This window comes from Hypomesus nipponensis, chromosome 6 (assembly GCF_054491055.1).
Source record: "Hypomesus nipponensis isolate SF chromosome 6, ASM5449105v1, whole genome shotgun sequence".
Taxonomy (NCBI): Eukaryota; Metazoa; Chordata; class Actinopteri; order Osmeriformes; family Osmeridae; genus Hypomesus; species Hypomesus nipponensis.
The window spans coordinates 8,845,528-8,915,542 of NC_140366.1; the positions used below are offsets into that span (position 1 = coordinate 8,845,528).

Consider the following 70,015-nt stretch of genomic DNA (forward strand, 5'->3'; position numbering starts at 1 on the left):
TATGGAAGGACAGGTTCTGCCTGTGGAAACAAGCCTCTATGGAGCAATATGGCCACACACACACACACGCACACACATACACGCACACACACACACACACACACACATACACACACAGGGGTCCCACAGACACGCAAAGGCATGACAGTCTCAGCGGGCCACCCAGCTGGAGCACTTAGCTCAGCTTTGAAATGTTACTCTTAATGATATTCTATTGATTAGAATTAACTACTTACCAACACACACACACACACACAAACTTAGCTACACTCACACACACGCTCGGGAGGGAGGGGGGGTAGGACAAGGTATGTGTGTGTAGGTGTTTGGGCTCACTGTCACACCAAATCAGATGTAGCGTGGACTTGGCTGAATGAGGGAGCTTTGTGATGAGTGTGAGGCTAAGTAATTGGTTAGACCCTCTCTCTTCTCTCTCTCTCTCTCTCTCTCTCTCTCTCTCTCTCTCTCCCTTCCCTCTTTCCGAAAGTGTTGTCAGTCCCAAAGGGAGAGGTTCATTGCTTCAATGCTCCCCTCCACACACACGTAGACACGTGAGAAAGAGAGAGAGAGAGAGTGTGCTCCAACGCCGTCTCACGTCCACTGCAAAAAAACGACGACCCGTTTTTCGACTAAACATAAACACTCCCGCACGCACACACTGACACGCATGCACCCACACTGGCCCACGCACACACTGACACACATGCACCCACACTGGCCCACGCAAACACTGGCACGTGTTTGAAAGACGTAGGTGTGTGGACGTATGTCAGCGATGCTCATTAGGCCTCTGACAGATTCTGTCATTTTCACTTTGGGCCTGGAGACAGATGTAACCTACTGTGCTGTATCATACAGTCTGTATGTCTACCAGGACTGAGAGCACACACACATACATACACATCAGATCGCTTTCCTCACTCCCTATCTCAGACTCACTTTCCATCCGTCTCTCTTTCTCTCCCGCTTTCTCTCCCTCCTCTTTCCCTCCCTCTCTAAATCTCTCTTTTTCTCCCTCGGTTCCCGGACTTCCTTCGTCCCTCTTTTTTTCTCTCAGTCAAGTTCCATCTTCAAAAGTCTGTGGACCTTTCTGTTTGGCCGGGGAGAGAATGGCCTCTCTTTACAACCCACTTGTGAGTGAAACCCCAGCCTGGACTGTGCCAGTGTGTCTGGAACCTGCAAAGCCCAAAGCTCCACATCCACACAGAAGCAGAGCCTTCTATTTTCAGCATGGTAGAAAAGGTAAGAACGCCGCAATATCTGCCGGAGAGAAGGAGGAGGAGGAGGAGAGGGAAGGAAGAGGAGGGAGGAAGAGGACGAAGGAAGAGGAGGATGGAGGAAGAGGAGGGAGAGGGTGGCGAAGAGAGGAGGAGGAAGGAGGGCGGAGGAGGGATATGTTTTATGTATGAGACTGACTGGAACATGACCGGTAGCGTTAAAGAAACAAGATAAAGAGGGAAAGACAAGCTGTTCTGCGTGAGAATGGGTCTCTCTGTAACTACAGTATGTGGCGTGTGTGTGTGTGTGTCTGTGTGATTCTTGGACTGAAAGGAAATGATTGAGGCATCATTCCAAAGATGAGCTCACCTCCGGAAGCCACCCAGGGACACAGAGGCTGACCAGAGCTGCCCTGCCCAGAGCAGAGCACTCACTGTGGGGCAGAGTCAGCCCACAACCCTTCCTTCCTGACAAGGGAACTGAAGCTGGGAAAAGGCTTAACTTGATGGAAATCAATAACGCAAAGAGCAGGCCGGCCGGCCGGCAGGCAGGCAGGCAGGCAGGCATTTATGTATTTCTTCAATGGTATGGACTTTACTCCACGCAAATAAAGCTTGCTCGGTTCAAACTGAATTTAGAATGAAAATGACAGGTGAGAGAAAGAGAATACGTCCATCCTCAGGACCACGTATGGAAGCTTTGAACTCAACCAGGGCAAAAATAAGAAAAATATGTGTTTGTTTGTCTGGGTGCGTGCCCTCCAGTACATGTGTTTGAGTATATGAGGATTGTCACCAAGGGGGTTCGTATAATCCAAAAACACCCAGTGGAACTCATTAGATGCCCAAGCTAACAAGCTCATGGTCACGTGATTCTTAGAAGCTTACATGGACATGCCTTCACCAGCGGTCTCTGGAGAAGGCATGTGGCGATGCATGGTGCACCAGAACACACACACACACTATGATGCATGGTGCACCAGAACACACACACACACTATGATGCATGATGCACCAGAACACACACACACACTATGATGCATGGTGCACCAGAACACACACACACACTATGATGCATGGTGCACCAGAACACACACACACACTATGATGCATGGTGCACCAGAACACACACACACACTATGATGCATGATGCACCAGAACACGCACACACTATGCTTTTACCACAGCACTTGAATAACTCATGAACTGATTCCTGTGATCTTTAACTTTAGCTTTCACATTTCAAAAGCTTTCAGATTAATCTCTCCTGTATCACTCCTATTCAACAGCGTGATGAGCAGAAGGAGATGATTTGGTTTGGAGAGAGATTGAAAACCAATATTTGACTGTAAATACACAACTGTTATGTAAATCCACAGCATTTGTCAGCATGACTCATGGAACTGAAGCCTAATTGGACACACATTACTAGAGCACTTACTTGTCGTGATAAAAGAAATCATGAATCATAAAATAATGATGCATTATTTTGTCTTCCATCATGTTTAATCCTGCTCGTTTGGCTCCGGGCAAAAAGACGTGAGACTTTTAGGTTTGAACTTTGTGTCACCAGCCCACCAGGCCTCTGTCCAGAAGGCCAGAAGATTCTAGATTCTGCATCAAACCACAGAAGGAACCAGCGTCACGTCACGGTTTCCATGTCATCACAATTGTGTTGATGTGAACAGACTCTCTTCCAAGCAATCATTGTTCATTGTGGTAAATGCTGAGTCAGTGTCTGGTCCTGATAGGAATCTGATTGGACGCGTTTGAAGGAATGTTTTGAACATTTGAGAAACTGACAATCAGTAGCAGAGATTTGTGTTCAGGGGTGGTGGTTTGAAGAACTGTCTGATGTGAGGGGGATTGGAATAAAGCTACTCACAATTAAGTCCTACTTGTACACTGGTTAAGGGTTGGAATTGAGGAAGGAAAACCTTTGAAACCCAAGTTTGAACCACAGTTGGTTGTGGTCAGTATAGGAGTGGGACCCCTCCACCCAACTCCACCTCCACCCAGACCCCTGGTCTAGATCTAGCTGTTGACCAAAGGAAACAGAAATTAAACCAATCATTTACATATCAATACTGTATGTGTTTGTGTCCTGTAATCGTCCACAAATGATCAGTGCAGCAAAACACTGGTTAACACAGTGTTCCAGTGATGTATAGCTGGTACATGGCTTGTTCTTACTGTAGTAGTAGATCTTCAGTCCCTGGGCATCCCTTTTAAAGTTGACCTCATACAAGACACACATACCCCCCTCACACATACAGTGTATACAGTATGTATATATATATATATATAGAGGCTTACCACCTCACACTCACAAACACGCACACACACACTCGCTGTCTGTGGCATGATGATGTATGAGTAAAAATGATAAGAGGGTGTAATGCACCGCGACACCATTGCTCGCAGCAGTGGTCCAACTGGACACACACACACACACACGCACACACACACACACACACACACACACACACACACACACACACACCGCTCATCCATCATTCCTATGGCCGAGGACAAGCAGTCATCCTCTGTGTGTCCCTGTCCCCTTTGCTCCTCATTTAGACACTGGGGGGGGGGGGGGGGGGAGGGGAGGAGGGCGGAGCGAGCAGAAACTGCAGCACAAAGATGAGGGAGCAGGCAAGAGGGGGAGGGCAAGGGGGAGGGTGATAGAGGGAGAGCGAGGGAGCTGAGAAGGGAGAGAAAAGGCGAGGGAGAGAGAGAGCTAGGGAGAGTGAGAGAGAGAGAGAGAGAGAGGGGGAAGGAGAGAGAAAAGGAGAAGAGAGAGGCAGCGAGGTAGAGAAAGTGAAAGAGAGGGAGAGGCAGAGCGAGGGAGGGAGGGAGGGGGTTGGGAAAGTGAGAGGGGCAGAGCAAGAGAGTGAGGGAGAGAAAGAGAGAGAGAGAGAGAGAGAGAGAGAGAGAGAGAGAGAGAGAGAGAGAGAGAGAGAGAGAGAGAGAGAGAGAGAGACGAGGGAGACGAGGGAAAGGAGCTTGTGTTGCTCACTGCAGAAGCATTCATTGATAAAGTAGCACAGCAGACGGAAGCTGGACAGCTCCATCACACACACTCTGATTGCGTTTGGACCGAACAACGTTGAACTCAAAACACACTCACGCATCAGCGGTGCATTTTGGGGTTGACATCATCAACAACAGATGCACAGGGTTTGATGTGTTTGTATGGATCTGCAGTCATCAACAAACACACACACACTCTTCCCTCAGCGCACACACACACACACACACTCAGACAGATCACAGCGCAGCACCAGAACATCATTTCGTTCCTCGGCGGCAGAACCTGGAGGGAAACGGACAACTCGGCTTTCTCACTGATCTGAGAGCAGCGTTCCAGACCAGCTCAGATTCCCCAGCACCTGCTCCAGCAGACCCGATGACCATCACAGTCAAGAGCTGTACTGAGGCCAGTTGTTAAGGAACCGGAGTTTAGACACTTGGACTGGGAGAAGCTGTTTTGTGACAGGGACCTGTGAAAACAACCAGGAAAACAAGTGCAGGTAAGACTGCATACACACACATACACACACACACTCACATACCTAGATATATATCTGCTGCTGCTGCAGCCTCTCATACCTTATTAATATCCAACGTGGCCGGTATTCAGCAGGACACACACACACACACACTGCCCCTACACTTCCTAACAGATGCACTGCCTCAGATCAAAGACTTCTCACTGATCTACAGTGTCATCTCTTTTTCGCTCTCTGTCTCTCTCTCACTCAATCTGTTTTTGTCTCTCTCTCTCTTTCTCTCGGTCTCTCCAGAGTCTCTGTCCTCTGTCTCACTGCCCTCCACTCCCTCTCTCCCCATCTCCAACTCTGTATCCCCTTCTTGTTCTTGTCATCTCAACTATCTCCTTTTTAATTTCCTCTGTACCTCCATCACTGTGCCACATTTTCTCTCTCTCTCTCTCTCTCTCTCTCTCTCTCTCTCTCTCTCTCTCTCTCTCTCTCTCTCTCTCTCTCTCTCTCTCTCTCTCCTCTCCCCCACACACACACAAACACACACACGCTCCCAGATCAGCTCCTCCCTCCATCTCTCTCTCGTCTTGCCGCTCTCCTCTCTTCGTCTCCACTTTCTCGCTGTCCCTGACTCCCGTTCGTGTCTTCACCTTGCTTCCCAGGCTGTCCGGCAAGCTGGGCTCGACCGAGGCTAGCAGGGCGCCAGTCCTGGCCATGAAGCTGGTGAACGGAGGAGGAGGAGGAGGAGGAGGAGGAGGAGGAGGAGGAGGAGGAGAAAGGGGAGAGAAGAACGCCTTTTCTTTCAAGAAGTGTTCCGCCTTCCAGTTTGTCAAGAGAAAGGTGAGCACAGACGATCCGCACATGTGCTAACCAAACAAACAAACAACCCACCCACACACACACACGCACGCATAAACACACGCAGTTCGGCTTTGTTAGGGTGGATGGGTGGGCATTGATTCAGGAGAGACCGGGGGGGGGGCAGCCTCTTTGTTTGATTAGTCTGCATGTGTGCATGTTTCCTTGTGTGTGTGTGTGTCCGTGGGTGTGTGTGTCGGTGCTAGACAGAGATGATGTCATTGTGGCAGAAATTTCACAGCGGTCGAAGGAAGTATTTCCCTGCTTTGGAAAGCCACTGTTTACCACCATGAAAACCTTGAGCTGTGAGCGTCTTCTGTGTGGGTGACATCTTTACCAAAGTCCATATCGGCACGTTACGTAACAACAATGATAAGCATCCACTGAGGAGGTCTATGTGTGGTGGTTGGAGGGGTTAGTTTGCTGACGGTAAATGAGGAGGTGTGTTAATAGTCTGGGTCTGGGTGGAGCTATCGCCGGGTCATCCTGCTTGACTGCCTCGGTTGCGTTCGAGCCTCGTTATTTTTGATTGGTGTCGATTTGTCGGCCTGGCGATGTTGAAGTGTGCATGTGGGTTTGTGGTTGGATGATTGCGCGCGTGCGCTTGTGCATGATCAGGTCTCGGACGTGCGACAGAGGTTAGGATTACAAAGAGGGTTGGGCTGACTCACATGCAAGCATGTTGTTGTGTGAGGATTACTGAGTAATACACTTCCAGCTTTTTTCTTCATCTTTATCTCTCTCTCTCTCTCTCTCTCTCTCTCTCTCTCTCTCTCTCTCTCTCTCTCTCTCTCTCTCTCTCTCTCTCTCTCTCTCTCTCTCTCTCTGATATTCTCTCTTTCACTCGGACACACTCACACTCACTCTTTCCCTCTCTATCACATGTACACACAGAACACCCACAAGCCCTCGGGGGATTCCAAAACAAAATGTACTGATCATTTCATCGCTGATCAAAGGGGATACTGGGCAGAGGAGCAGGAGAGAGAGAGAGAGAGAGAGAGAGAGAGAGAGAGAGAGAGAGAGAGAGAGAGAGAGAGAGAGAGAGAGAGAGAGAGAGAGAGAGAGAGAGAGAGAGAGAGAGAGAGAGAGATCCAGTCAGATAGAAAGAAGAGATATAGATGTCTACCATTAGCCAAGATGCACATCACTGTGGGCTTCATTGCCACCTCAACTCAAGGATGTGTGTGTGGTTTTGGTGTTAAGCGACCACGCCCTGGTCAGAGCACCATTGGAACCCTCCGGGGGAATGAGAGGAGAAATAAACAGAGGAAAGGAAACGGAAGCACCAGACACATCTGAGATACTGTAGGCAGAGTTGGAGGGAATGAAAAGATGAGACAGAATAAGAGATTAAAGTGTGTGTGTCTGTGAGAGTGTGTGTGTGTGTGTGTGTGTGCTCCACATCAATTTTAGATGATGTCACACACTGAAAGAGAGATGCCCGAGGGAGAAGAAGAAAACGACTGCTGTTTTAGAATGAATTTAGAATGCTGACAGGACACAATGTGAAGTGATGTTTAGTGACACTTCTTGATCCAGACAGAAAAGTTGCTCAAATATTCCATTGTATATTTCACTTCAAAATGATTCAGAGCCCAGTCCGAAGTGACAGGCACTAATGGCGCTCTGTGCCACATGGTGCACTGTGTTTAGTCAGACGATGTGTTGTGGTCTGCGTGGTGACTAGGTGTTCAGAGAGGTCCTGCTGTGGGTGATTTTCCATGGATGTTTCACTCTGCCTCTGCAGGCCTTCTGGTTGCTGTCTGGTTCTCCCGCCCTCACGGGCTCTGTGTGTGATTGTGTGTGTGTGTGTGCCACAGATGTCGACCTCGTGTGGTGTGTGGTCACAGAAGCTCTGGTCGTGTGGTGTGTGTTTGCCAAACAGGCTCCGAGTCACAGGGTGACATGTCTTCAGAAGGCTGCACTGCTGTCCTCTTTCTCTGATTCTCTCTTTCCGATCTGCCTCTTTCTCCTCTTTCTCCTCTCTTTTCTCCACTCCTTTTTTGTTCATTTCTGCAATGCCACCCCCCCCCCCCCCACCTCGCCCCACACACAAACACACACTGCAGGTTTTACCCTTCGTGATTGTACACGTTTCCTGGCTAAGTCACTATTGAAGGGTACACTGTGTCGACGTGTGCGTGTGCTTGGGTGTTTATTTCAGGAAATGATCCTTGGGTCTTAGTTTGTTGGGTTTCACGCAAAGCTTTCAACCACAACCCAGAAATATATGATCGTTAGCATCCAGCAGACAGCCATGTGAAGACTGACAACAAAGCAACGTGATGACTTTTTGGAGGGTTTTTGATTTGGAAGGTTTAGATAGCGAGGATTTAACCAGATCGACCAATAAGCAGAGAACTGGGCGTGCGTGTCACCAGTGGAAGGGGTTGGGCCGGGGTAAGGCTTTTATCTTCTGTTGGTGACAGCGCGTTTGAAATCCCAAAGCAGGACAGCCTAATAACCTGGGTCTTTGAAGATTCACCTCCACACAGGGCTTGCATCTGTGTGTGTGTGTGTGTGAGCGAGTAGAGCAGTGTGTGTGTGTGTGAGTGTGTGTGAGTGTGTGTGTGTGCATCTCCCAGGAGAGGGGGGCAGATATAGGCAATGATACTGCCGCACCAGATCAAAACCCCCAGGAAGGACAATCCCTGCATGTGTGTTTATGAATATTGATGCATATCTGTTTGCTCGCCTGTGTGGACAGTCCACGTTCCTTCCCTCCCTGCGTTTACGGCGATTCGTTTTTTGCCTTCCCGTCACCCCCCCCCCCCCCACCTCCCAGGTGCGGAGGTGGATGCGCAACCCCAAAGTGAGCGTGGAGAAGGGGGGCGGCCAGGGGAAGGGCCTCCACTACCCCTGCCCCCGGTGCCCCCGGTGCCCGCTGGCCCACGACCACATGTGGCACACGCACTTCCCCTGGCCGTACGGAGGCTGCTGCCACTACCCCGGCCTGCAGGGGGGCTCCTCCCCCCGCCAGGACCTGCCCTCCCCCTGCCAGCACGCCGACGCGCTCGCCGGACACGACCACGGGCGCGAGAAGAGCAAGCCCTGCAAGGTGAGAGGAGACGGCCGTGAGATGACTGTGGTGGGTCCGCGGCTTGGCCTGCGAGTGCATCTCCGCCACGCGTTTTATCGCGTCAGGAGGTCGACCGGAGCAAGCGGCGACTTGGTCAATCCGTAACGGTCGTTTGAGCCAGGTTGCTGTGTGTTTCCCTGCACAACACGGTGACTTCATCCAGACTCTTGCCCTCCACTGCCTACCCCCTCTGGTCCTCCACATGATTGCTCACACACAACTAAGCTGTCAGCCGAGGAAACGGAACAACACACAGGAACGCACACACGCGGACATACACATCCTCACACACACACACACACCGATATCATTCTTTCTCAGTAATGATGTTGCAGGTGTCCGGCGCGTCCTTGGTTATGCAACAGCAATCATAGCAGCAATCACCCCTCTAATCAATCATCACACCTATCAATGTGTGTGTGTGTGTGTGCATGTTGAGTGTGTGTTAAATGTGTGTTAGCTGTGTGTGTGTGTTGAGTGAAACCAGGCTCTGCAGTAGGAGGAAAGAATGAGTCATCAGTGCCCCGGTAAAGGAACACTGTGTGTGTGTGTGTGTCCATGTGTGAAAGAGAGAGAGGGGGAGACCTTTTGTTGCTTATTACCTAATTTCTCTATCTTGTTTTTTTGCCTTTTCTGTTCGATTCTCATTCCCATTTCCTCCATCTACCCCCCCCACCCCGTCCCTCTCTGTCTCCCTCCCTCCCTTCCTCCCTCTCTATCAATTCCACCTCTTGCCCCTGCCACAGATAGATTTGCCATGTGTTCAATTTCTCAGTTGTGTGTGTGTTTAAGGGATTATTGGCTGATGCTGCAAGGTGGGAGAGGGCTACAAAGAGGTGGGGGTTAAAGGGGAGAGAGTGGGGAGTCACCACAGATGCCAGTCTAACATGGCTCTGTGTGTGTGTGTGTGTGTGTGTGTGTGTGTGTGTGTGTGTGTGTGTGTGTGTAGGCTGTCATTTGACCATATCAGTACAGTACAACCTCCTTAATTTGGACAGTCTGTATCTGCCACGACACAGATTCATGTGGTTGATTGCAGTTGCGTATGGTTGACCATGGTTGAGTATGATTGCAGTCGAGTGTGGTGGACCATAATTCCGTGCAGTTATTATTTTATGTTTCATGATCAAAGAATCTGAAAGAATGACTGTGGGTAACTATTCAGGTATTAGCTGAGTGCGTTTGTCGACTGATAAGAGCTTTATCAAAGCAAGTGAAACAACTTATCATTCTGTTACACAGCTAGGAACTAAGCGAAGCAGCATTGTAGTGCAGTAAAGCAAACGTTTGTTTGCATTCTAGGATGCATAAACTGCCCAAAAAAACACAAATGAACAGTTAAACAAGATATCACTTTTCCATGTATCAACTCCTTAGTACTAAGCTCTCAACACTCAATCTATGTTCTGTTAGAATTTTACATTGAGCCAGCAATGTTACAAAGGACTGACCAACAAGCCAATGGGATGAGACACACACACAAAATCATCATTTGAAAAAAGCACATTCAGCCTTCTCAAAACTCGACGCGGGCATGTTTTACAGCTGCCTGACATCTCTCCTGTTACGTAACGCATCATCAGCATTCTGTCCAGAGGCTGTAAGAACCACCCTGACCCCAGGCGTGGGTGGCCTTCCCCCCTCTGCAGCCCTCCTAGGGCTGGTTAGCCTCCTAGCTAGACATAGACACAGCACTTTATGGGAGTTATCGACTGGCATTTTTAAAACGAGCTTTATGACTTTATGACGGTGAGATTTTCCACTGGATGATTGTGCTGGCGATTGAAACAGCGGGGGGGGGGGGAAGAGAAAGTGAGGGAGAGGTAAGAAAAGGGGTACACAGATGGACGAAGCGGAGAGAGGGAGCGTGTGTGTGTGTGTGTGCGTATATGTGTGTGCTGAAACAACAGCTGAGACAACAGTTTTCCATAAAGACAGGATGAGGTCAGAGGCTCCCAGTCTGCCAGCTTGGCCTCCCTGCCAGAGCATGACCAGAATTCAAAACCACATAAATCCCCCTGATAAGGACGTCCTGTACTGTACCACCACCCCCCCACACACACACACACACACACACGCCCACCCCGCACACACAGGCGCGCCCACACCGGACACGGAACGTTCCATCCGTCGCAGATGCGCGCAAAGACATCCCTCTAATCTCCAACATCAAGGCGAGGGCCGAGGACGAAAACTCGAGCGGGAAATTAACGAGTGAGCATCTGCTGACATCCCCTCTGCCCCAGGTCTTATCTCCGCTCGCTTCCATCTTCAAAGACGCCGGGGTGAGCATCCAGAGAGAAATCCAGTAACACGTCTTTGTCACAATGAGGCGTTTCCCCACCGATTCGGGCTAAACACAGAACGCAAGCTGTCGTAGCGCAACCGATTCTAAGTTAGACGCTGACGTGTGGCCCAACTCTGTCTTCTGGAGTCACTGACCCCCATGGATGGAGAAGGGGGGGTTCGGTGCCACCCTGAGAACCAGGGTACATGGGCTTCTCTGATATGATCCATGTCGTCTGTCCAAAACCTACTGAAGCAGGAGATGGAGAATGGGGGGAGGGGGGGGGGGGGGGTGACGAGGAGAGGGAGAGTGAAGGGATGAAGAGAGGGGGGAGACGGGAGGAAGACAGCTACCAAGCGTGACCAGGGGCCAACTCGCCCCCCCCTTCCCCTCACTGTAAAACTGGTACGTGTTGAAGACGTGCTCTGTTATTTCTGAAGTCAGTTTGGACGCCTGGCTGATGCGAGGACGGGGTATCCAGATCCATGGCTGTGAGACAGTCGAATCTAAAAATAGGGCAGTTACATCTGCCGTCACTTGTATGGTTTCTTAACCGATGATGCCATAAAGGTGAGGTTTTCAACCACTCATTATCGTGAGAGCATGGGTTATTTCGAGAAACAAACCGGAATTGAAAACGGACGACTGTAAGAACCCGCCTCAGTCAAACTCATCGCCACAGACCCTGCACCATCAATCACCTCCATCAATCTACACCCACTTCAGTACACGAAAGTACTTTCGCCCCTTTTTACGATGACCTAGTTCACTCTCGATTACAGACAACACAAAGCTTTTTAGGAATCCTACCGTGAAACCAACACCGGGGAACGGCCCCTCCACCAGGGAGGTTAGTCTCACCTGTCACCAGGCACCTCAGGGTGGAGACAGGCAGGCTGACAGGCTTGACTGAGGGGCTCTGGTGGTCTCCAGTGACCATGCCCTCTGGTGTCGGCCTGATCTATGTTGATGGAACCTGCTCTGGGTCTCTCCTGAGTGAGCAGCAGGCTGAGCAGAGGCCCTGAAGATCGGTGGAGCGGCCAAGGGGGCCACGTCCCTCATTGGAATGGCCTTGCGTGTGTTGGAGCGCTGGTAGATTTGCGTGCGATACGGTATTCGTTTGTTTCCAACTTCCAATGCGTGAGCTGTTTGTGTGTGTTATCGTGCGTGTGTGTGTGTTTATATGGGTGTGCTACTGTGGGTGTGTGTGTTACTGTGTGTCTAAGTGTTTGTCTGCGTGTTTGTCTTGCCCTATGGACTCTGCTGTTCTTGGTATCATCTCATGTCTTAAGTCATCTTACTTTCAGGAAAGCTCATTGAGGCTAGATCAGGTAATGGTTACTGACCTCTGGGACGTCAGCGTATTATACATCACCTTTTACTGCTGTGCCACCGCTTACTGTACTGCAGGTAAAGGACTTGGGACTTGGGCCATCAACTTAATAGCTGTTTAATGGTGCCAACAATCTGGGATGTGCACTGAACTGCAAAATATGATTCGCTGTTCATTTTCCCACATTACGGACACATTATCAACCTATTGCTGACTCCATATGACAGTTCTTAGAAAGGGATTAGGCGTGTTACTGGATGCTCGTAAGATGAGGTTTGGCTAAAGCTTTCTTAGCTTTAAAGACAAGACAACAGGATCAGTCCCTCTTTCAACTGTCAGTGTTTGGATCTGGAAGCCTTCACTGACTGGTTTGAGAACTGCACCTCGTCATTGAAATCAAACACAAAAGCGGTCCCTGAGGCTCTGTCCTTGGTAATGAACTGGTCAAATTCCAGCTAACAGCCATGAGCTGGTGAACATCCAACGATTCAGACAGGGTCTAAAACTAGATCCTATTTCCAGTCTTGGCAGTGTCTGAGTCAGATGGTCGGGTAAATCTGTGACTTTCATCTCATCACCTCATATTTGTGGTGCTTTGTGACCTGAGAAACATACTTCAGTGTGCCCTTTATGACTTTGTTATTACCTCCATAAATAAATAGCTGCAACTCTGTGTTTTAGTGCCCTACAGTGTGATTCATCTTATCATTCAGACCTCTTTCTTCCTAATCAAGAGATGTTCTTTTCTTGTTTTAGCAAGCCTAAATGTTTTCAAGATCAAGATTCAAGATTATTTTATTTGTCCCTAGGAAAATCTGCATTGGATGTGAAGGGTGCTACATAAAAAGCAGTTGTAGTGCAGTACCAGTACAGTCAAGTACATTCAAGTACATGCAACACAGCCCACCATTTTGCACCCTCCTTATGTCCCGAGTTTAGAAGATTCCCTGATTAAGGGATTAAATAGTTTTTATATCTATTCATGTATCTTTTCCTGTATTTAATTGGAATCCTGCATCATCTACTGGATAAGAGAGGTTCTTCCTCTGAATTCAGGACATGGGAGGAATCATCTGTAATCTTCCTGGCCTGTCTTCTCAAAGATGCTCCCTCACCCCAATCAAGATGTGTACAAAAAAAATGGGGTCATCTCCAGAGAGCTGAAAAGCGTCGCTAATTTGGTTTAGCACGCATTTAGCGAATAATGCAATGCTAATCTTTTCCTTGACGTAAACCTAACAGCTCTGGCACCCTAGACTGTAGTTACAGTCATACGCTCGATCCCACTGTTCTCAGATCTGCCTCTGTGGCTTCCAATCCCATGAACTTCAAGCCCTCAAACAGGCGGACCCAATCTGTTATCTCTGCAAGCAACTTGCAAGCTACATTTCAGTTTAGGATCCAAAACTAAGATCCAAAACGTGGTGAGTCTCTTTCACCCTCACTTCCAAGGTTTAGAGCTGTCATGTTTCAGAATACATGAAAATCACCTCCACACATGACTCGAAACAACCAGCAAGGTCGAGGAGACAAACCACAAACACAGAGAGCAAAGCCAGTTGCAGTGGATGCCTGATGTACAGACCGAGAATGTCTTGATACAGATTCTTGAGCATTTTCCACACCTGCAGTAGAAGCAACCATGGGTACAGGCCTGACAGAGGATCCTTCAAACAGACATGTCTCCTCACGTCCAGGAATTTCTCTCAGTCTCTCAATTTCTCTCTTTCCTGAGTTTGCCCTCTCCCTTCTTTTTCTTTTCCTCCACCTCCCAATATCTCTCCATCCTCCTTTCTCTCTCTCTTAATCCCTTTGCACCAAACTCCCTATTTAACGCCTCTGTATGTCTTTCTCCTTCTCTCTTATCATCTTTTCTCTTTTCTATTCCCTCTTCCTCCCTGACTTCGGCCCAATGGAACGGAAGGAGCAGTGCTCCACCCTGGAGTTCATTGTTAGGGACTTTAAGAATCACTAGCGGCCTAATCCACACTGATCCACAAACGGACTAATCCCATGTTCTACAACAACATACGGACATTCCAAAGTTTATGCCAGAACGGTGGCCACCAGAACGACACTCCGATTAGGACCCCCCCCATGGGGGTTTAAAGAGAGAGAAGAGGCGGAGAGCTCTGTATGAGCTGGATACCGTTTTTTTCCCAAGCATTTTTTCAGTTTATGCTTAGTACTTGCTGGGAACTATGGCTTCACCTCACACACAGAGTTGCGTGTGTCAAGAAGTTAACCTGTTCCATTATACTAAAGCAAGGTACTACCATGAACGAAGCAGCGATGACATAACACAAACGTCCCGGAAGGCGCTCCAACCTTTGTACCGACAAAGGAACGTGTTGATCTTCGTGTTAAGTCCTCATCAACCTCTACCAACACAGAGGACTGGTGTGTGTGACTTTCAAAACACACACACACACCGAAAATGGAATAGGAACGCAGTGAAAGCACCACCCACGTCATTTTGGTGCAGGTTCATGCATGATTCAGAGGCTTTTAGGCCCACAGTTTTAGGCCCCTGACAACAGGAGAGCAAGACATCACTGATGGGAAAAACACAAAACCTGGTTACGTTACGTAAGTCTGAAACAACTCTCTCTCAAACACCCTTTTAGAGATTCAGTGACCTGGCAGGTTGACCTCCATCCAGCGGAGGCCCAGCGGGCAGCGCTGCAGCCGCCTTCAGAGAGGACGCCAGGGTGATTACTCCTATCTGACGGAGACAGGGATTGAGGCTCAGAGCATCCATAATCACACAATCCACATTGACGAGCCGTTGGTAAATATGGTGTGTGTGTCAAACTGACACACTACTCTGACCTTATCTGAAATGAACGCCAGAGGTCCAAAAGTGTGTGTGTGTGTGTGCATGGTGTGTATGTGTCCAATGTGTGTGCATGAGCAATCTCTGCTGGCATTCTGAGCTGTATGTATACAGTTCAAATGAAGATCAAGAAACAAGGTTGAGAAGGCATACTCAAGAACCCGATGGAAAAAGAAAATAAGGTTCTGAGAAAAACTCCCAACAAGCTGGGTGGATGGCGAGCAGCTCATGAATATTCATGATTTGTCTGAGAATCGGAGTTCCGAGAACCGTCCCTATGCTCCCATTGGTTTCCCAGATGAAAGAGACTGAATGCGTTATAGAGGGTAACTCCAAATGACAACAAACACGAAATGAGCTCAGGACAAAATCCCGTCATTCAACGCAAGAGCTCACCTCTGAGCCCTCTTCATCCCCCCCCCCCCCCCTCCCTCCCTTTCTCGCGCTCTTCCGGCTTCAGAGCTCAGAAGAGTACTCATCTCATGGGACACGGTCAGGCTATGAAGTCCATTCTTTCTCCATCTCTGGCCCTGGCCTACTCTCTCATCACCCCCCTCCCCCTATCTCTCCTCCACACCTTCACAAGAGTAACAACCCTGGTGTTAATGAGCAAGCTTGATCTCAGAATGGAACTGAAGAGCTTACGTAAGGCCTCTCTTTCTTTACTTCTGTTTACTCAACCGAACCCACACTCCACCGGCTCACTTTTTGGCTCTCACGTCTTGTTTTAATTGAGTTTTTGTGAAATGTTTTCACCCTTTCCGATTCTTTCTATAATTGCTTCTTTCTTTCTGTTTCTGAGTTTGGGAGATGTCTGTGAGACAGATCCAGGCTATGATAACGAGGCCGGACCAGGAGGGGGGAGGAGTCAGAGCAGGAAGACCAAGGCAGGGGAGAGGACTCTCGGGCAGATGCTACTTCCTCCATACACACCTTACATAACGTTTTGCGCGTGTGTATGTATGTGTGTGTGTGTGTGAGAGAGTGTGAGGGCCAGGGAATATACATGCGGATGTGGGTACAGAGCATCTCTTAATGTAACTCTAATACCGAACTATGTCTCTGATGTTGACATGCTCAGACATGGGTCATGTGGTCTCGTGGGTGTGGGTTTCTGTGTCTGGGGGTCTGGAGACGGTGGAGGCGGGTCGGGGCGAGAATTTAGAGAGGTAGTTCCTGAATGGACAACTTCCTGCCCTTCTGTGGAATGTGTGCCACCTTCCTGGGAACAAGGTCAGGAGTGAACACAATGGTGATAAATCACATTGAAGTGTGTGTGCGTGCGTGCGTGCGTGCGTGCGTGCGTGTGTGTGTGTGTGTGTGAGTGTGTGTGTGCGTGTGTGTTGGAGGGGGTTGGCTGGGTGGAGTTCAGTGTGGGTCAGAGTCAGATGGAGGTAAAGGTATGAAGTCAAAATTAGCTCAGAGGTTTCAGGTGATATGGTTGATGTGTTGTGGTTGACATTATCAGTAATCCTGCAGATCCACAACAATTAGTGGCAAGTGAGAGCTGGCTTCAATCGTTCAAATAAATCCAGCAGAGCTGCTAGTTGTCCAATTCCAATTACGACACACACACACACACACACACCGTCATTACAGAAGGCAGGAGGGGTAGCGGTTGCAGATGGAGGCCTTGATAAACTCATTTTTGATGGCTCCCCTCTGTAATCCTCATTGGAGTGTGTGCCAAGGACACTGTTACATAACAGACATTTTGGCTTGCAAATTCATCCAGCCAACCTGAGTAGTGAAGGCCATTTTGCACTATCGTAGCCAAGGGGTGTGTGATGGTGTAACCACAGGTCGGTTGCTGAGTCACTCTCGGCAGTATTCCATCGAGACGGGGTGTAAAGCTCCATGAGGAGGGCATGTTATCCCCATACAGCTGTACACACAGGGAGGAGATTACAGCTAAGACTGGGCCTGGAACACACTCACCTGAGACTTACCTCTTACTTAACTCTGTGAGACTGGCTGACTGACTGAAGGGAAATGTACACATTCTACTCCAATGACAATATCTTGTCTAGACATAAAGCGCTGTTTATTTTGAGTTTGTCATACCTAATTTGGATATCTAGGTACCTGGTGTTATGTAAGGGGGTAGCAATGACCTCTGACTTTTGAATGACTCATTATTTTATGTTTGTAGTGAACACCGTTTCATTTTATTTCTATCACCCACAGGTCAGGAAGTGGAAGATGCTCAATCGTCACCATGGCGACACCGGCAAGCAGAAAGGGGTGGAGTCAGAAGGCCACATTGAGGGCTGTCAGTCCTGGGGGATCCGGGCTGCACCGCTCCTGGCTAGCCCAGTCATGCTGGAGTGCTGTGTGTGCAGTGGACCCTACATTAGCTACACCATGGAGGAGGCCTGGCAGCCCCGCCAGCGCACACAGGTGTGCTAGCAGCTAACAGCTGACAATACTACAGTACACACTGTAAAAGCACACAACTGGGCCAGCAGCTAACAGCTAACAACATTACAGTACATACTGTAGAAGCACACAGGTGGCCTAGCAGCAACACTTCAGTTCACACTGTAGAAGCACACAGGTGGGCTAGCAGCTAACAGCTACTAACACTGCAGAGGAGCACACAGGTGGGCTAGCAACTAACCACCAACCCAATGTATAAGCATACAGAGGCTAGACTCTAGAGCAAGACCTACCTAGTCTTGCTGACAGAAGCTTGAGGAGTTTTAATGTAGATTAGTTTATGTGTATTGTGCAAATAATTCCACAGACTGGCTTGCTGCTAATACAAGCTCCCCAAACTCAATAGCATTCTACTTTTAGAAAAATGTGCCATGAATTATTTATGAACCCGAGTCCTACTTTGCCGTCAGTGCAGAAATGCTAACGCTACAGAGATGTTTGGTCCTTTAGCTCAGGCAGTAAACAGACTACAGAAGGAATATAGAGAAAGATTGTTGTGGGTGAGAGAATAAGAGAGCAAGGAAGGAGCAGAAGGAAGATAGGTTGGGATCGGACAGCCCTAGTCAACACTGCAGAAAATGGAAATACAGAAAGGGGTTGGAAGAAAAGGGAGGATAAGAGAGAGAAGGAGAGAGAGAGAGAGAGAGAGAGAGAGAGAGGGGGGGGAGAGGGAGAGAGGGAGAGAGGGAGAGGGAACAATTTACAGCTATGATACATTTTTGGATGACACAAACATACATTGAAGGAACTTCGGAAGAATATTGACATTACTCAAATAATAATAAGGGAATTATTGATAACAACAGCACCTACTGAAAGATTCAGTAGTAAATTCAGAATTGTATTTAAACTGGTGCTTTCTTGTGCTCTATTGATTGCAAAGTCATTGCGTTCCATTAGTAGATTTAGTTCTTCATGAAGGTATGTTTCCATGTGGATGAGCCATTACCTGCAGTGGGTAGTTGGAATGTGTTAACTAGGGGGACGAAATGTTTCAGGTCAAAAGTCAAATTCCAATAAATCTTTCTCTTCTTTAACCCTGTCATGCCTGAGCCCAAAATCCGAAAATTTGGTGCTAGAATAGGATCACACACACACACAAACACACGCACCCTTCGGTTTCTACTTCCCCTTGTATCTAGCAGTAATTGGCATCATTATAGCACCTACTAAGATGTCCATGAGATAGGCTTCATTCGAATGAAGCCTCAAAAGAGGCTGTTTGGATGGCCTTCACTTCCTAAACTGTCCCTCCAACAATCCCTCGCCATCCTCCTACCCTTGAGGTGACACAGTGGTTTTATTTGGAAGGAGACAATCCTAAATCTTGCCACTCAAAACCTCCGCCACTCTGGTTAGACTGCAGAGTTGGACTGACAGCCCCATTATAGAGCCCCTGAACCAATCAGCTTGTCCTGGATCTCTGGTAGACCAACCACTTCAGCGCATCAATGTATTCAAGAGTGCTTTATATTGGGGCTGAGCAAAACTAAATTGATCTGTATACGGGCTTAAGGTCCTGAATACTGACTGGCTGTGTGCCACTGTGTGTCTGAGTGTGTGTCCAGCTACGCACAAGTCACTGTCATAAAAAAGTCATACCATTTATATTCCCCACATTCATCTTTGAGCTTTGCTCACACACGCACATACACACACACACACACACACACACACACACTTCTTAGTGACCTCATATTGTCTGGATCCTTTTGAATTACCATGTAGCTGGATCCAAAAACATTCTCGAGAGATGAGAATATTGTTGGACTACTAAATTGGACTACTCTGTCTGTCACACCTTCAGCACCAGTACAGACAGATTGTAGCTTCTTCGTTTAGGTACAGGTTACATTTGTCACTCAGTGAAAGATTATTCCATGTAAAATACTGTGTTTATACTAAATGTTAGTTAGAATCCATCCTTGATTGGTCAATGGTAATTATGTCATATTTCTCTTGTTTCCTAGGCAATGGACCTCTACTATCATACTGAACCAGATACGGACAGCTACTGTTGCCCTAGCGAAACCAGTAAGTGTCAATATGCTTTCTCCAAACCTTCTAGATTTCCACCATTCCAGTGCATACACCCTCTTCCCTCCTTCTCAAGCAATCTCTTTTTCCAGCCACCCCCCCCCCCCTCCATCAAGCCTTGTCTGATTATTTTATCCATCTACATCTCCTTCGCAAGCTCTCTTCATCCCTCTCTCAGAGCTGCATTGACTGATACATGCTGAGTGCACCCCCCTCCCTCCCCCACCAACTCCCCAAGCACAATAACAAGTGTTCAGATACTTTAGGTAGTGTTTTGCTGTAGAGCTCCAACCACACACCAAAACAGTGGTTATGAACATAAAGGCTACTCTGTCGACACAAGAGTATGACAAACCTATTATTGTGTAGGCTTATAGACCTTGGGAAAACAACTGAGTTGGTCTGCTTCAGAGTGGTACTTTGCATGCATGCACTGCATGTGTATTTACATCAGGGTCGTGTTATTGAAATATGATTGGTTGGTTTCGGGGTGGATCTATGATGATCTATGTTTTAAAATACATTTCTATCACACCTTTCATATAGCCAGGAAGTACACCTCATTGCCCTAACCAAAGGATATCTGGCTTTGTGTGTGTGTGCAAGATGGTGCTTCAGAATACTTGTTGTATACTAACACAACAGACTACATTCACGGCATACATGTTACACACATTTAGCTTGTTAGAAGCCACTCAAATATTAAAAGTGTAGCAACCATGGTTGAAGAGAAGTTCATGCAATTACGGTAAGTGGCTGCTCAATGTAGCTGTTCATTTCATTTCTCATACATGGGCCATTATGTTCCCACCCGTGGTTAGCAAATTACAGGCTTTAACAGATTTTAAAGTCTTCAGGTGTGAATCATCACCCACACTAAAAATAACATCTTAGTAAATATATACGCTCGGCTGTGTACACGACATTTAGTAATTACAGTTTTGTGACCCTCTTCCTAATTTCATCATTATACCTATTAGAGATGAAAACACCGAGCTGGATACGTGTGCTCCTGTTTTACAAGCACCTCCATTTCAAGAGAGCAGAGTGCTGTTGCGTAATCAATTGCGTCCCCTGAGTACCGTGTCTTCATCGAAGCCCAAAAGCAGTAAGCATATTCAACAAGTCCTGTCTTTTGTAGGTGGTCGACAAAGTCTTGCTGCTCTCTCCTCCCAAACACATTTGCATAGCCGGTGGTTACTGAGAAAGGCTGCGCGTGTGTGTGTGTTCTAACCTCTTCGATCTGTACTCCATGACAAGCACACAAAAAATGCATGACCAGTTCCCTTAGTGTGACTGTCAGTCACAGACCGTCTCTGACACACCGTCGGCCCCCCTCTACCACACACCACACCCACCCTGCTCGTGGGAGGCCATCGAAAATGAAGATACAGACACACATACAGACAATACAAAGGCACACACACAATACAAACACAAGCCTGGACCTGGCATGTGACGGATGAACATTGTTGCAAACAAATGGGACGAGGGCTCTCTGCCATTCTTACTGGATGATGATGATGATGATGATGTGTGTGTGTGTGTCAAGGGGCAGCACAGGGAGGGGTTATTGAACTCCTCATCACCAGTGTGTTGGCCCCCACACTCAGTTCCCCATTGAGAATGGAGTAGACCTCCTTCCTCTCTGCTTTACAAAAGGAGGCACCGAAGTGTGTGTTTGTAAAGGGCCTTGGCATCCACGCCACTTTACGATTACGTAACACCCAAATCTGACACGCACACACACACACACGCACACACACACATACACACACTCTCTTATGACGCTTCCTGCCATTGAGATGGGGAGCACTGTGGACTGAAGGCTTGACTTGAAGAGAACACACCATACACCCATCTCTCTCTCCTCTCCATCGCTCCATTGGCTCTCTCCCTCCATTGCCCTCTCTATCCTCTCCTTCACACCATCACACGGAGTCTCAAGCATGGCTATGGAAAGAGGAAGTCCAGCAATGCCCACCACACTGTCAGGTAAACATCATTTCAAATGGACCTTCCGGGTAGATGGATACACTCAACCATGATATTTCAATACTCACGGTTTACTAGTTGTAATGTACAAGTAGACAATGCAACTTTTCAATGACAATCGCGACACTTTCATCTAAATGTTCAAATGGGCTGTGATTGTGTTGTGTCTCAAGCAAGCAATGTTGCTGATTGCTACTTTATCACAGGGCTTGGTCTGTATGATTCATTGCTCTAACAGTAAAATGCAGTGATGGTGCTTATTGAGATAGACTGTATCTATAATATGCTCCTTAAAATATCTGACAGGTTAATGTTCATTCTGTGGTAATCTGTGTTTAGTCTACTACTAGATGTTCTGGAGAATGTGCTCATGTTAAATCCAACATGCATGTAGTTACTTGCTGTAGTAGTTTGAGGAAAGTTTGCTTGCTTTTTAGGGCACCTTGAGGTAATTAAAGAAGTGGCACATAACTTGCTGCTGTGCACTTTACCTCTGTGTGTGTGTGTGTGAGTGTGTGTGTGTGTGTGTGTTTGTGTATGTGCATGCGTATGTGTGTGTCCCTGCAGCTCTTTGCCAGACAGAGAGATAGAGAGAGAAAACAAATGAGAAAGAGGGGGCAAACCGAGAGAGAGGGCGAGAGAGAAAGTGTGTGTGTCCTCTGGCGTCTCACACTGTGATCAGGTGGCTTTGTGCTTTAATAATAGAGCTGACCTCAGTGGAGGGAGAAGCAGAGAGAGACAGTGTGAAAAAGTTGAAGACGAGGCTGTATAAACCACAGAGTAACACGTTTTTTTAGGAACATACGCAAAGCTTGTTTTCGCTCCCTTTCGTGACAATACACACAAACATGCTCACACCATTATAGCTGAGTCATAATGGCCCACTATTATTGCCACCCTCAAAACAGAGGAACATTGCAATATGATCAATCCTTCCATCCATCAGCTGGTGTATTTACCGCTAAACATGATCACAGGTCAGACTGATGTGTTTCCTCCTGTTGGTTGGATAATAGGCTAGAAAGGTAAGCTGCCATTTTAGATTTGTATTTTTAATTGTCTGGGTGATCTGGGCTGACTTCCAACAGAAGGAGAGAGGCCAGACTCTCTCATGTGTCATCGGTCTCTCTTTCCAGCTTTATTTCTCTTTCCATCACTCACTCAGTGCCGCTGTCACTCTGATACACCTTTTTCCCCTATTCCTCACCCTCTCATCCTTTCTTTCCTCCATGTTCTCACGGTGAAGTGCCCTTTTGGACTGCCGCTGACGAATTTTCCATTAAGTTAGCCAAGTACCGAAGTGCATGAGACGAATAGTGCAAGGCAACGGCTACTGCACACTTCTGTTTTCGTGCGATAGGGAGAAACTGAGAAAAAGCGTGAGAAACGCACACACATGCACCACAAAGTTATTTGTGACTTTGTTTTGAACTCAGGTTGAACTTAACATTTTTTCTAATAGTTTTTTTATCTTTTCTAATAATAGTCACTTTTTAATTCAGGGCCCTTAGTGCCAGTGTATGAACAGTCGGGCGGATAGTGGCGGAGGGCCTATTCGTGCGAGGGGGAAATTAATTAATACCTCAAATCCATGCAGGACTTTCATTCACGTTTTGCCTATGCGTCTGGCACTCTTTCCTCTGAATTTCTTAAAGAAGAAAAGAGGGGCGGGAAGTCTCCGCCCTAAACATATCCGGTGTGTGACCATCGTAAGAACTTGAATGCAGTCTTGCAGTTTAATCAATTCTTGCTCTGAGCCTAGAAACACCGAAGTCCTTTCCGTCCATCTGTTTTTGCTACAAATATTGTCCATATGAAAGACAAAACGGCAGCATTGACTGGTAAGTAGGTCAAACATTCTTTAAGTCAACGTAACATAGTTGATAAACAACATTCCTTTTCTACTTGTGATAGTTGACACCAAGGCTTGAAAACTTTCCATGTTAGGGATATGGATTTTCTCCTGTCAACTATTGCGGTCAATCGTGCCCGGATTTACCCTGACAACCGGTGACCTGGTTATGACACAGTTTGTTATCTAGGATATGCCAATGTAGCTGATAAGGGTTTTTGTGCGAGTATATATGACTGTTTGCTCAGTCAAATGACTTGTCCAACCTGTTAGGGATTAAGGGAAGTTGGAAATACCAGATAGTATGAGGACCACCGAAGACCTTAAAGGTTTGTGTTCAAATCAAGTAATATGATCAGTTTCCTGATGGTCAGGGATGTGTATGCTTGGCGTGCAGTATTTTTGAGTGAAAGTGTTGGGAGAATGGGGCTTTTGTGTTACAAACTGTGACTGTAAATGCTACCATTAATATTATAGTTATTTAATAAGCCATCTGAAATGAAACGTGAAGAACAATGTTTTCCAATAATTGCTCTCAGTGGTGCGTGAACAGTTTTCAAATTTTTTCATTCTTCCTTTTATTGCGTATTCTCGAATTCTCAAATTTATATTCGATCTCGTTTACTTTATTCTACCTGCGACTTGCATTAACGGGAATGTGAATTATTCAGTATAAAACCAACCAGGTGTGTTGTTACGTAACTGACAATTTTTCAGTCGGCCAGTGTAGGAAATTTCGTTATGTAAATGTCCACACACAATCGTGGGTGCATGCTGAACTGGATTTCACATATTTGCCCATTTAAACAAGATATCGTCAAATCAGTTTGTTTTCAAATGTTTAATTGTGCATGACCCATATCAAGTCTAACGGTCCTCCGTGAGCTGAAAACCCGTAGTAGAGCTCAAGCCTGTACTTTTCCACTTCCAGTAGATTCTTGGCATCTTACCCCCTCACCCCACTCCATGCGCAAGCGCCCCCTTGTCTCTTGTGTATCTGGGAACATGCGTCATTCGAAGCCGTTTTAATTGAGAAGCAGCCAGATAGAGGAAACATTTTTGAATTAGCCAGACAATGAAGTTGACATATTGGCCTACTTGGCGATTCAAAAGTTATCTCCGATACGTATAGGCTATAGTGCTTGTGTCTTGCAGGTCAGACTATCCCATGTAGTATCGCAGTATCGTTCATTTGTGTTAAAATAGTCGTGCATTAAGCCTGTCCATTCGGTTATGTCACGTCTGGAGAACATTGAGGATGGCAATAATGTGTGTTGGTTTCGTTGATCTAGAGACGTTATTTCATTGATTGATCTCTTGACTTTTGACCTTTTCAACAACCAAGTATGCGATACGAGACATGGTATGCAATGCTGTTTGTAAAGTTGCACAAACTTTGTACAGCACAGACAGTACGCAGGACTGTCTGCAAGAGCACAGACAGTGCGCAGGACTGTTTCCAAATGTTTTTTCTCCTCTTTGCGCGCCGTGGTCTGACGCATGATGCTGACCTCGGGGTGCGGCAGTGGAGCGCAACAGCTCCTGATTGGCTGAGAAGCAGGCTTGTCAGTACAGCGCAGTGTCTGTTTGCTTTCGAACACGCCCCCGCGGTGGAGTTCAACCCCCCCCCCCTCTCTCTCCCACGACACGCCCGGAGGATAGCGAGCACAGCTGGTCTCCTCCCTCTCACCCTCCCTCCTGGCCGCATATAAAAGCAGACAAAAAAGAAGCAGGTTTAGTTTAACTTCGAAGAGCCACAGAGGTGGTATTAGGACTTAACACACGGAATATTCAACTTTAACCATGACTATCAAAACAGAAACTGAGGCTCCTGTTCTCACTTACTCTAAAACAAGAGGGCTAGTGGCAAATCTCACTGGTACGTCAAATACCATCATCAACTACCCATCAGAGGTGGTCAGAAAACAGTCATGTATGTTGTACATTGTCCACCATTTGACACATTTTTTTCTTATTTTCTTGTCTTTTTCAGCATTTATGAAACAAAGAAGAATGGGCCTGAACGACTTCATCCAGCGGCTTGCCTCAAACTCTTACGCCTGCAAGCAGTAAGTCAAAACAAATGTTCTTTAATCCCCCTTTTCTGGGAAACCACACCACAAGCTGTGGATTTGGCCTTTAGGAGTAGGCAAACACAATAGTTTTGTCTAACGAGTTAACTACGGTGAATCTCAAATGCTTAACAATCACATGGGTTGTCGTTTCTAAGCGAGTCAGCATCGTATTGCCATGATGTACTTGGATGGTATTTACTTCAGAATAGGATATTTATGTGTTCCTATTGTACCCCCCCAGCCCTGAGGTCCAGTCCATCCTGAACCTGACCCCCCCTCAGGACGCTGAGTTGATGAATGCAAACCCCTCTCCTCCTGTAAGTGTGTGTGTTGTCTGTGTGTGTTAGACTGCCGGCTACACAGTCCCATGCTGTGTATTTATACTCGGGATCATTTACACCACCCTGTTTACATGTGCGCGCGGCTGTGTATTGTTGTAGCAGCGTGATGTCGCCCCGGCTAAACGTTCTCATGTGTTTTAGGGGGAAAAGAGAACGTTATTGTTTTCCGTCTCCTCTGTGTACCGTTAACAGTTAGCACTGTCTATTTGTATAGGCTACGTGTGCACATTGTATTTAGACTACGCGCGTGCATGTCCTCAAACTGTAGGATTTCTGTCTGTGTGGTTCAGAGAGTGACTGTCCCCCCTCTCTCTCTCTCTGTCTTTGCTCCAGCCAAGCCCATCCCAGCAAATCAACCTGGGTCCTTCCTCCAACCCCACCGCCAAGCCGAGCGACTTCCACTTCCTGAAGGTTCTGGGCAAGGGCAGCTTTGGCAAGGTGCTGCTGGCACGCCACCGCACCGACGACCAGTTCTTTGCCGTGAAGGTTCTACAGAAGAAAGCCATCCTCAAGAAGAAAGAGGTGTGCGAGCCTAGGCAGACACACACAGACAGACAGACACACGCAAACAAACTCTGCTCCTCAACAAGTCGAAGCCACTCGCTTTCTCCCTAGCGTATTGACCTAACCCTCAGTGACCCATAGCCTTAACCCAGTAGCCTTTCTTCTTTGACCCCCCCAGGAGAAACACATTATGTCAGAGAGGAATGTCCTGCTGAAGAATGTGAAACACCCGTTCCTGGTGGGCCTGCACTATTCCTTCCAGACGGCAGATAAACTCTACTTTGTACTGGACTACATCAACGGAGGAGAGGTGAGGATCTTACAGAAACTTCTGGGTGGGGGAGTCAGATAAGGGTCAGATAACTAATGCAACAGAGAAGGAGAGGGAAAGAGATGCATAAATCCCAGAAGAGAGAAAGTTCTGGGGCCGAACGGAGAAGAAAGGGATGAACAGAAGAAAGTGTGACCAGCAGGAGAAGAGCGAGACAAAGCAGAACAAGGGGGTAGACACCTGCAGTTGACGAGGACCGACAGAGAAAGGAGAGACAGCTGGCGCCAGGACAAGAGAGAAAAGGATGGGGGGGGGGGGGGGGGGGGGGCTGGAAAAGGAGGTTGTAAGAAAGAGAAGGAGCGAGGGAAGGGATATCCTGTCATGCGAAAGCAGCTGAATAAAAGCTGTCCCTCCTCAATTCTGTCTTTAGAAGGAAACCCCTCTCAGGAAATCATTGGGTGGAGAAAGAGAGGGTCCAGAATTAGCAGTTGTATATAGACAGTGTGTGTGTATAATTGACCGTGTATCCTGTGATTGTTGGACGGGTAAAGACAGTGCTGATAGAATATGGTGCTGGTCAGGAAACAGCCCAGGCCATTTCCTCGGCCTCCTGTCTTTCTCTCTCTACTCTTCCTTTTGGATTATCTCCCTGACCTTTGACATCTTTGTCTCTGTTCTGTCTACAGCTCTCTCTTTGGTCTTGATTCGTCCCGCTCACGTCTCTCTTTCTTCCTCGTCGATTCGTTTCAAAACGTTTCACGGTCATCTTCACGTCCTAATGAACCTCTCTCTTCCTCCCCCGCCCCCCGCACCCCCCCCTCTCCGTTTCTCCTCCAGTTGTTCTACCACCTGCAGAGAGAACGCTGCTTCCTGGAACCCCGGGCCCGGTTCTACGCTGCGGAGATCGCCAGCGCGCTGGGCTACCTCCACTCCCTCAACATCGTGTACCGCGACCTGAAGCCCGAGAACATCCTGCTGGACTCCCAGGGACACATCATCCTCACCGACTTCGGCCTGTGCAAGGAGAACATAGAGCCCAACGGTACCACGTCCACGTTCTGCGGCACGCCAGAGGTAAGGGATCAGGGTCGAGTCGACCAAAGTAGCCTCTCCCTTCCGAGATTTTCTCAAAGATACAGATACATGAAACGGATGAACTAAAACTGGTGAGCTTTTCAAACTTGTTTTTTTTCTCCTCTCTCTCTCTCTCTCTCTCTCTCTCTCTCTCTCTCTCTCTCTCTCTCTCTCTCTCTCTCGCTCCATCTCTGTGTCTCTCCCTCTTCTCTCTCTCCAGTACCTGGCTCCAGAGGTGCTCCACAAGCAGCCGTACGACCGCACCGTGGACTGGTGGTGTCTAGGAGCCGTGCTCTACGAGATGCTCTACGGCCTGGTGAGGATCTCCCCACTCTCTCACACCCTCTGTTCGCACAAGTGACACGGGACAGTCACTGAGTCTTGTTGACAGGGCATAGGTTAAACGTGTTTGACGTAGGTTGGATGATGATCATTTCCCAGCCGACCCGGGAGTTGTTCATTAACCCGTTTTTCTGTGTGTGTTTGCCCCCCCTCCTGTTCCCTCTCCCCTTCCCCGGCCCGCAGCCTCCGTTCTACAGCCGTAACACGGCGGAGATGTACGACAACATCCTGAACAAGCCCCTGCAGCTGAAACCCAACATCTCCAACGCTGCGAGACACCTCCTGGAGGGCCTGCTGCAGAAGGATCGCACCAAGAGGCTGGGCTGCTCCGATGACTTTGTAAGTGTGTGTGTGTGTGTTTACGTCGGTCCGGAGGACGGTTTTGTTAACTTCACGTGTGTACTCATCTACCCTTTTTCTTATTCTTTGCGTTCAGGCTGAGATCAAGGTCCACATGTTCTTCTCCCCCATCAACTGGGACGACCTCAACGCCAAGAAGCTCACCCCTCCTTTCAACCCCAACGTGGTACGTTCCATTTCCTCACCACGCTCACACACCAGTGAGTCACGGTACGCAATTCTTGTCAAGAATTCTTGTACAACTCCCTAACCTGACCTGTGGTTCGCTGGTTCTAGACGGGCCCTAACGACCTTCGGCACTTTGACCCCGAGTTCACGGACGAGCCGGTGCCCAGCTCCATCGGCTGTTCCCCCGACAGCTCCCTCATCACGGCCAGCATCAAGGAGGCTGCCGAGGCCTTCCTGGGCTTCTCCTACGCCCCCTCGATGGACTCCTACCTATAGGAGCTCCGACACACGCCCAGGCAGAGCCTGACTAGTAGCCCCCACGTGGCAGGACTTCTGCAGGGGGTGCAGCGAGCATGGACCTGCATCAACCCCCACCACTTCCACCGGCCGCGATGACGGACACATGAACCTTGCATCCTCCCCCCCTCAAACCCACCGGTGTCTGCTAGGATCTCATGGCTGTAGATACCCCATCGGAGGTGCGATCCTCCCAGCTGGAAGAGGACAGGCTACATGCTACTGGGCCCGTATGTCACATGATCCAAGGGGGGGGATTAGATGGGGGGGGGGGGGGATTTGTGGGATTAGATGTGTGGTGAACCCTCCCAGTCTCCCTTCCTTCGATGACACTAACTGATTTGACAACGCACAAGATCCTCAAACCCCCCTTCACACACACACACACCCGGCCCTCTTTCCAGGTTCCAGGCAAGGGCGTCGTTTGCACATGGCTCAGGCAGCTGAAGAGACCCACACACCTCAAGGACCCGACTGCTCCAGGGCACCTCCCCCTCGCCCTGCCTCCCTCCCCTGCCCTGGGGAGGTCTGCCACCTTCATCATTGCACACGTCTCCTCATCCCCCCTCCCTGGGTTCTGGTGAAGGGACCCGTTTAGGCGTGAAGAGAGCTTAGTGGTGCAGCTAACCAGTTGACGGTTCATTGGGTGTCGGTTTCTTATCATTCATTTCTGTCCTTTTGTTTTGTAATGGGCTGGGGACGTTGTCAAGCTGAATGTTACGGGGGGGGAGTGGAGGGGGGGGGGGAGGTTAATGCTGAAAAGGTGCCTTCATTTTACCGTCCACGACTGATGTTTGTGTATGACCGCAACATCATGTAGTTACGCTAAAAAACACGGTTCACTCGACCACAGATTGATGGTTTTAGTAGCCCTGAGTCTGTCTATGTAACCACGTATGGGACACACCGTGCTGAACACAAAATCTAGTTTCATTTGTTTGCATTGGGAGGGATTCTGGAAACGCTGTAGGAAGCACTGCTGCTAATGGTTTGTGGATACACCCTGACTAAAAGAAGAGACAGGGCAGAACAAATATGTATCAAAAACTGTCCCAATTTCCTTGTGCCAACCGAGTCCCCCTCACCTCTTCCTGTCTACTCTCGATGATATCATGCCCCGCATCTGGGACATTCCGATATGTCTGAACGGAACATTCCATTTTAATATTGCTGTGTAAATGCAGATTAACGCTATTTAAGTTTATTTGTATATTTGGAGTATGTACTAGTTTTAATGTATACGGAATACAACACTAAAGAGATGTTTAAATATATATATATATGTATATGTAACTATTCATGTTAAATGTACTGTAAATTGTAAAATCAGATTTACGTGACCATGTTTGGTTTGCAATAAAAACAAAGTTTAATGTTATTTTAACCCAGTGTGGAATTTTGCTTTGTCCATTATTATCAAAAAACATCTAAATATGTTTGTGATGGCATGCGCATGAACCATTATTCTGCATCTTAGAGCACAGTCTATCAAAGAATGATAAAAATCACAGACACATTTAGTAATTTAGCAGATGCTCTTATCCAGAGCGAGACTCAAGTACAGTTTCAAGAATGGTTTTGAAATTGATGTGAAAGCACAACCCAACTGTCCATTCATATTTTCAATTCACAGAAGTACATTCCAGCTTCCATCCCTGGCTGATACATCCACCATAGGATTTCCAAACTTTACTGAGACGCAATACTATGATCTTAAGAACCAGTTAGTCAGTGTTCCCTCCCCAGTAACTCATCAGGCATGTCCTCTGTTGGGTTTAAACAACAACTGCTCTTGACCACGTGAAAGTGAGTGAAAGACAAGATGTGAGAGAAAGGAAGGAGGTTAAAGAGTGTTGTCACGGAGACGCACACCCGGCCACTAGACAGGGACCAGTCTAGAACGTCCCACAGCAGTAGACTGGACTTCACCCCTCCACTGTGCGTCAGTACTCTTACACAATAATGCCTGTGACGTCTGATTCTGTGTGTCTGTGTGTGTGTGTGTGTCATTACTTGACAGCTGACCTCGGCTGTCGACCGGCAGAAGTGATCAATCATCTAACTTTACTTCAACCTCAAAACATCTTGTGGGATTAACACGAAGGGGAGGTTGTCTGAACGACTGTCGTCATCGATGAATATCAGATGCATGTTAGGCAATGTGATCCTTTACTCCAATGCCATTACAAACTGATTCAAAGAAACAGTTCAGGATGGTGGGTTCGATAAGATATCACCCCAAAATCTGGGTGACGGGTGTTAACGTGAGCACTGCACCAAAACAATCCACAAGCAACATCCGGAAGAAAAACGGATGGTTTGGAGTTTATACATGTTTCTGTTTCTATGTATTGTCATATGTTTGTGCGTCTGTGTGTGCTTTTGCATGTGTGTGTCATTTCCACATGCTGAAGCGTTAACAATCATCAAGCCACTGTGGGATCTTGAGATGCTATGAATCAGAACATGAGATCAGCCTGAACAAGGGGAGTTGTTTCTGCATCATGGATTATTCTGGATTTGTTTGAAAGCATCTCATTCTGTCGATTGAATGTCTACTGCGATGTCATCATCCAGATAGTTTCCATTGGTGTTCTGTTGGCAGGACATAAGTATTGATCCTAACTGTGCTCTTCTTCCTCTTTAACAGTTTGCAGGTTATGCTGGAATGTTCCCTCTCAAGGTCCTGGTGCATCATTGCCCCCAGCTGGTGAATAAGTGGTAATGTGAGAACATTTTAACACTTTAAATTAGAAAAAAAACAGGTATCAAGTTCAAGTCTTTTATTTGTCAGGTACACAGAACAACACAAGGTCAGACTGGGCACTGAAATTCTTAAGACAAGACAACGCAAGCACCTGGCATAACATAACATATAAGTAGGTAGTAAGGTATGTGTGTGTTCCGGCCGAAGCCATGTGGGTTGGGGGCCAAAGAGCTCTGTGGGTCCACAGTCCACACAATCTTATTTACAAAATAAACAAGATTAATGCATGAGTTCACCTGCTCTCTCACAACCAAACTCAGTTTTAAAACCTCCCTTCCTGATGGGCAGCTAGCTTGATTATACTCCATCTTCCTATAGGCTACCCCTGGACCCCACTCGACAGTGCCACAACCATCCAATCACATTCCAACTCATTACAAACATGATTCACTGTGGAAAAAAATATATACATCTTTGGATGGACCAAAGCAAGTGTTTCTCAAACTGTGGTGACAATGACCGGTGTCCTATCAGTTTATGCTGCCCATTGAAGTGCCCTACTAAGGCTTACTGTGTGTGCGCACAGCAGGGTTTAGGTTAGGGTTAGCCCCGAATGTTTGTGCTACGGTAGCAACTCACAAGATAGTTCACGAGTTCAGTAGTCACTTGATAAATTGATGGCTTTTATTGAATAGATGGCTTTTATTGAAAGAAGAGCAGGTAGCAGAGCCAAGCCTGGAGCGGTTGGTAGAGGCTGGTAGCAGAGCAGAGCCTGGAGCGGTTGGTAGAGGCTGGTAGCAGAGCAGAGCCTGGAGCGGTTGGTAGAGGCTGGTAGCAGAGCAGAGCCTGGAGCCGTTGGTAGAGGCTGGTAGCAGAGCAGAGCCTGGAGCGGTTGGTAGAGGCTGGTAGCAGAGCAGAGCCTGGAGCCGTTGGTAGAGGCTGGTAGCAGAGCAGAGCCTGGAGCGGTTGGTAGAGGCTGGTAGCAGAGCCGGGCCTGGGCTCCGGGCATGGACTCGGGGTGTGGCGGAGAGTCCTAGCGGGTCACGGCCGAGCGGCAGCTCAAGCGGATCCCCTGGGAAGCCTGGATGGATGACAGGGAGAACCAGAGAAGGAAGGGAAGGGTGGGAGGGTGACAACAACATGCTAGCACAGGGACTAGAGGAACTTTATACAGAACTCAACTGACAAAGGGAAGTTTGGTCACATTCTTCCATGCTTTACTGGGCTGATGCGTATTAGTTGATTGGAGAAGGAGTCTTGGTGAGCCACCTTCCTCCCGAACTTTAGTTAACCCTTTCAGGCCTAACTCCATTTAAAGGCAATCTGCAAAGGTAGGGAAAATCAACAGAGCACCAGTGTTTGGCCATTTTTTTAGGACCTCATCAGATTGTGCAACTGTAGTGCAAATATATAGGGCTAACCCTAACACAACCTTGTGGTGTGAAAGTGTGCAGCACGTTCTGTCTTCCCTGAGTGCTCATTGGCCAGAACAAGACTTCAAAATCAATATATGTTTTCATTTTGGCGCTTGAGACATGTACTGACCAGCAGAGAGCACCATTGCTCCACGTGAGGTGTTTTGTTATTTTGATAAGAGAGCCCTCTATGTTCAACTACCGTAACTTCAGAGTAGGATGGTGTTGGCCATACACTGTATGATCGTTACGGTCTCGCTCTCTTCTCCTATCTGATATCTATCAGGTGTGGTGCGTTTCCGGATGACGACGTGGGCGTGTCCAACAGGGCTCCTTGTTGCCCAATCAGGAGAGCTCCACACCCTATAAGAGTGTCAGTTTGTGTATGTGATGGAGGAGGGTGGAGAGCAAGAGCTTTGTTTGAGGAAGTTGTGTTATTGAGAGAACTGAAAGCTTTGTTAATTGTTTGTTGGTAGACCTACTGTGTTTGTAATAGTGATGGGGGAAACAGAGCTTTCCGAAGCAACAAGCTATTTGACACAACTGTCTCAAAAGTATCGCTTTTTCGAAACTTTCGATACATCTTCTCCATAGGGACATCTGCTGGTCATTTTATGGTATGGCGACTGTATTGAGCGATGGAAGGAATCAAGTGACGTCACTGGGATGTAACTGGGAATGGGATGGCCACATTTGAAGGCTGGTAAAACTAGAGAAAGATGTAGGCTATGTGCTTGTGTACACCTACTATCTCATATCTGTATTAATCTCTGTCTATCTAGCTCTGGCAATCTCTGATTGGACAGACCGCTGTCACTGCCCTACTCCTAACCCTTTGCCTGTGGTCCTCCCTCCCTATTGTTTGTGATAATGTACGTGCATCTGTGTGCCTATTGAAACCTGTGTTTATGGCATTTTGGTTGTGGCATACTTTGATTGGCGCTACCCTCCTGTTTCCTTCACCACTGTGTGGCCTTGGGCAGTTACATGCTCCTCTCCAGAACCATTGGAGGGGGCGTAACAATGATCCATTGCATTTGGTAAGCACCCATTTACCTTTTCTTTGTTCGGTCTACCCAAACTGAACAATTAGGTGAGAAGACCTTTTGTAAGGGTAAATGTAAGAGATGGTGACCAAGAATGCAGTGGTCACAAGATCCAGAGTAAGACACAAGATTCTCCGGTCTGATGAAATGAAGATTGAGCTCCTTTGGCTAAATGCCAAGTGTCACGTGTGGAGGAAACCCGATACCTCTTGTCACCTAGCCAACACCATCTCCATGGTGAAGACCGGAGGTGGCAGCATCAAGCTGTGGGGTGGGATGCCTTGTCAACTGCACACTGGGAGACGAGTCAGGGCCGAGGGAATGCTAGAAACGAGCAAAGTACAGAGAGTCTTGATCAGAAGGGATTCAGAGATCTCAGGAGCTCAGAGTGGGGCTGGCCTCACAACACAACCAAGACTATGCTGGAGTGGCTTCCAGAGACTTCTGAGCAGTGGCGGTTCTAGAGAAATTTGACTGGGGGGGCAGTGTTTAAACAAAGGGGCACATTAGAAAAACAGAAACAAATGATATTTCAACATTAACCTTTGGATGCGTGAGTTCTAAATATTTCCGACGCTTCCACCAGAGTTATTTTTCCAAAACGGAAGCTAGCTAGCTTTTTAGTTAGCTTCCGTGACCTAGCCACCTAGCATAATACTCGTAGCAATGCTACTACCTGCTAGTGTTACTTGTTAGCCTCCTAATTGTACATTTTGAAGCCATACTATAGCGTTTGTCATATAGTTTTTGTCTATTGGAAAATAGTTGGTTGCAATGTTCAGAATCACACGTGTGCGACAATACTCTGTGGGGCCCGCTTTCGAACAATCACATGTGCGACGCTACTCCTACGCTCCTCCTTAACTCCTTAGCTCTCTCAATACCTATATGTTTCTGTCACTTACTGGGGCAAAAAAGGCTGAAATGTCCCTTCCTCGTTCATGATGACTACCAGAAGAATAAAAACGTAAAAAATTATATATGTAGGCTATATTCAGTCAGCTCAGGGGGGCCACGGGGGGGGGGGGGTACATTTTTACAGGGGCACTGGCCCACACAGGGGCCCATGTAGAACCGCCCCTGCTTCTGAGAGTTTCCTGAAGTGTGCCCAGACAGCTTGAACCCCAAATGTTTTCATCCTGACCTTGAGCTTTAGAACTGTTTGTGTCAGTATCTCATCGATTGCCATCGATCAATAAAATAAAAGCACACAAACTTTCAAAAAGTAACCAACTTTTGGAACCCAAAGTCAAATTTATTTGGAAAGTGTTCATACTGGATTTGTCTAAGACGATGGAAACAACTAACACAAGTGTAAATATCACTTTTCAGTGTGTGTCAACAACCTATATTAAGAAAACACATGTTAACAAGTTGGCTAGTGATGCAATGTTTGACGAGTGGGGTTATCATGAAATGTTCCAATTGATAGTGAGATGCTAACTTATTGTGTTTCTTGACATGTCGAGCAGGCCAATCTATGTTCACGTTTAGCTGCCAACTCTCACGGTTTCACCTTGTGACACACGCATTTCAACCATTTTTTTCACGCTCTCACGCCACACATCTCACGCTGAAAAGGCCACGCCAAATAACGTAACAGTCGAGGCGCAGGTTACAGTGACGGTGTGAAGCAACATTGACGCGCAAACAGCCGTGTAAACTCGCCTTTAGAGGGATTGAAGCTCGGAAAACCTCGCCCCGGGGAGGGGGGGGGGGGGGGGTTGGGTACTACCAAATCTCACGGCAAGGTTGGAACAGTTGGCAGCCCTGTTTTTCCCAGGCCGACGCCAGTCATGGCGTGGGCTTGAGCCATTTTGTCCAGGGCACAGCAAATTGTTAATCCGGCCCTGAACAGACAACGCCCTCCTACCACACAGACACCTATGTACACACCTGTCATTTTGATTCCAGGAAGCCGTTACAAAGTCTGTATCATATTACATGAAATCACTTTGCACTAAATGGTCAAAATGCGCAGGCCAAGAAACCAATCTAGGCTAAAATAGCGTGGGAATAGAACCCTTATCTGTGTTGTCATAGTAATGTGACAATGTGAACCAACAGATTAAAGGAAGGCAGCGAGCCGAGTCCGCAGAAAGTGACTGTTCAGCAAAACGCTATGATGTGAAGCCGGGCTGTCCCAAATGAAAACTGAAAAAGCACAAGGTTTTCAAACCACCCTGTTCATCCTTTTCTCTATCAGTGTCTATTCGATTAGGAATTATTAGAAGCCATGAAATGTAATGCATTGTGTAAGGAAATAGGAACAAAGTCCAATGGCCTACGTGTTTGCAGAGTGAGAAATATCAAAAACACCTTCAAAACGGCTTTACCCTGATGACACCCCTTTATGTTCAACTGCACACGGGGAACGCTTTCTATTGGCGTGTTTTATTCAGATGGGTGGAGTTTACCAAGTACTGCTGAGCAAAAACAAGGAACGTGGGCTGACACGAGAGTGGTGTTGCAAGTTTTGATATCAAGAACTCTAATGTTATTGAGAAGGGGAGCGAATGGACGGAGCAAGATAACTATAAAAAGATTTGAAGCTAATCAGGTAAATAATTTAAATGGCTAACTGTACGTCTACGCACAGCTGTCATGTGAATGACACTGTTCCCATACGACAGGGTTTCCCAAACCTGGTCCTAGGCTAAATGTTTTTTCTTTCTTCCGCTCTGATTTAAAACAACATTTTGGAATGTCATCAATGGGTAGCCTGTGCCACGGACTAACATTCAATGTCTATATGGTTAATTTAACATATAAAAATCATTAGTCTACCAGAGAGGCGTTTTGTCAAAAATTCAAAGGAGCTTCTCCCCACATTTTCCTTGTTCTCGTTTTCCTATTTTGGTCAGTTGAAAGGTTGCATGCATCAGCCTGCATGCATCAGCCTGCAGACTAGGAATAACCTTGGTGGACTTTTGGAAAGTCTGCTGATGCTTATTGTCGCGCCTGTCTGTCGTGAACTGCAGCGCGGTTGACCACAGCGGTCTATACTTGTCCTGGCAGACCTACATGGTTGTTCCACATGTTAATATATAGGTTCAATGGTTTGCGTAGGGAAGCCTGTTTTACCTGTTGTTCTTGCGTTTGCCTAATGACCTGTTGTTTTAATACATTCCATTTACATTTAGTCATTTAGCAAACGCTCTGGCTTACAGCAAGTACAGGGACATTCCCCCCGAGGCAAGTAGGGTGAAGTGCCTTGCCAAAAGACACAACTTCATTTGGCATGGCCGGGAATCGAACTGGCAACCTTTAGATCACTAGCCTGATTCCATAACCGCTCAGCCAGCTCACTCCCATTTAATTGTAGTTCACGCATCAGACACAATCAATTTAGACTTTCCTGTGAGTGAGCATCTACTTGCTTCACTAATGAATATAATGATTGCCCGGTGCAGGGTACTGACGTGACTTTGATAGTGGTTAATCTCTCTCTTTCAACCTTTCTTTTCTCCCCGTACAGTCACTCACTGGTGCAAGGCGATGGATGACCCTACGGAGACCCACAGCATGACCCTCGACCACCAGGTCAACCCATCTTCGTGTGGGACCCCTGGTGACCAGCCCCAGAGGGAAGCTCCGCCCAGCAGTGCAGGTAGAGAGCCATAGTCCCAGTTGAAGACTTGCTTTTCTTTAACCCCTGTGTCTACCAAGACCAAGTATTGATTGACCATTAAAAGTTAATCTTCTGCACTTCAGTCAGTAAACATCGCTGGTGACCTAGTGTCAACAATAACCCATGATTAACATAAATACAAGCAGAGGATCAAGCCAGCAAGGAACCAATAGAAGGTGAGGAAGTGTACACAAGCACCAGGAAGTTCCGCCCCTCGAGACGTAAATGAACAGGAACTCTTAACAGGCTTGACCGACGAGTGTCACTCTCCCCTGAAACCCCTCCCAAATGCTGAGAGGGAGCAGGGGGAGGTAGGGTATTCACCCTGTGGAGTTAATCTAGCCTCTCCAGCGTGGTCACACATGAACAGGCCTTCATCAGCACCGCTCTTCCAAGAACCATCGCAGTGGACTTTATGACTTTATGCTTTACCCATTCAAAACACTGTCACAGCGTTAATCATCAGTAATGGAAATAGGTTTCGGACGTAGTAACCTTTATGCTGGGTCATCTTGACCGTTAGGCAACAAAGCAAGTGGTTATATGTTGCGTAAGTATATCAAATATTCAAATGGATGCAGTCGTGGTAATCTCCTGGCTTGGAGTTAGTAAAGTGTGTGCGTGTGTGTGCATATACTGTTTGAATGTTTGATCTGACAAGGTTTCTGGGTCATAACATAGTCATATATCGGTGAGCTAGAGATAGCAAAATCAGTAATGCCAGGTAGGCAAGACGAGTATATCTGTCTCTTACACACACTCACACACACACAGTTACAGACTAGTTACCTAGTTTACGTGCTTCCCCACCCACAATAACTGAGATAAATTTGTGCAACCATGGACGTTGGCAGGGCATGGCTTGGTTGGACTACAGCCACACCAAGAATGGTGTTCCCCTCACCATGGAACAACCAAGGCAATAAAGCAGAAGAAGCAAACCTGTTCCATTTTCATTGAGTCATTTGAATATTATGCTCTCCTGACTGACATTGATAAAAAAAACAACAACATTGTAACATAATAAACCCTTACCCTTACAGCAGTACATTACATTTAGTCATTTAGCAGGCGCTCTTATCCAGAGCGACTTACAGTAAGTACAGGGACATTCTCCCTGAGGCAGGTAGGGTGAAGTGCCTTACCCAAGGACAACGTCATTTGGCACGATCCGGAATCAAACTAGCAACCTTCTGATTAATAGCCCGACTCCCTAACCGCTCAGCCATCCCTAACCGCTCAGCTATCTGACTCCCAGTATATTTGGACTGGGTAAACCAGACAGCATTAAAGCCCTTACAGTGTAAAATAATTGTGTTTTACAACAATTCAGTGTTCATTATGTTTATCATATATATATATAATACTATCATTATGCATGAATACAACATATAATACAAAACACAATGGTTTTTCTCCATCCCCCACTGTGAACCTGAATCTCTCTCCCCCCCCCCCCCCCTTCTTGTCCCAGGCTGCAGCTGGCTGGTGGTGCTGGCGGCGGTAGCGGCCTCCCTCAGTGGTCTCATGCTGGGCTACGAGATGGGCCTCACCTCTGGTGCTCTCCTGCAGCTGCGCAGCCTGCTGTCCCTCAGCTGCCTGGAGCAGGAGCTGCTGGTCAGCTCCCTGCTGCTGGGGGCCCTGCTCATGTCCCTGGGCGGGGGCTACTTCCTGGACCGCTACGGCCGCCGCCGCTCCATGCTCCTGTCCGCCGGCCTGGTGGTGGGCGGGACTGTGGTGCTGCTAGCCACCACGTCGCTCGGTGTCCTGGCCCTGGGCCGGGCGGTGGTGGGCATGGGAACGGCGCTGTCGGGCACGGCCGCGTGCCTGTACATCGCGGAGATCGCGCCGCGGGAGAGGCGGGGCCTGCTGGTGACGCTGTACGAGTTGATGGTGGTGCTGGGCGTGCTGCTGGGCTTCGGGTGCAGCTACGGCTTCTCGTCGGTGCCTCAGGGATGGAGGTTCACCTTTGGCCTGGTCCTGCCTGCCGCCCTCCTGCAGGGCGCCTCGCTGCTGCTCCTCCCGCCCAGCCCGCGCTTCCTGGTTGCTCGGGGAGACTGCCAGGCGGCCAGGGCAGTGCTGACTAGACTGAGGTGCGGGGCCGAGGAGGAAATGGAGGCGGAGCTCAGGGATATCCAGGCGGGGCTTAAGGAGGAATCGGAGCACGGCTTCCTCGAGCTGTTTAGCACCAAGGCTAACCTGCGCTCGCGGTTGCTGACGGGGGTCGCCTTAGTGTTTCTCCAGCAAACGACGGGGCAGCCCAACATCCTCTCCTACGCCTCGCCCCTCCTGCGCAGCGTGGGTTTCCACAGCGACGACGCGGCAACCTTCGCGTCCATCGGGTTCGGTGTGGTCAAAGTGGCTGGCACCATTCCAGCCGTCCTATTGGTGGATCGTTTGGGACCCAAGATCTTCCTGTGTGTGGGTGCCGTCTTCATGGCGTTGTCGCTGATCACACTGGGGGTGCTGACCTTGCACAGCCACACCCATCTCACCAGCCTATGTCAGAGCCCCTCTGGACTCAATATTACCAACAAGGGGTGGGACTCAAACCATACCTCTCCGGGATTGGACTATTTTCCGATGACCACTCCGTTCCCCAGTGAGAGCCAGTGGAATAGCAGCATCTCTGAGAGCGCGGCTGAGTTGGTGAAGGGGGCTTTGAGGACGAGGGTAGAGGGAGATGGGATTGGTGTGGAGGACCAGAGGAGTTCCGTGGACGTGTCACCCTCTTTAAAGTGGGTGTCTCTGATCAGCCTACTGGTTTACGTGGCAGCTTTCTCATTCAGTCTCGGACCGAGTAAGTATGCACACACACACATGCGCACAAAACAAGAAGAGCAAGCCATATCCGAGACATCTCATCCTTGCTGCAGCCCCCCCCTCCCCCCCCCCCCCCCCCCGACACCTGTGCTGAGCTGTTCATGTTGAGGGCTGAACCCATGGCGGCTGTGTGTTCCCAGTGGTGTACGTGGTCCTGAGTGAGATCTTCCCCACTGGAGTGCGAGGCAAGGCTGTGTCCGTGGTGTCGGCCGTGAACTGGGCCACCAACCTGCTCATCTCCATGACCTTCCTCAGCGTCACAGGTAACGGCCTCGTTTGTGTGGAATGGGGGACGGAACGTGAAAAAGGATTGTCACCCGTCCGTGGACTGGAAATGCACTGCCCTGTCCTCCTCAAATACGCCACTTTGACGATGCCTAAAAGGAGGACTGCTGTCATAAGGGACAACAAATGTGTGTGTGTGTGGGTCTTTGTCGTGTTTGTCATGTAGGATTTTAAATATGAGAAAAAAGAAAAACATTGCATCTAACTCTTGATCTAGCCCCCGTGGTAACCAGGGCCCGACAGTGTTTCATAGATATGTTTCGTTATGAACACCGCTACATGGGGGATTTCGAGGGCACGTGTTTGGAAGACGTTTAGAATCTTCCCTTCTCCTCCAGAGACGATCGGTGTCCCCAACGTGATGTTCCTCTACGCCGTCATGAGCTTCATCCTCCTGGTCTTCGTCATCCTCTTCGTCCCGGAGACCAAGGGGCGCACGCTGGAGCAGATCTCCAAAGAGCTGGCCATGAAGTACGTTCCACCTCCTCTTTCTAACCCAATAAGCCCTGGCACTTTACTTCCTTAACTAAACACACACCCACAACCCAGAGCACCAACTCACATTCTGGTGCATACCTATGTCGTAGAAATGCTAACGAGGATATTTGTGGGTGACCTGAATAAAACCAGATGAGCTAAACTAACATGACTGCATTTTAGCATGTCAGCAGTCAGGTACTCGGCATGAAAAGAAATACCTGTTTTTTTCACCTACACTAAGTTGGGTCATAAGGTATTTTGGGGCAGAGTTCCTTGTCACGTTTCTTTGTCCTATTTTCCCAGAAAGCCGCTGAAGGGGACTTTCTGCCGCCGGGGCCGACCCTAGAAGGCCATGACTGGAAGCCGATCCTTGACTTTTAACTTTCGACCCTACCTATCCCTTGGACCACACACTGCCTTCCTCCATGCACAAGACCCAGATGAGCAGAACAAAGGAAGGGGTAAACAGATGGAGAGAGGGTTGTGAATGAAAGGGAACAAACAAAACAGAAGACACAAACAAGGTAGTTCAGCAAAATCAGGAATGTATGTATATATATATATATATATATATATATATATATATATATATATATATATATATATATATATGCTGTGTTATACGGAGAGGGCTTCCTTCCTATAATTGTGGAATAAGCGTCCTTAAATCACTTTGTCTCCTCCTCTCCACACATAACCACAACTTCCCAGACACAAAGCCCACCTCTCCACTTCAGGAATGAGTTCATTTCCAGAATGACCGAAAGTGACCTCTGAACCCTCCTTTAGACAAATCAAACTGCTGAACCAACAGACTTTATAACATTGTACATCCGATGATGGATGGCAGTGGTGGTCTTTAGTAGTTAATCCAGGGAATGCCGACACATCAAGGAAATCTAACTGATCCTTTTAGTAAATCTCACTGTTTGGAGGGGGTTTGTACTTGACTGACAATCTTTAATCAACCACACTTAAAAACCTCATATAATTGTGTTCATTTCACTAGGCTGGATAAGGGCAAGCAAGATGGTACATAGATGGTACATAGTGAACATATACTGTGGTGTTTCTTCTAAATGGGCAGCTCTACTTGGGGTTTGTGGCAAAGTGGGCACTAAGTTCAGTTGGTAATACTTTTCAATGTGGCAATCAGTGACACTCTGGATAAGAGCGTCTGCTAAACGACTAAATGTGACGTGAGTCTGAGATATTAACATTGTTACCAAACGCGTTAACATGGAGTGTGATTCTAGCGTGTGGACAGCCCCAGGTTTGATGTCTTCACTTCACTGACCTGACAACACTTGTGACACTACAGCTACGACTGGCACATGGACACAATATGAAGCAATAAATTGTACATGCGTGAACTGACTCTCTTCCGTGACCAAAGAACACAAGGTTAAGCACGTCTGCGACAGCCTCGTTTATTTTGATTTCTGTTTTTAATTATAAAATACAAAAGTTTTGAACATTCGACACAAACAGGAGCATCGCACTTCCTCGGTTGAACAGGGTCGTTCAAGTCTGACAGGCTTTTACTGGGGTTTTCCCCCACATTGATAAGAACCAGGTCGAAGCCAGGTGGGGTCCTCACGCCTCCACATGAAGGTGAGCGTAGCTGCTATACACACGCCGATGGGTGGGACCGCCTTAACAGCTCAAGCCATTTGCGTCATCCAATTGAAATGTTTTCTCTCTCCCCACGGCTGTTCCTCGCCTTAACGTTATACAAGTTCTCCTTCAGCCATACGAGTACAAATGAAGACGAAATAAAAGAACCGATTCACTAACACTCCCGACAAACGATCATGCTTTTCGGAAAACCTCACTGGACGGTTAGCAGCGTCTTCAGCCTCAGTTCAAACAGGAACAAGAGTTCCACAGTGCCACGTGGAGGGGAATACTGGGTTAAAACCAAGGCATGGCAATATTCAGCATGGCAAAAATGGACTTTAAAAGCGTCTTTAGAAAATTGTGATAAAATACAGATGGCGTCTCTCTTGATGGTTTACCTAGATTTGCGCTCAAAATGTAAGACTGGTGGCCTGTCCACTTATCATGGGCATGCATACAAATAAAAAAAGACCTGTGACATAAAGAAAATCGGAAAATATCCCTCAATGAGATTTCGGTTAGAGACCTGCCCAACCAGTTTCGATCAAAGGTCGATGCAGCTGTCGTTGGGACGCCGGTCGGTGCACCCATCTGAGACTATAGCAGAGATCAGGAGTGAAAGTGTAGAAGTGTCACACACCCCACAATGTCAAGACAGCTACTACACAAGCTTTGTGACGGGGCGGGGGGGGGGATTCAAGGGGAAGAGTTTCCAGGTCAAATCCAGCCAACTGGGGGGGGGGGGGGGGGTTACAGATTCACAGTCGCCGTTTCTGGGTGGACCGAATAAAACGTCCAAAAATCGCACAAATCCACAGATTTCAAAAGTGCTGCTCCGCTGGTCCCTTTCGCGTCCTCGTCTCATTTCCGGAGGGGCTTCTGACACTCAAACAGCAGCGGATAGATCTCCTCCACCGCCGTGGCCACACTCTGCACATTTGGTCCTACAGCAGCAACGGAAAGGACAGCAGAACGAGGGGAACAAGTCAGAAACGTTGCCCCCCACCCCCCCCCCCACTTCCAAACAGACTTGTTTCGTCGCCTTAGGCTTGCCTGAGGAGGAAACTCACTGCTGAGCGGGTAGGATGTGAAAACAGCATTCCTGGAGTGCGTACCATCAATAACGCCGTCAATAACAACAGCTTTCGTTTGTTTTGCTGTGCCCGGGTCCAACAGCCCCAGTGACACACAGCAGGTCAGGTTTGTGTTGTTACCTGTGATTGTAAGGCTGCCAGTGGAGAAGACCTGCACGGTGGCCTTCAGGTGTTTGATCCTGTACGTGGCAGCCGGGTGGAGCTCCGGCTCGTAACTGAAAACCCAAGACGCGAGCGACGTTCAACACGTGCACACACAGTGGCTACGCGCGCTATCAATCGCTGACCCTTTTCAATCAAACGGATGTCGCAGCTGCCATTAAGTGGGAGGTGTAGCCATAAGCTATGCGGAATGACAAGATAAGGAAGGCTTTTTTATTGATAAGTGAATAGAATCGACTTTCTGGGCCAGGAAATATTCTGTTGAGACATAACCAGCTCTCACCACTAGAGGTCAGCCTTATTACACCAATAGCATGTGTTAAGTCAGCATTTTTGCTCCACATTGTACTGACTGTTTTCCAATGTTGATCCTTACTGACTAAACCCAGCTTATTTGGTAAACTTGCGATGTTTTTATGGAACAGGAACTGTGAGTGTATGTGTTACCTGGCAATGGGACGATTATTTTTGGTGAAGTCGATGAGGCGGATGGAGAAGGGCATGGAGCACACCGCCAGCACGTTCACCACCTTGTAGTCAGAAAACCTCACCTACACACAAACACACACGCACACGTCAAATCCAACCACTGACTTTCAAACAATCAATGCAACTTCTGGCACCTTCCGTCGGTATGTTTCCTCACCTTAAAGCCCAGTTTTTGCAGAATGCGTGCTAATCTGCGGGCACCAACCTTTGACTCGTCCTCACTAAACAACAGACAGAGGGAAGCGGGTGAGTATGCAAGACAGACAAGAGAGGTCGTGACAGACGGAGCAAGACCCAGCGGGTGTGTGGGTGCACCTGGTGGCCCCAGTGCAGATGATCTTCCCTGAGGACCAGATCGAGGCAGTGATCCTGGGCTTACGGAGCTTGATCAGGACTTTCTAAAGACAAACCAAAGATGAGAGAGTTAGAGACACATACATGCCTACACACACACACACACACACCACATTCTCTCTCACACACACACGTCCTCTCACCCCTACTTCCGGCTTGTAGATGACGTTGACCCCCTCCAGGGCAATGGTTCGCAGGTTGAGGTGACACCTGGTCCGGAACGTTGCCACAACATTGGTGACAATGATATCCAGCGCTAGGTCATCGCTGGAATCCATAGGGAGCGCTGGATGGAGGGGGGGCGTGTCTTACAGATGCATGACCAACGCTAGGGATGGAGACACTCTAAAAGCACACGAGACAGCACCATGCACAGAACCCCAGTCAATAATATTCAATTGATAACATTGATCATGTACTATATTTGATTGATTAGAATACAAATCAAGAGTGGGGGCTAAGTCTGAAGGACGTTGCCCACTAGAATAGCATCCGCAAGTAGCCATTCAGTTTCAACCATTTGTGTGTCATTGTTGTTAACTGCTGTGCAAAAGTACTTCCCTGTACAGCACTGTTACGCAAAACATCAGGCTCCTAGTCCTAACGACTATTCAATAAAGACTCGCTTCGATCCGAAATGTCTTTCTGCAAGCACTTTGGATAAGTGCACAGTTTTACTGTCACAAGTAAATGCATTGGTCAAGAATGTAGATGTTGCTTTGCAATATATTAGCTACTTTATAAAATACAAACCCGAGATACCCAATCTTTGACACGACGTTACTAGAACTAAACAGGCTATCTACCTTTTGCTATTATTGGCGGCCCGGTGAGTTCCACAGACGGCTGTCAGTTCGACTCCGTAACTGCTGCACCTGTTTAGAAGGCGACCATGGTCGGATGTGCAAGTAAGGCCGATGACAGCTGTCTTGTTATTTTAAAGCTTAAAATAAAAGCAAATGTATATGTGAATACAGTTCAACGTGAGCGCTATTGGAATTGACACGTGCGCAACTACCTGCTAAATTATAATATGAAATAAAACGTCTACAGTGCCTTCAGTAACGCTTCTAGCTTGTGCTAGCTAACTTGTAACGATTGCTAAATTCGCTCATTACTTGGGTGTTTCTAGCTATCTTAACTCATTTGCAAAGTGTTCTCAAACAAGCTAGCAAGCCTTAGATTGATCAGTCTGTCTGGTACTGTTGCTAGCTAGCTAACGTTAGCAGATTAGTTGGCAAGCAGGTGTCTCGTTGCGTAGTAACCTGTTGAGCGGCCAGCGAGCTAATGTTGCATGTAGCTACAGCAGCTAGCACTCTAAGCTGGCTAGCTAATATGGCCAGGGCCACCCCACACAACGTATTAACTAACAGAACATTGGTGACTAAATGTGTCAAGAGTTTCTAATTTAAGAAACATAAATATTAAGATGTATAGTCAGTATGGAGCAGGAAAATACACCCATGTGAACCAGCCAGATAGTCTAACATTAACTAGTACAGTATGGTTAGCTAACCGCATCATAACAAAGAGAAGTGGAAAGCTGATGTTGGCTAGCCAGCTAAATAGAAAGTTGCTTTAGTAGCTGAAATATTCAATGCAATAAGTTAACGGCTGCTGCGATGTAACTATATTTACCTATGTGCATTAACGACTCACAATACATCCTCCAAAATATAAACAAAATCCATTTCACCACTGACAAATGGTGCTAATGTTTATGCTGTGTAGCCAAGTACACCGGGGTGATGGGAGGAGCTATACTTATTTTTGCTTTGCAGCTAAATAAATGCTGACAGGCGTGTTGCTGCCCTCCGCAGGTAGGGAGGACAATTGACAACAAGTCGCAATCAACAGCTCCACTCTCAGGTAAGAACAGTGTCACACACTCCCTTGAATTGCCAACAAGGGCGCTACCTGACCAATGTCTGACACCAGCATTGGGACACACAAGATGGAAATGAAGCTGTGAGATACACATCCCAACCTCATCCTTACGCTGGACCCCTCGAAATTGACCTTGATCATCCATTTCGGGTTAGGGTTAGGGTCACCAATTCCCCAGGTCGAACCTTGCTGCTTATACCAATGATTTAAGGGAAGAAGGGATGATTTAGTCCTCTCTAGTTGCATCAGCACCTCTTGTATTTACACCAACAGGGCTGGGACAGGGGTGGTGTGGAAAGCAGAAGCTCAAACCACACATGTGATCCAAAACCAGGGGCGCCATATAGGGGGGAAAAGTTAGGACAATTCCAAGGGCCCCTTGGATCAGATAAAGATAAAAGATACAGATAAGATTGAACATGGTGAGGAACACTATAGGGAAGCAACAGAGCTGGGTTGGCACCAACCCTTAATCAGATAAGATGCTGGCATTTGCTTCACGCACTGATCAAAGTAATCAGCTATAACTGTATATCTAGCAGGAATATTCACTCTATTGAGCCCAAATCTTATTCAACCTCTTGCTTGTATTTTCCCTGGCACTCACCCAGTCTTCAGTTTGTGAAAAATAAGACACATGTTGCAGTTTACAAATGATACTTCCACAATCTAGTTTAGAGTATGAAAATAATGATGCCATTGTTTGTCATGTGGATGAGGAGGATCATAACTTGGCATGGTCCACATTCTATAAAGTCAAACCGTAGAGTTACCAGTCCTGCCCTAGCTGTTAATATGTTGCATTAGCCATGTCAATTGTCTGTCAACTATATTGTCTGTCTGAGGTGACATCATTCTTGCAGCTGTGGAGGAGCCTGAGGACGGACAGTTTTTGCCTTTCACATAAATGAGTCTCTGGAATGTGAAGTCTTTTCCTTCAATGGTCAATTTTCCCCAATGTCTGTTTTGCTGATTCGAGCCTATTGTCGGCGCCTCTTACTGCCAATAGTGCACTTTGTGGGCTTAGGTTTTAGACACCCTCTTGAAGGAAAGAACTGGTTGTATACATCTACTGGTTTATAATTGTTTATTGTCTCCCTGCCATCATGAACGCAGTGTGAGATGGTTATTGCTTTCTGGGGACACATCTGGTGTAAGTGCTCTCTTGCGGTTGCTGGACAGGTTAACAGTGGAAGAGGAGGAGGATGAGAATTCTGGAAGAGGAAATGTTATCATCAATCAGAGAGTCTCCAGCTGGTTGTATGACTCATGAATGAATTTAATGAATGAACTCTTGTGTCGGCGTAGGTTGGTAATAAGGTTCAATAGGGACTGTGTCTGCATTTTTGTATGTCTGTCTTTCTATCCTCCTGACTCCAGTCTTGACACAGGAGGTTCTTGTGCAATTTAGAACATCTCTGAAGTGTGTTATTGTCCAGATATACTGTTAAGTATCACAAAAGATCCTGTCTATTGTCATATTCACAAACATTCACACACACGTGCACACACGTGCACACACACACTCAAGCCCTGATACCACACACATACACACACTTTTCTTTCTCACGCTTGGCACTGTCCCAAACAAAACAGCAAAATACCTTCTGAATGATTCAGTGCTGTTGTTTTGCTGTTCCTCGGTGGTAACCAGATTGTGTCTCTCTCTGCAGCCTCTAGAGCTCTTCCTGTTGAAACATGACCCCCTAAATCAAATCTATTCTGCATTGAGAGCCTTGTTCAGATGTCCCCAGATGTTTACTATAAAGCCTGAGATTTAGAGCACATTAGCTATCAGACCACTAGCGATGGTACAGGGGCATGTGATTGTGTGTGTGTGTACGTGTGTATGTGTGTGTGTATGACGCACGCTCAGGGCTCTTAGGAGTGTGTTTACAGTTTGTTGGATTGCACATTGCTCTGACTCTCCCTTCCAGAGAAACAATGCTCCTCTTCTCATCAGGTCAGAAGATGCAGTACATAAACACCCAGATGTGAGTACTTAAGGGCTGATAGAGATGTTTTTGAAAGGAAATAGTCAGACCGTCTCTGTATTATTTTATTTCTTCCTTCATTCTTTTCTTTTTTTGTGTGTGTGTGTCTTTGTGCATGGGTGAGTGTGTGTGTCATTGTGCATGTTTGCGCGTGTGTGTGTTTGTGTGATCCGTTCACATCGTTCGAGACAAATTATGGCTGACCTGACGTTGACTGGACTAGCGCAAGTTTGTTTACCAGAAATAAGCCAGGAAGTGAGTAATGGGGAACATTCTGCACCGCTTTCGTACCTGCTCAACAGGAATACATTTCATATTTGAAAAAACAAAATGCTGACCCTGTGATATTGTCCGAGGAAAGACGTTTGAGGTTGTGTTTCTACGGAACACCAGGCTTTGTGAAGGATGTTCAATATTTGGACTTAGACTGGGCGTTCCAAATGGTCTGTTTGGCATGTCTTATGACAATCAAAAGGCCACTCAAAGGTTCGCCCAAAAACTCTTCTAGGTCTTTAGATGTCCGTTCCCCATGCTAACCTCGCACTGTTTTCCTACAACAACAAAAGCCCAAATGCCATTTTGGATTAAGGTTCCTGCTATCGTGTTCTTTGGAAGCATCTTTGTGGCTGTGTAGCTGTTGGGGTGACCCCAGTATTGCCTGTAGACTCGAGGTGTTTATCTCGACCTGTCTTCTGTTTACATTGTGTGTACATCACAGGCCTGGTTAAAAGGAAAGTTTGAGTCAAAGTTTATCTGTGGTCTCAAAGTGGAAGAGAGTGACTCTCTCTGACTGTTATCCAAAGTGTGTGGACTCTTTATCCAAGCTTACTCTGCTTCCCAAAGGTTTTGAAGATGTCCTAAATACCACGACTACTGCCCCCAAATAAAATGGCCGCCTTCGTTTTCCCCATGCTATTGGGGAGGTGAGGTGGGGGCGGGCTTTGAGTAGCCTAGACAATGTCGGACAGCGGTGGAGAGATCGAGTTAGAGGGAGGTAGAGAGAGAGAGGGGTTCGCGGGTTCAGAGAAGAACCCGAAAGCGAGAGACGGGGGAGAGAGACAAAGAACGAGAGAGGACAGATGAAAAACAGAGTGAGGCGCGTACAGCACGGGAGGGAGGGAGAGAGAGAGGGAAGATGAAAAGGCTTTGTGACAAAACAAAGGCAGACTCGCTCATCTCGAGCCGCACACCTACGGCCTGTGTGTGTATGCGTGTGTTCTGTGTGTGTGTGTGTGTGTCTTTTATCTGTGTGTGTGAGTCCGGGGACAGAGATGGATGGTGTGTGAGTGGTGTGGAGGGAACCCAGTGGGTCTGGCACTGGTGCTCTGGGGGCTCCCAGTGTAAACAGAGACGTGGGAAAGACCGGCCCTGTTTACATCAGCCCCTCCTAACACAGCCCAGCCACTGGCTGGAGCACAGCCGTGGACACAGCCTCTCCTGCGAGCACGGGAGTCTTCACGGGAGTCTTCTCGTGCGCGCTCACGAGAGCGGGTGACCCACGCGGACGCTCGTGCGCGCTCACAGGTGCTGGAACCTTCCCAGACACTCAGGCATGCTCCGAGTGCAGTCACTCCCATGTCAAACACCCACACACACATGGACGACTCTCTTCTGACCATCTCTCCTCAGCCCCTTGTCTCTGCTGGGACATGGAGGCTGGGACACGGAGGCCGGGACACGGAGGCTGAGACACAGAGGCTGGGACACTGAGGCTGGGATACGGAGGCTGAGACACAGAGGCTGGGACACGGAGGCTGAGACACAGAGGCTGGGACACTGAGGCTGGGATACGGAGGCTGAGACACAGAGGCTGGGACACGGAGGCTGAGACACGGAGGCTGAGACACGGAGGCTGAGACACTGAGGCTGAGACACTGAGGCTGAGACACGGAGGCTGAGACAAGGAGGCTGGGACAGAACCACAGATCCACACAGGCCTGCTTCCACCCTCCCGTGACCCGACACCAGCGAGGCACCAAGCAAGAGGAGACCACTGAAGGTCGCCAGCACGCCCCCTCCCACCCTGGCCCCTGGTCCCAGAGTCAGGTCCAGACCATAGAGGCACAGGTAGACACATGAACAGATTTACTGATCTAACATCAACACACCTGGGCTGGTGTTGTGGGGTTCCCTCTGGGCTGGGCTGTGTTTAGACTAGGCTGGAAATGATGACACTGCTGTGTGCATAATCTCGTGCAACCGTGCCAGCACTGGCTTCACACCTGCTATTCTCGGAGTGTGGTAAAGAGAGAGAGAGGGGGGAACTACAAAGGGAGGGAAGAGAAATGAAACTACGAACGGACGAAGGACTTTTGTAAAGCAGTACTCGTGAAGCTCTCAGTCAGAGAAAGGTTTTTACTGAACGCACACAGAGACGTGGAAAAAAAACGGAAAAAAATTCCACAGACATATATTATAACCACCATAAATGTAACGAGTGCAGAAAATAAGCACCTACAGTACACCCACCTCTTCAGGTCCCATAGCAGCCCCTTGATACTACTCTCCCACCAGTCATTCTGGCAGCCATGTTGAACAGGGAGGCAGATATGTTTGGATTGGGAAAGAGTGGCCGTGCGAGTGGATCCTGCCTCCCTCAGTAAAGGCCACTCAGCAGACATCTTACACTCACCGGCTAAGAAAAACAAACCGCTCAAGACCACAGAGGACAGAGGTTGGTTAAACCCACACCACAAACCACAAGTTAAAACCACAAGTCTTTTTGACGTTATCAAACACAGAGATATCTTTTTGGGGGGAATCCTTGTACAGTACATGCTGTAGGTACAAACGGGAGGAATCTGGACTGTGAGAGATCCCAATGTTTGTGCTGTTACTTAGAGGGGTGGTGAGTTCTCAGTGTACGAGAACTGGTGTCTGAAAGGGGGTGGGCTTATCAGATCACACTCCAATTACACGGCTGGTTACCCTTTGACATACCAACAGGGTGTGTGTCTGTGTGTGTGTGTGTACATGCATTTGTGTGAGCTCTGTTGTGCTTTTGGGGAGTTGTTATGAGTACAAAAGTGGGGAGTGCAGCAGGAGTGGGATTAAAGTGTGTCTGTGTGGGGGGGGGTAGAGAGGGGAGGGGTTAGAGGGGCGGGGGTTAGAGAGGGGGGGGGATTAGTGTGGGGGGGGGTTAAAGGGGGGCGGGGGGTTAGAGAGGGGGGGGGGGGGGTGTTGACATAGAAGGATGTTTTGGGGTGTCAGAGGAAGAGTGGGACGTGTGAAGGGGTTGGTGTGGAGAGCTGTACCCGAGAGAGGGATGGACTTTGGGGATGCCGTCTTGCTCGTGCAGTATTGCGGACACTACCCCCCCCCCCCCATTTCTATCTATGTTTATCTGTTTGTCTTGTTCATATTGGTCAGAGCACGTGTGCTACAGTTGCTCCTATTTGTCGCACGCACACAAGCAAAAACACACACAATTCTCATCTCTAAACAAATGGTCTCCTCGGGGAGTCAGCCAAGGGCCAGGGGCGTTTGGGAGAAAAGATTCTCGGAACAAGCTTCATCACCGTCCTCACTCATTAGTAACCCCATCTCAGAGTCCAGACAGAGGGGGGGGGGGTGAAAGACTCCCAGGAAGCAGAATCTCTCCCAACAGGAAGTCATTAAACTCAAAACCAATAAAGTTGTGTCAGATACAATGTACTTCTGACCCCTGCAGTGGAAGATGAAACATTGGTCTTCCACATGTGACACCGGTGTGTCAGGTTTTTACTGCTGGTAATATCCTGCCTCCAAGTTCACAGAGTCCAGGACATTGCTGCCTGTCAACGTCTGACGCTGTTTTTCGGATTTCATTTTCCATCTCTTAGGTGAGAGGGCAGAGAGAATCACGGCTGGATTAGGAATCCTCTCGGAGATGTTGAAGAGATTAGAAGTGAGATTGTGTCAAGAGAGGAGCCGGGAAGGAAAAAACTCTCCATCCCTCAATTTTTTCTCCATCCCTCAGCCTGATTCTGGTTCCCCACCTGCAGCATATACAAACAGTGTTCAGTCCCATTCAAAATCCGGTTTTCACTGATCCCCAACACTAACCTCCAACCCTAACACACACACACAATGAGGGGGCAGATCTCGGCCAAGTGAATCCAGTACAGTACATTACTTTACATGTCCTGGTACTTGGACCTTGTGAGTTCAGGACTCCCAAATGAAAAAAAAAAATGATGTATGCTGTGTTTTTTCCTCTGTGTGTCATGTCTCCTTTTCCATTTCACTTATTTAGATAAGCAGTTTTTCATACAAAGAGGACCAAAGGCTAGTTTAGAAGAAACATACTATTTCTGTTGATAACACTATTCATGATCCTCCAAACCAAATATGTCATCTGTAACGCGAAAAGACTTAGGGGACACTGTTGTGTGAGAAAACTCTCTCTGCCGGACTCTATTTTCCTTGTCCGTATCGTGTTTACCTACCGCAGCATGGCGAACCCTCCTTTTTCAAAAGAAAAGTTCACGCACATGAATCGTGCGAGAGAGCGAGAGAGTGTAGGAATAGCAAAATAGATGAATGGCGGCGGAAAACAAGCACAGGAATATGTGGAGAGATATGAATGAGGAATTTGGGGAACATGAAACGGATGACCCGGCAGGAAGAGAAGGAGAGGAGCGATAAAGAGAGGGATTAAAAGACCCAGTTGGATGGTGGGGCAGTCCAGATATATAGGCAAGAAAGAGAGGGGTGTGAAGGAGAAAGAGAGGGAGAGGTGGAAGGGGCTAACACAAACAAACCTGTGCCAGGCTATTTTTACGATCTTCCCATCGGCCATTATCTCCCTGCAATGTTATGGTTAGGGATAAATAAAACCCAGTGTGTGTGTGTGTGTGTGTGAGAGGGAGAGAGAGAGAGAGAGAGAGAGAGAGAGAGAGAGAGAGAGAGAGAGAGAGAGAAGAGAAGAGAAAGAGTACCACAACTATTCTATTTCATCAGCCTGCTATGGCCATTTAGGCCTAATGGACAAAAAACAGAACTCTTTTAAATCTCCTGGCTCAATAAATGTCCCAGGGGCACTCTGTACATGAGACACTGACTGTGGAAAACAACTGACAAGTTCTTACTGGACCTACTGGAAGACAATGGAGAACACTGACGTGTGTGTGTGAGCGTGTTTGTGAGAACTGAAGACTTTCTCATCTCCAGACATCCCCGCCACCTGTGTTTAAGGCGTGGGGAAAGATAAATGAGGAGCTTTAGTTCAGACACACACACACACAGATGAATGTTTGTGTGTGTGTGTGTGTGTGGTGTGCACGTTCGTTTTAAACGTCGGAAAAAATACTCTTTAAAAGCTGGCTGTCTGCACGAGTGTTTACGTGTGTGAGGAGGAGAGCGAGGGCACATACGTGTCTCTAGAAGCCTCCACTGAAACGTCCGTGTTTCCACTCGACGGAGTGCTGCGTGACGGAGTACACACGTGTGTGCGTGTGCACACGCGTGCAAGTGTGTGTGTGTGTTTGAGTCAAGGTGACAGAGCACATGTGTGCGGGCGTGAGGGGAGAAGAGGCGATGGTGAGTTTGAAACGGCGGACGGACGAAGAGAGAAATGATCTTCTCCGTTTATTATCTTTAATTAAACGCCAGGCTTCGAAGATAAGGAGGTCCATTTGGGTGATGGAAGGTTCACCTATGGAGGGAGAGACAAGGGGGGAAAGAGGATGATGGATAGAGGGGGATAAAGTGTACTTGGATGCATGCAATCCACCTGGAACCTTCTGGTGAATCACAGTTAGTCAGCCACAAGTTAGCATCCAGCATAGTTAGCAGCAGTGTTGGGGTAGTTACTCAAAAAAAGTAATGGATTACACATTACTAGTTACTTGTAGTAAACTTCTAGTAAAGTAATGCTTTACTTTACTAGATTACTCACTGCTAAAAGTAACTAGTTACATACTAGTTACATTACTTTTGGATTACTCCGTAACAACACCTGATATGCACTTGCCAAATAACAATATATGTACCTTATATATGCCCAAATCAACTCAAATTTGTACTATAATGAGGACATACACAATATCTCTCTTTTATGCTTTTTAATACCACAAAGCTGACAAAAACGTTGTGAACATCAACCTTAAAGTTGTCAAGCATAACAAAGTTATTGTACTGGCAGTAAGCAAAACAATTCTCAAAAAAAAATAATGCTTAAAACTTTTAAAGTCGTGGCTGCTTGGCTAGTGTCTGCAACAATGGGAACGGCAACCTTTTATAGGCGTCAGTGTCACTTAGCGTCCGGGTATCTTTAGCTACTAGTCTTGAGTTAGCATGTTGACGTTGAAGATGCTTCGACAGATTAGAGGTTGTGGACGTGGCAGTAGAGAGGTGTTTTTGGCCTGGGCACAATGTACATTTACATTTTTGTGCTTTCGCGCAACTAAAACAAAGTAATGTCTGCCATTCTTGTTTCGCATCTAGAAATCTGGGGCTAAATCAAGTGACGAATGTTAGGCTACGCAAACACACGTGTAAAGGCAGGTTTGATTTGTTGTTTTTTTCTCCTCCCGATATGCAGATCGAAGTAATGCAAGACATTGTTGTATTAGTAACTGTTATGCGATTACTAAAGTTATCAATAGTAATGCGTTACATTACAGCGTTACAGACAAATGTAATCTGATTACAGTAACGCGTTACTATGTAACGTATCTCTTTGTAACACGTTACCCCCCAACACTGGTTAGCAGTGACTCAGGATTACTCATTAAGGCTCATCACAGGAACTGTAATTTCCAAGTGGGTGGTGGTTGAGGATGAGAATACTGTTTATCTATAGAGAACTCTGGATAACTGTATGTCGGGTCACTTCAGGGACACCTCCCCCTAATCTCCAAGATTCACTGGGATGGAACCCACAAGAGTCTCCTCTTTGGCCACATCATTTGATACAAAGGTGTACAAGCATTGAATTCATTTTGGGCAACAGCAAAACAAAACAAGGACACACTTAATAAGCATGTTCAAAAACAAGGAGCAAAGCTAGCATAGACTGGTATGAAATAAGTAACCAAGGACAACTAAAGAAGTGCGTTGGTATTCACGGTTGCACAATTATTATCTCCATATCCTTTAGCTGTGACTCACTCCAAGTCTCTGCGCACTTTATATCAACTCTTTACTTCTTAGGATGCAGCTTGCTGCCATCAAATAAATATGGCCGACACACAACCCCACAAACAAGACAGCTGCTAACAGCTGACACACACCACAAGGTGTGTGCCTCTGTGTTCTCCCTGTTTCTGTGTGCTTGTGTGTCCGAGTTTGTGTCCGGGTGTGTGTCTCTGAGTGTGTGTCTCTGAGTGTGTGTGTCTGTGTGTGTGAGAGCGTCTCTGTGAGTGTGTATGTCTGCATGTCAATGGGAAAGAGAGACAGACAAAGAGAGAGAGAGGTATGAAAGGAGATACCAGGTCAGTGGCATCAATCACACATAACAATATGTCTTAACCAACAGCTACCAGACACAGTGATGCTTGACCATCAAAAGTACACGCATACACACACACACACACTCTAATCCTTTGAGTGTCAATATGCTTGTACGTGACTTTTCAAAACTAACAGAAGAGAAAAACGTCCAAATAAAATAAATGAGCTGTAGTGTCACCTGGAAAATATGTGTGACTGCAGATTTCACTGTAATTTTATTGTATACTCACAATTTGGAATCAGTTTGTGATACAACATGTTGTAAACCAATGATGAATCAACACACAGCTGTTTGTAATTACACAGTACACTACGGTGGCACTCTGCTCTCCTCTAAACCACAGCTAAGTGGACTTGTCCAGCAGTCCGACAGGGGCTTGGGTTACACACACACACACACACACACAGGACACACATACACACAGACACACTTATCATTTGGTTTCACATCCACTTGTTTCCATCCTGCCTGGGGTCTTGTGGTTCTGGAGTGTTCGGGGTCTGAGATGAAGGGCTTGTGTGTGTACGGGTGTGTGTTTGTGCGTGGGGGGGGGGGGGGCGGGCGGGCGGGGTGGAGGGAGGGTTAGGGGGTAGCGATGGATGAACGCACAGCGAGCTAATCTCATCCTGGGTGCTAACTTCAACACCCGTCCACTCGGATGACCTCCACTACATTATCTCCTCATCTTGCTCACTCATACACACACACACACACACACACACTTATCCCAATTTACATCTCCGGGGTTGTTTCCTGTTCCTTCCGGCAGCCTTAAGGTTCTGTCTCATGGGACAGAAAAGACAAACACACACACACACCTCAGATGGATTGGGTTTTATTCCCAGGAGAGGGGTCGGGGGTCGGAGCCCTGTCCCTCCAACCGCTAAGACACTCACACACCCAGAAACACACACACACACGCCTCCCTCATTAACCCCACTCTGTGGTGAGTCTACCTCGCTCTCCGTGTGTCCTTCCTCATGTACCAGGAAGTACCTTCCTCATATACCAGGAAGTACCTTCCTCATGTACCAGGAAGTACCTATCACATGTACCAGGAAGTACCTACCTCATGTACCAGGAAGTACTTACCTCATGTACCAGGAAGTACCTACCTCATGTACCAGGAAGTACCTTCCTCATGGACCAGGAAGTACCTTCCTCATGTACCAGGAAGTACCTTCCTCATGTACCAGGAAGTACCGACCACATGTACCAGGAAGTACCTACCTCATGTACCAGGAAGTACTTACCTCATGTACCAGGAAGTACCTTCCTCATGTACCAGGAAGTACCTTCCTCATGTACCAGGAAGTACATTCCTCGTGTGTCAGGTTCAAGCTGCTCAGTATCTCCCCTTCGCTCTCTGTGGTCGATGTTTCACATAAACAGCGCAACGACTCTGAAAAAGATCTCTGATGTGTGGGTCCTACCGTTTGTGTACGCAGACAGAATGAACAGCGCTTCACCATGTTTGTTCTGGGAGCCTCCCTTTTGCCTCGCGGGGCCTCTTCTGACCGGACCATCCTCCAGAGTGTGAGGGGGAGTCCTGGCAGAGGAGTAGCCCAGGAGGAGGCTCCGGAGCGTGGGCGAGGGTCCCCTGAGAGGCCAGAGGGGAGGCTAGCGGCTGGAGGGAGGCAGTCTGAGGGGACATGTCTAATGTCCTCCCCCCTGGAAGAAAGCTCTTTTGCCTGCATACGCTCCAGTCAACACGTCCCAGGGTATCTGCGGGGGCCTGGCTGCTTCATGCGGGGGATATCAGGAGGTTCCGAGGCGTTATCAGGCTGGAGCCAGGAGTGTGCACATGTAGACAAACGCAAGTTCAGCTGCATATGCACATGCAGATCCACACACAACACCAAAAAACACCACACACACGCAATCGCTGGTCGTCCAGGGTTCTGTATGGGTGTGTTGCCCAGGCCGTGGGTGTGTGTTAGTGTGTAGGGGGATCCTTCAGGGACTGGTCACTATCATGGCTTCCTGGGGTCCGATTGTACTATCTCTCTCCCTATACACCATGAGCTAATTACAAGGGAAAACCGCAGAATATTCTAGATAAAGTTTGTGTGTGTGTCAGCCCTGACAGCTTGGTATGACTAAGCAGACAGCCGACACGATGAGGTGAGATCATTTCATCTGTAAAGAGAAATAGGGAGAGAGAGAGAGACCTGAATGGACAACATTCAGGTCTTGACATTTTAGTACTGTAGCTGAATGTAGAATAATTCATGGAGCATTGGGGCTAAAGAAGAGTGTTTGGCTTTGTTGTGGTGAGGTCATTTAGGCCTAACTTCCAACTCATTACAATCAGTATAGGACATGTTTCTCAATAGTGGTTTTCAAGAAGCCCAAATCTCTAAAATACAAATGGATGGCCCAACAACTGTTGAATCTTCAAACACACAAACACACACACACACACACACACACACACACAAGCACACACCGTGATAAATACAGCCGCACACACACCTGACACCAGATCTCACACTGTCTGAGTAACGAGGAGGGGGGGAGATCAAAGCGTGGAATCTGATCCAACCAATCAGAGCTCTGTGTCGTTTATCCCACCCGTCTGTCGGCACCATCTCCGTTTCCATGACAATGAGTGATCAGGTGTGAGGAACCGGGAAGGCCAGCGTTACACAGCCACCTCGGCGATGATCCAGGCTCTTCCAACAAAACACTCTTTGAGAAGACTTTCCATAGCCATTCATGTCTCGAAATGAATTTGCTGAGGTAAAGCTCTTCTGAGTTGCACATGCATTTTCTGGGCACACATGGTTCATCTCGTCGCTACGGCTCCCGTTTTCTACAAGAGGCAGCAGTGGTTGACAGTCATTCACTCCTCGATTGGATGTTGTTCTTTCTGAAGATGGACAAAGGACAAATCACAAGTCAAAAGGGGCAAGTCTGTCTTCTTACATGGTGCGAAAGAGGATGAGTACAGCATGTGTATGCATGCCAGAAGATTGAGACTATAGGATGTTTAGGGGATGGGAGGCTTAGTGGAGGGGGGGTGGGGGGGGGGGGGCTCAGAGGCCTCTGGAAGGGTTCAGATGGGTGCCGAGTGTTTTGCCCTCAGCAGGGGAGGAGGAGGGAGGGGGCAGGGAGGGACTGGTTACTCATTTCCACTGAGTGCTGGTCCTGCCTTTGGGTTAGGGGGGCTGGTGTGGGTGTGTGTGTGTGTGTGTGTGTTTGTGTGTGTGTGGGTGTGAGTGTGATAGTATATTGGGGTAGGGTCTCTCTGCTAAGAGGAGTGTTTATAAATGGTAGTCTCAGTCACAGTGACAGAGACCAGACCCTGAGCCACAGTCCCCTGTCTCCCATCTCCCACAACACACACACACACACACACATGCAAACATGCAAGCACACACACAGACAGATTGAGACAAACTCACACATGTTCTCTGTTATCAGTATAATTCATGGAAAAAAAGAACAAATGTGGGACATTGGTTTTGTGAAAAGCCTCAATAGAAATGACTGATCATAGAGAAACTGATCATCACAACCTTAATTCAACTGATGCACAAACCAGGTGTTTGTGATATACAGTATGCTGTTTTAAGCACAGTAGAGAGTAGACCAACATAGCTAGAGTGCTACTGCTACATAGCAACTATTACAGGTGCAATGGTTGTATACTGCAATCAACCTTGTTCGTACAAGGTTTGAATGGCACAGCTACATGTTTAAACCATTCCAGCAGTTGTAACAGTCATTAGAATCCCAATCTTCAAGATTACCTGAGCATGGTTATCAAATGAAGTCTATATAGGGTCAAAAATTAACTTTCAATAAAACTAGCTGCTGCACTGGTAACCTTTATTATCCACAGTTAAACCTCTGATGTTATACGGCAGTCCTGAGTAACTGAATTAGCTGGAATTGTTTGCTAAAACAGAACTATCCAGATTGCAATATTTTAGTGGAACTGAAAACTACCAAGCAGATGTGTTTAATTTTGTGGCAGGGTATTTACAAAGGGAGTTGATGTGCCAAAGGCAAACGTATCTTTGTTCGTTGCATTTGTGTTTTTGTATTTCTGTATTGCGCAGAATGGGTTCCTTCACGGGACACTCGTGAAGATACCTTCAAGATCCCTGTTCTCTGTCAGACGCAGAAAGGAACCTTCTTGCATTGCCCAACTGTGCTGGTCACTGTTGGAGATCGATGGTAGCACAGTGGTAGCCTCCTTGGGTTTGTGTAATGGACAATGTGATGACAGAAGGCAACTTCGTTCTAGGAAAAAGAGACATGGACACACACAAACATACACAAACACACAAACACACACACACATACACAAACACACACACACACACATACACACACACACATACACACGTACACACACGTACACACTGCAGCTGTATCCCATCTCCCTAACTTCCGACACACCACTTGACCACCAGGCTGGCTTTGGTTACACCCCTCAACTGTCATCTGTGTGTGTTTCCCTGTTTTCTCCAACAAGTGTGTGTGTGTGTGTGTGTGTGTGCGTGATGGTGTAGAGCTCTACATGTTCCCAGAAGCGCTTGTCCTCTCGTCAGTGTTGGCTGTCCCGTGTGACACTCCTCTCCTCTTCCCAGTTCGCCTGTAGTCAAAACAGAATGCCAGTTCTCCCCTCTGATTGGTCCCCGAGGTGATGGAAAGGGACGGCCAGTCAACCCCAAGGGAGGATTTACAGATGTCCGTGCCTTCCCCGTCAGCTAACACACACACACACTGTAGGCTCAGCCACATACTGATACACTCCTACACACACCACATACATATACCTACATACACACACCCACTGTAGGCTAAAACACACATACACACACACACAAACACACTCTTCATGATCTCTAACACACATTTGAAACACCAACACACACATTCCATTCCAGAGGCCGTTAAAGTCTGACTCCCTAATACTGATGCAGCATGTTATTGACCTGTGTGTCACAGAATATTCATCATATTCATAAGGATCACTGACACCGGACGTCCCAGTCCAGCAATATCAGCAGGCAATGTTTACGTATGACATGTTCCCTGCAAACACTGGCCATAATTCTCTCTTATTTCTCAACTTTGTCTTTGCTTTTCTCTCTCCGTTTCTCTCTCTCAATGACTCTCGGCCGAATAAACAGTCATTTTCAATTTTCCTTTGTGTGTGTGATGGTAATGACCCTGGGCTTCGGGTGTCCCCCTCGGTGGGCCAGAGTGGCCCATCTGGAATCCTTCCTGGTGACATCACAGAACCTGCCTGACCTCTGACCCCTGAGCAGCCAATTAGCAGACGATCCCACCATGGCTTCAGGAGTCCCACATCAACCCCCTCTTTCTCTACCTCATCTCTCTTTCCTCTCTGCCCCAACGCCCCCCCCCCCACACCCCTCCCCCCCTCCACCTGTTCCTCTGTGTCACCACAGCCGTGTGAACCAAGGGCGATGGGAGAATGTTTCTTGGTGTTTGTATCAGGATATAGTATGTGCTTTTAGCGGTGTTGGATTGTTTCTCCTTTGTTCGCTCCATCATGACAGGATTCAAGTATAGTACTGTGGGACCTCTGGTTATAACAGCCCAAGGGAGACAAGGAGAGAGAGAAAGAGAGAGAGAGAGTACACAGGGAGCCTAGCATCAGGGAGCCTAGCGTCAGGGAGCCTAGCGTCAGGGAGCCTAGCGTCCCGTGCTATTTCCGTCTCTCTCTTTCTTCTCTCTCTCCCTCCCTGGTTCATCTGGATCTATCGCTGAGGTGATCATCAATCTACCATGCTCTATTATTCCTCTCAGCTAAGTGCTTTGATTCCCAGCCCACCCAGGAGATATGCCTCTAACCCCCCTCTCCTCCTGTGTCCTCCCCCTCTTCTCTCTCCCTCTTTCACCCCTGTTCCTCCCATCATTCCCTTTACAGTGCGCCTTATCCTCTCCCCCTAAACTGCCCCCCGCTCTTTCCTTCCCTATCTGACTCTTTGTCACCAGGTCTCCTGCTTCTTCCCTCTCTCCGCTCCGTCTCCCCCGTTGGCCTGCAAACCCCCTGCTCACCTCTCCCTCTCTCGGAGGCACCCCTCGTTCCTCCTCCTCCTCCCCTCTTTACGCACCTCGTTCTTGCTCTTGTCTTCTAGAGTTCTCCTTCAAAGCCACTCCCTATCTTCTCTCCCTCCTCATTCATACACACACACACACACACACACAAACACTATCATTTGAATTTGCTGTAGGGGCAAGACATGCAATAGCCTATAAAATAATTTCCTAAAAGGGTTAACTGATTATTTAAGCAACAAAGCTGCAGACAGATAAAAGAATGAACTGACTATTAGGTATTATGCATATGGATTAAATTACATCTCCCCCCACACATCCCCCTCCACCCCCCCCCCCCCCCCCCCATACACACACGCACGCACACACACACACGCTCACACGGAATTTCTGCGCTCCCGTAAAGGCCTTTTGTTTTGGGTCGGTACTTAGTGGATTTGGGGGCATCGGTGAGGAATGATGTCGAAGGGCAAACGGTGTTTGGAGGGGATGCCCGGTATCCATTACATCCGAGGGGACGGAGGCGCCAGCGTGCCACACGAGACTGGACACCCCCATGTTTCCTCGCACTTAATTCCATTAGCGGGCAACTGTAATGGCCTGGCAAAAAAGATTGGATAAAATCTACAAAAAGTCCAATTGCGTATTTCGTTGGTTGTATAATTATTGTTTGTAGGACGCGCGATTAGTTTCAATGTGGATTGCATCGAAGACTTGATGACATGACAGACCTGTTCTAAATATTGAAATATAATTTTGTTAACGAGAGCATTAGTGATCATAGTAATTTACCCTGCTTACTTTTTATGTGGTGTAAATATTTTAAATCATGTTAGGCCTACACATCAGCTGTAATCAGGCGTGAACGTGTTGGTTAAGTTATTAAAACGGCAATGATGTCTTGTTTATTTGAAAGCCATTTCCAAATCCTACCCGTGACTTTTCCCCAGTAAAAAAATTATTTGCAACCCATTTCTAAATGACATTAATTCCCTAGGCCTAGACCTATATAAACGAAATATTTGGCAATTATCAAATACATCAAAACCAAAAACTTTAGTCTAATTGCATGTATTGATAGCAATACATAGAGTGAAGCCATCATCTAGTAACCTTGGTATGCATGTGTCTTTGTGAGCACCCCAAAGTTAGTAAGTGCTAGGCTTAAGAGTTTAGAAGAATAAGTGATTATCATGGTGGCCACTAATGATGAAGACTGCATTTTAAAATTGGTAATAACGCATAAACTATCCATTATTCCATAAAAATGAATAATGTTGTATTCCGTAACGTGATATGTAACAACAATAATGCTGCTTCATACTTTTTTGGTGTGATAGGCTACTTCATGGAGCTTATTTGCACCCACTTGTCTGTCTGAGTTCTTCATGAACATTTCCCCAAAAGACTGGAAGTTTTGAATGCATTGAAAATAGGAACATTGTAAGTGTATCCTCGTGGTCCCCTCCCACGGTTCTCGGTCACGCCCCTGGTCACGGAGATAAATGGTCAGATCCTACCAGCGCGGGCTTACAGTGTCTCCTTCATCCTTTGCCGCTTCATGAGTATATGAAACATTCCGAGCGCACACCGGCGAGCTCACTTATCCCTTCCGTTAGTTTGTCTGTCCGACATCCCACATGTTTTGAAGCCGCACCAACGGAGAGATCATGTCCACGGGGTCCCTCAGCGACGTCGATGACGAACTTTTGGACGGCATTCTGAAATTCGGCTCTTCTGGTAAAGATTCAGGAACGTCGAATGAAAGCACCGAGGAGAGTTCAAACTGTGAGGGTAGCTCAGTGAATGACAGGGCGGACGGTTCGGTAAAGAAAAGGAAGACTTCGTCTCGGAAAACCACGCGCAATGGTGTGGCACAGGAGGGCAAGCAGGTGCAAAGGAACGCTGCTAATGCACGGGAACGAGCAAGGATGCGAGTGTTGTCCAAAGCCTTCTCTCGGCTGAAGACTACATTACCATGGGTACCCCCGGATACCAAGCTATCCAAACTGGACACGCTGCGTTTGGCATCAAGCTACATTGCTCACCTGCGACAAATTTTGGCCAACGACAAATACGAGAACGGATATATTCACCCAGTAAATCTGGTAAGCTTTTTAGGCTCTAATAAAGTAAGTAAGAAAGTAAGTAAGTAAGTAAGTAAGTAAGTAAGTAACGGCAAAGAAAGGCACAATTACAATTTTAATGTATTAAAAAAATAGGCCTACTATATCACACACTGCAATTTAAATTTGTGTGTGCATTCAATAGGCCAAATAACTGCGCGCTTAAAACAAAACATATAGCCTATAAAATGACAAAACAATATTAAACATGATTTAACTGCGCTATTCACACAAATGCTACAATAAAGTTGCTGTTGGGCACACTCGAAAATATTCCAATTGTTTTACTGTCTTAATGCACTCGAAGTAGATTCATAGCTACATGCACCTTGAACATTCATGTAGGCTACCTTATACGTAGTCCATGGGCATTTGAAAACCTCATTTTTTAAACCTCTTTGGATTTAAATGGTAGCTGGAGCCATAACACAATCACAATAAATTACTCGATTATGGCTTTGTTGTTGTGAAATTATTATGCAGCGCACTGATCAGTGCGTGTATTTAAATATGTATATGTAGACTCTATTTGTTGTAATAAAATGTGGCCTACATTGTCCTGTTTTCTGTTCGTTCCAGACGTGGCCTTTCATGGTCGCAGGCAAACCAGAGAACGATCTGAAGGAGATGCTCAATACAACACGGCTGTGTGGAACTGCTTCCTGATGCTACACTGTTCTGCTTTCCACGAGACACATATCTGAGGGATAGAGGGACATGCACGTCATCTCCACAGACTTTCGAGTGGGAATAACCGAGGGAGCGCGTGCACTCTTTCGTGTGTTGCCGTAAAGAGACACTGTTTTGTTTATTATTTAAAGAAGCCACCAGATGTTGTCTTTGCTGGTTCAAAGACAAAAAAGACTGAATCTTTTGTATATTAGTTTTTATAATCTTTCAACGCCATAACGCTGTCACATTTTTGAGTTAGGTAGGTCTACCAGTCAATGGCCTACATGGAAGCGCCGGTGAGAAAGTGGTGTATTTTTCCAGATTCTATGTAAATAAAATATAATACTGTTCCGCATGATACTATGCATTGTTGTAAACAAAGTAGGATTCTGTCATTATCTTGACCTATGTTTTGCTGTGGACCCACGGGCAAAACCTACCGCCATGACCCTAATTTTCTTATCTCCTCCATTCCTTCAAATTCTCTAAGCAATGCTTGGACTGAAACAAAGAGCATCAGTAAAAACAGATAGTCCTCAAGCCTATTTGTTTTCTTAATCACGAAACGCAAACAGTTGATGGCTACTATCTCGATATGCTTATCATTATATAAACAAACAGTTGCTATCAATGATGACTTGGAACCAAAACGATTTTCCACAGACATGGCAATTTATCTGAGATTTTGTGTTCCACAGTTTCGTTCATTTGACATAAAAAAATTCCATCAATAATGCAGTAATAGCAGAGGTATGCTGGTTTGAAAGTTCATTGTTGAAGGTCAGACAAAGTGGTAAATGTGGATGCAGCGCTTAATCCAGATTTAGACGCGTTGTTTAATTCACGCGGGTTATGACCGCAGTGTTTACATACTGTCGACAGATATTTATGCGGCTCTTGCGGAGCAGTGCGCCTGTGCATTTTGGGATAGCCAGTGTCTCTGTGCAGCCTTCTTATTCGTCTCTTTCTCTTTCTGTATTATCTTGGGTCTGTAATGGAGGCATGCATACCCACACACGTACACACTTTAGGCCTACTCCTGTCTCAACAATTTCGCTCAATCAAATAATTCCTCATTCGGAGAAGCGCACAAGAACGGCTCTTGCTATAATAACAAAGTCCCTCGCATCCATCCATTAAGGCCTAGTGTTATTCTTAGAATACACTGACGGGATGACCCTCTCAACGGCCCCGAAGGGAAATCATCTTAATAACAGAGAACGTTAAGGGAATCCTAGTGTGGAATTCAAACTTTTTTGTGGGACAAACTGTTGATAAAACTTTGGTCAATTACGACAAATGTTTGTGATTATTTTTGGGGGGTCGACAGTTCTTTTTTCCATTATTGATATTGTTAAAAGATTATTAAATTATTTAAGTCTTGATATCCACTTTTTTATCGAAATTTAAATGTTCAATTGTCCGTCTGCCTAAAACTTGTTGAATAATAGGACAAACCGAAATTATAATTCACTATTGTAACCTCTATCCTAATTTAAGCGACATCAGCCAATAGTTCTAAAAATATGTTTTCATAATTCTAATAACGGAGATTTTCAGAAACATTGTTTTTAAATGACTCAATCCTGGACAATACATAGGCCTAATGAAATTTAGATTACTGCGCTTGGGTATAGAAGAAAGTTAAAAGTGAGAGTATTGTAATGTTGTAAGAGTCCCAACGACTTCCTGCTCGAAGGACCCTCACCCAATACATCAGCGGCGATGTGGCAAGCCCTCGCCGTCACCCCAAAGGGACCACCGTGGAGAAAATAAACTTGGCCGCCTTGCACTGCGGCCAGCTGCGCGGAGGGGCTGCCCGGGTCTGAGGGAGAGAGGGAGGTGCGGTGAAGATCCAAGAGTGGAGGAGGAGGAGAGGGAGGTTGGTCATTAGAGAGACTGCGGAGAGAGGGATTCCCATGCGCTGAGGACTGGCTAATTGTTTTGTTGGACGACTGCCAATGAGGGTTGGGAAAAAGGGACGAGAAATCATATTTTGTTTAAAATGTTTCCCCCCTGCTTGAGATTTTTTTTGGTCTCACCCCCCACCCCCCAGCCCCCGCATCCCGCCCCTGTCTCTCCTCTTTCTCACACACTGCCATGCTACACAAGAACACCACTTGCTCTTTAGTCTCATTGAACAAGACACAAATTGTCTATTTTTCCTAATCTTTATTGGGGTACTCATGTATACATTTTAAATGAGATCTGACAAAGTATTCAGTGAATAACACAAGATCTCTGTGCTGTGTCATCATACAATCATCATGTCATCATACTTATACAAAAATTAAAAGCAAATTACACAGGGCTGATATGGCAGTGCCAGAGAGTAGCCTACATTGTACATTCAGTGACTACTTCAGTCATTTAGTAGACGCTCTTATTCAGAGCGACTTAAAGTAAGTACAGATACATTCCCCCCGAGGCAAGCAGGGTGAAGTGCTTTGCCCATGGACACAATGTCATATTGGCACAGCCGGGAATCGAACCAGCGACCTTCCGATTACTAGCCCGAGTACCTAACCGGTCAGCCACCTGACTCCCTACATTGTGCCAAAAGATTCAAGACAGTAATTATTTCACCTTTCTTTTAGTAGAATACCACATTCTCCTTATTTGTTCAAGGGGAACAGCAAGAAGCCAGTAAAGGTGCTCTGGTTGTTCAAATTATCAAAAAGCCTTCTACCTGCAGGGATTTCCAGGTACAACCGATCCCCTTCATTCAGCAACAGAGCAGCAGCATTGGAGATGTACTCCCAATTATCATCAGCCTTGTTCTTTTCATTGAAAAGGATCACGTCATCATTCTTATGCAGTTTTACACCCATATGGCCCCTAAAGTTGTTGGCACACACTGTAAATCTGACGTAGTAGACTCCTCTCACTGGCGCCACAAAGTGGCCTGTCACAGGGCTGTAGCGGTCACCAACATTGGTGAGAACTTTGCTGAACTTCAGGATTCTATCTGCAGAGTAGGGTCCAACTTCTCCAGAATTTGTCAAAGCAGCATGGAAGGTGTACTTGGCGTTCTCTCTCTGCAGTTCCTCCAACTGGCTCTTCATGGTTTTCTGGTTGACTGTCAGACCATATAGTTCATTGTCCTGGACACCGCTCTCCTTCTCCAAGTCGTTGATACTGTTGTTGTGGAACTGAATATCACTTTCACTGGTTTCCAGTCTCTACCTCAGGTCTAAGAGCTCCGAGGCTTGGTCCTCATTCTCCCTCTCCAAGTGGGCAAGCTTGTTCTGGTGGAGCTGAACTTCAGTCTTCATGTTGAGGAGCTCCATGGCTTGATCAGCATCCTGTCTCGTTAGCTTCCCGACCTGGTTCTCACTGGAATTCAGTCTGGAGTCCAAAACAGCGTTGGTCATCTTAAGCTCATCCACATCGTTCCTGGTGAGGACCAGCTCTACCTTGTGTTTGTCCACCTGGCTCTGGGTCTCCTTCAGTCTGGAGTCCAGGATCTTCAGCTCCACTCTCTGCCCCACCACCATGTCTCTCAGCTGCTGCAGTTCAGCCCAGATGTCAGGCGGACCAGTGGTCACCAAGTTGGATGTGCTCTGGTCAATCGCCTCCTCGATGCTTTGTCTCTCTGACTGGATTTCTCCCTTCCCAATATCTCCCCCATCACTGTCCCTCATCACCCCCTTACTCTCCCCCTGAACCCAAGTCTCAAACAGACACAGCAGCAAAGCCACCAGAGATACAGTACCCTTCATTGTGAATGAGAGATTCCAGGCTCTGTCCCCTGTGTTAAAAAGAGTTCCACTGTAGATGGGCAATGCATGAGAAGGACAACATGTGTTTTCAGGTGAGTCTTTAGAAACGGTGCCCAAGGTCTGCGATAAAATACAGGACAGATGACTAATCACTTTGAGGTTATTTGTTTCTGATGTTGTTATGAGGACATGGGAAGTACATTGTTTCAATCATGGACTGCAGTGAATGTGTAAAAAAAAGTACTGATGTAGTGCATATAGTGGGCTACTGTACTGTACTGTAAACAGTAGATCATAGTTTTCACCTGTGTTCCTGTCAAAATGTCCAAATTACTGTTGCAACAGTATATCTGCTGAGTTTGGCCTGAACTCTCTATCCAGCCTCTCTCAGTGTTGCCCCATGGTTCACAACATGGTCAACCGATGTTGTTCAAATTTCATTAGATACTGTGAATTTGGACCTATTCTTCCATGGCCTCCAGGTCTACCTCTCCCTACCACTCTTCCTCCCAGGGCTTCCCCTCTCATCCTCACTCTCCCTCTTCTTCTTCCTGCAACATTGCCTTCCATTTTTGATGAGGACAGGTACACTGACCTGTTGCCTTTTTATAGTGCTTATACCTGCTTGGTATGTTTACAATTAAGGACTTAGTGCTTGTACACCTGACGTCCGTGTTTGATCCATGTGTTCACATGTGTGGCATGTGTCTTGAAAAGGCAATTAAGTAACATCATCTTATATATCTGTGTCTAATGTACAAACGTGTGTTTAGTAATTTTTAAAACTGTGTGTAGTATTTATCAAATAGTGTGAGGCTGTGAATGTGCTTATAGTTGTGCAGATCTGGGCCTGCTGTTTTGCTCCTTGAGTGTCAGGTTTCACTAACTGTGTGTTAGGTATTAGACATTTTTGAGTCTAAGCAATCGGAAACAACTGTAAAGAGTTCCACTGTGGATGGGCAGTGCATGAGAAGGTCAACATGTGTTTTCAGGTGGGTCTTCAGAAACTGTGCCCAAGGTCTCTGATGAAATACAGGACAGATAACTGATCACTTTGAGGTTATTTGTTTGTGATGTTGTTATGAGGACATGGGAACACCTTGCTGTTCAGGGCTCCTTGTTTTTCAGTCCTTGTTTCAGCAACAAGCAACTTTGTCTTG

The 70,015-nt window shown here is 47.1% G+C and overlaps 4 protein-coding genes and 1 long non-coding RNA gene across 10 annotated transcripts; 3 read left to right on the forward strand and 2 right to left on the reverse strand.

Moving 5' to 3' along the window:
* Positions 1-5,434: 5,434 nt before the first annotated feature.
* On the forward strand, positions 5,435-30,255 carry sgk1 (serum/glucocorticoid regulated kinase 1). 4 transcript variants are annotated; one of them, XM_084700001.1, is made up of 13 exons: positions 5,435-5,560; positions 8,367-8,639; positions 17,304-17,516; positions 19,526-19,589; positions 25,433-25,508; positions 25,756-25,831; positions 26,189-26,377; positions 26,538-26,669; positions 27,468-27,704; positions 27,925-28,020; positions 28,230-28,385; positions 28,483-28,572; positions 28,683-30,255. In XM_084700001.1, the coding sequence occupies exons 1-13, from the start codon at positions 5,435-5,437 to the stop codon at positions 28,848-28,850; spliced, it is 1,896 nt and encodes a 631-aa protein (XP_084556127.1). In that variant the 3' UTR covers positions 28,851-30,255. The 4 variants fall into 4 exon arrangements, with proteins under 4 accessions (XP_084556127.1, XP_084556129.1, XP_084556130.1 ...); XM_084700003.1 differs by lacking the exons at positions 5,435-5,560; positions 8,367-8,639; positions 17,304-17,516; positions 19,526-19,589 and adding an exon at positions 23,290-23,428; XM_084700004.1 differs by lacking the exons at positions 5,435-5,560; positions 8,367-8,639; positions 17,304-17,516; positions 19,526-19,589 and adding an exon at positions 23,632-23,768.
* Positions 30,256-31,697: 1,442 nt separating this feature from the next.
* On the reverse strand, positions 31,698-36,073 carry LOC146286907 (uncharacterized). The gene is made up of 3 exons (XR_014758457.1): positions 35,936-36,073; positions 34,246-34,363; positions 31,698-32,901 (listed from the first exon to the last, which is right to left on the reverse strand). It is a non-coding gene; the product is annotated as an uncharacterized LOC146286907 (long non-coding RNA).
* Positions 33,961-42,631, forward strand: slc2a12 (solute carrier family 2 member 12). 3 transcript variants are annotated; one of them, XM_084699817.1, is made up of 6 exons: positions 33,961-34,033; positions 37,518-37,649; positions 39,145-40,470; positions 40,634-40,756; positions 41,119-41,249; positions 41,562-42,631. In XM_084699817.1, exons 2-6 carry the CDS (start codon positions 37,538-37,540, stop codon positions 41,637-41,639), a joined length of 1,770 nt encoding a protein of 589 aa, XP_084555943.1. In that variant the 5' UTR covers positions 33,961-34,033; positions 37,518-37,537; the 3' UTR covers positions 41,640-42,631. The 3 variants fall into 3 exon arrangements, with proteins under 3 accessions (XP_084555943.1, XP_084555944.1, XP_084555945.1); XM_084699818.1 differs by lacking the exon at positions 33,961-34,033 and adding an exon at positions 36,451-36,599 and having other exon boundaries at positions 41,117-41,249; XM_084699819.1 differs by lacking the exon at positions 33,961-34,033 and adding an exon at positions 37,754-37,846 and having other exon boundaries at positions 37,527-37,649.
* Positions 42,632-43,593: 962 nt separating this feature from the next.
* On the reverse strand, positions 43,594-46,747 carry tbpl1 (TBP-like 1). Its single transcript, XM_084699820.1, has 8 exons — positions 46,616-46,747; positions 45,784-45,920; positions 45,121-45,322; positions 44,939-45,021; positions 44,781-44,844; positions 44,582-44,685; positions 44,093-44,187; positions 43,594-43,822 (listed from the first exon to the last, which is right to left on the reverse strand). The coding sequence occupies exons 3-8, from the start codon at positions 45,253-45,255 to the stop codon at positions 43,740-43,742; spliced, it is 564 nt and encodes a 187-aa protein (XP_084555946.1). The 5' UTR covers positions 45,256-45,322; positions 45,784-45,920; positions 46,616-46,747; the 3' UTR covers positions 43,594-43,739.
* A 17,038-nt stretch (positions 46,748-63,785) lies between these two features.
* On the forward strand, positions 63,786-66,520 carry tcf21 (transcription factor 21). Its single transcript, XM_084700139.1, has 2 exons — positions 63,786-64,443; positions 65,041-66,520. The coding sequence occupies exons 1-2, from the start codon at positions 64,006-64,008 to the stop codon at positions 65,125-65,127; spliced, it is 525 nt and encodes a 174-aa protein (XP_084556265.1). The 5' UTR covers positions 63,786-64,005; the 3' UTR covers positions 65,128-66,520.
* Positions 66,521-70,015: the final 3,495 nt, after the last annotated feature.

What these genes read in the sequence shown, in the direction of transcription:
- sgk1 (XM_084700001.1), top strand. Translation starts at nt 5,435, where the DNA reads ATGAAGCTGGTGAACGGAGGAGGAGGAGGAGGAGGAGGAGGAGGAGGA. An exon ending in ATGCAAACCCCTCTCCTCCT is followed by an intron (nt 25,832 to 26,188) that starts GTAAGTGTGTGT and finishes TCTTTGCTCCAG; the next exon opens with CCAAGCCCATCCCAGCAAAT. An exon ending in CGTTCTGCGGCACGCCAGAG is followed by an intron (nt 27,705 to 27,924) that starts GTAAGGGATCAG and finishes CTCTCTCTCCAG; the next exon opens with TACCTGGCTCCAGAGGTGCT.
- slc2a12 (XM_084699817.1), top strand. Translation starts at nt 37,538, where the DNA reads ATGGATGACCCTACGGAGACCCACAGCATGACCCTCGACCACCAGGTC. An exon ending in AGCTCCGCCCAGCAGTGCAG is followed by an intron (nt 37,650 to 39,144) that starts GTAGAGAGCCAT and finishes TTCTTGTCCCAG; the next exon opens with GCTGCAGCTGGCTGGTGGTG. An exon ending in GACCTTCCTCAGCGTCACAG is followed by an intron (nt 40,757 to 41,118) that starts GTAACGGCCTCG and finishes TCTCCTCCAGAG; the next exon opens with ACGATCGGTGTCCCCAACGT.
- tbpl1 (XM_084699820.1), bottom strand. Translation starts at nt 45,255, where the DNA reads ATGGATTCCAGCGATGACCTAGCGCTGGATATCATTGTCACCAATGTT. An exon ending in TGCAAAAACTGGGCTTTAAG is followed by an intron (nt 44,686 to 44,780) that starts GTGAGGAAACAT and finishes GTTTGTGTGTAG; the next exon opens with GTGAGGTTTTCTGACTACAA. An exon ending in TGGCAGCCTTACAATCACAG is followed by an intron (nt 43,823 to 44,092) that starts GTAACAACACAA and finishes TTGCTGCTGTAG; the next exon opens with GACCAAATGTGCAGAGTGTG.
- tcf21 (XM_084700139.1), top strand. Translation starts at nt 64,006, where the DNA reads ATGTCCACGGGGTCCCTCAGCGACGTCGATGACGAACTTTTGGACGGC. An exon ending in ATATTCACCCAGTAAATCTG is followed by an intron (nt 64,444 to 65,040) that starts GTAAGCTTTTTA and finishes TGTTCGTTCCAG; the next exon opens with ACGTGGCCTTTCATGGTCGC.